This window comes from Perna viridis, chromosome 4, assembly GCF_037379345.1.
Source record: "Perna viridis isolate PV_CMFRI_1.1 ecotype Kerala chromosome 4, ASM3737934v1, whole genome shotgun sequence".
NCBI classification, from domain to species: domain Eukaryota; kingdom Metazoa; phylum Mollusca; class Bivalvia; order Mytilida; family Mytilidae; genus Perna; species Perna viridis.
Window position 1 is genome coordinate 18,438,321 of NC_142448.1, and position 53,982 is coordinate 18,492,302.

The 53,982-nt window shown below is 33.4% G+C and overlaps 4 protein-coding genes and 1 pseudogene across 4 annotated transcripts in view; 1 reads left to right on the top strand and 4 right to left on the bottom strand.

Annotated features, from left to right (window-relative positions):
• Window positions 1-4,872: 4,872 nt before the first annotated feature.
• Window positions 4,873-6,328, bottom strand: LOC148619160 (acetylcholine receptor subunit beta-type unc-29-like). Its single transcript, XM_088576921.1, has one exon. It carries the CDS (start codon window positions 6,188-6,190, stop codon window positions 4,994-4,996), a length of 1,197 nt encoding a protein of 398 aa, XP_088433047.1. The 5' UTR covers window positions 6,191-6,328; the 3' UTR covers window positions 4,873-4,993.
• A 6,632-nt stretch (window positions 6,329-12,960) lies between these two features.
• Window positions 12,961-14,359, bottom strand: LOC148619161 (acetylcholine receptor subunit beta-type unc-29-like). The gene has a single exon (XM_088578775.1). The coding sequence runs from the start codon at window positions 14,245-14,247 to the stop codon at window positions 13,069-13,071; it is 1,179 nt and encodes a 392-aa protein (XP_088434901.1). The 5' UTR covers window positions 14,248-14,359; the 3' UTR covers window positions 12,961-13,068.
• A 359-nt stretch (window positions 14,360-14,718) lies between these two features.
• Window positions 14,719-16,314, top strand: LOC148619162 (uncharacterized; annotated as a pseudogene).
• Window positions 16,315-20,491: 4,177 nt separating this feature from the next.
• LOC148619163 (uncharacterized) lies at window positions 20,492-33,826 on the bottom strand. The gene is made up of 2 exons (XM_088578776.1): window positions 33,704-33,826; window positions 20,492-22,115 (listed from the first exon to the last, which is right to left on the bottom strand). Exon 2 carries the CDS (start codon window positions 22,108-22,110, stop codon window positions 21,061-21,063), a length of 1,050 nt encoding a protein of 349 aa, XP_088434902.1. The 5' UTR covers window positions 22,111-22,115; window positions 33,704-33,826; the 3' UTR covers window positions 20,492-21,060.
• Window positions 33,827-52,962: 19,136 nt separating this feature from the next.
• The window catches only part of LOC148619164 (uncharacterized), a 9,107-nt gene continuing 8,087 nt past the window's right edge, over window positions 52,963-53,982 (bottom strand). Inside the window, exon 3 of the mRNA XM_088577020.1 lies at window positions 52,963-53,982. This exon is cut by the window's right edge and continues 165 nt beyond it. Coding sequence (XP_088433146.1) covers window positions 53,512-53,982 — 471 coding nt within the window. The 3' untranslated portion in view covers window positions 52,963-53,511.

Sequence of the window (53,982 nt, forward strand, 5' to 3'; positions counted from 1 at the left end):
CTTCCACATAAAATTACAAAATGAAGAAAAAAATCCCTTGTAAATTTGATCCTTGCCCTACATTTCTGTAGCAAATACTAAGCAATTAATTTTAGAACAGCAAAGAAAAAAATCAGGAAGAAACACACTAGAAAAGGAAATATATTCGTATACATACAACGAAAAGTCAATGGGAATTAATTATGATCTCGCACCTATACGCGTTTAACTACTTTGGATATTAAAAGTATAATTGATATCGTGTGGACATCTGCTCGAATCATTTATGTGTATCAAAACTAAAGCCTCTAACTGACATAGATATATAGGCATTTTTTTAATTTGTACTAACGGCAAAATGGGATGAGTATTAAGCAATCGAAACTCCTCAGCATTTCCCGTTACACAAAAGAAAAAACAACGGAGGCACTAGGCGAAAGAATCTGTCCGGAATTTGACCGATCCGATTCTAAAATTATAGTAAAACTGATTTAATTGTTTGCTCATTGCTTCGCGCAAAAAACCTTGAAGGAAAGGGTTATTGTTCATTATTTTTTGTAACTTCTAACTATTTCTTTGGTGCCATCTGGTGGTTAGAGCAACTTTGGTTTGCGTATGACTACTATTCCGGCATTTCTTTTTAAAGAAGACATTCTCCTTTTGGCATCCGAGGTTTTCCTTACGTTGTAGCGGAAATGGCCGAGCAGTTCTGATTGGAGTATTATATAGCTGCCTTTATAAAAATCAGGCAAAAGGTGATTCCTGCATATCAGAAACCCACCAAATCCAGTCTTATTTCTTGTTTAGAAACAGTTAATGACCACATAACTAGTCATAGTTTTTCATTTGGTTTTTGCGCTGTGGAAATATATATAATAAAATTTGTACATGAAATTGGCACTTTGCAAGAGTTATCGTTCTTGATTTGATATCATTTGGTCAAATTAAGTGGAAGATGATTTTCTAAAAAGTGCAGATCATTATTCAGAAAAGATTATATATCGTTATGTGAATGTATAGCATAATATGTTGACTGAAAAAGCATCGTTTGTTCGGCGGGTTTTTCTACACCATGAATTACTTAACCATAGGCTGTGTCTGAATTCTGTCTGAATTGGTTAAATAACACTATAACAATAAAGTTGAAAATGATAGCACTTTCCGTATATCCATTACACCCCTCATTTCGTGCATTATAAAGCTAGGACATCGTTGCTTCTAGCAGATAATTGAGTTGACAATTCCACAGTCTTTGTGAATATAAACCTCTAAAATCCAAAACAATCTTTCGTAACAAGTGTTAGCCAATCCTTTGCACGATATGAGGGACGCTGACCATATACTCGGTTTAATTTTTGTTTTCGTGCTAACATATATACTCAATACTGTTAGACCCGGTTTGCACTCCTATGTGGTATTTGTAATTCATGCCGGACTGAGGGGTTTCTTAACGCCCTTGGTTATCATTTGGGGTCTCTTACGGACGGTGTAAAGCATCGAAGCGTTTACACAGTCCCCGAACATAGTCATGCCCGTGAATGTGGGTCATGGTGTATTCGGGGAAATTATAGTAGTATGTGACCACATTCATTCATTCAATTCATTAAAGATTTGATGTCGATCCCTGACCTAGTGATCCAGTTTGTGATCTGCACGCCTACAGCATTTGCTGAATCTTTGACCCAGCTAAATACTTTTCGGGATAAAATCAACAGTTTGGAGTGCAATTTACTGGTGCATGCCAGTCAAATGATGAGAAATCTCTAAGGCCGAAAAAAAACATAAAGTTATATTTCCGATCGCCATCTGAAATTTTGTAGGGTCGGTAGGTAGGGATTTATTTTTATTTGAACCTTTTGAAATGAAATAAGTCATTATAGCGACACCAAACTCAGAATACAATGAAAACCAAATATGCAAAGACTAAACAACTAAATTGTAATAATTTTAAACTTAGTCCACGGCCAAATCTCTTTTGGGATTCGGCGCTTGAGATATTTTTTGTTTTGGTGGCGGTAGTGTGAGCTCATTTTATTATGATATTGTACACAGATGCGCATGCTGTTCTTTAAAAATGTTTTATAGCAATAGTGATGTCAGATGATGTTTTTCTTAGAATATTTAATAGATATTGATTTTGAGTTGCAGTTAGATTTACTGTATATGATTATAGATGTAGAGTAACACCATACACTCAATCAACAAATGCAGACATTGATATACAACAACATGCATGTAAAAATAAAAACATTTTTGATTATTTTTGTAAAGTATTGAAAATAAATTTCTACTCTTTTTCTTTTCTTATATTTGCAAATAGACACATATTGATGAATCGCTTTTCTGTTAAAAGGGTGAAGGCTTTGTTTAGTATCAAAACATTAATACTATACACGTAAAAATAACCAAGTTTTATTAAATTGTGAAGATTTACAGGATTTAATGAAATAGAGATTCTAAAGAAAAATCAATGACAGTGTTTTGAAATGCCGAATGTACATACATGTTACGTTGGTTCTGAAACCAAACGATACTGGCACTGCCTCTGGATACATTTTATACAGCTGCAAAACAAGTACTATATTATACAGTTCTTGTCCAAGGAAACATTTTTCAGGCTACAAATGTATATAACTATTTAAAATTGTTTGATACAAGATTTAATTGGAATATTAATTTGAAAGTGTTAATTGTGAGATTAATGGATTTAGTTTAAACATATTTATTAAATAATTTGCATATTTTAACATCAATCCAAAACAATCAAATGAAACGAACAATAGCAAATTAATTAGGATTCAGAAATAAGACTGAAAGTCTTGTATCAATCCGTCTCAATCGATGGATTTAGTCTTAAAGTCCTTCATATACCGGTATTGTAATTTTGTTTCATAAGAATTTCGAATGTTATCTGTCTGTAAGTGGGAATTTTTTCCGTTATGCAGTTTTATTCTCTTTTGTTAGAAAGCTGTTTAACTAGGATTAATTTAAAAACAAAGACCTTATAGACGTAAATTCTTAGCAAATCACACACTACCAAGTTGGTCCTAAGGAACAGTAATTGACAGGCTTTTTAGGAAATTGAAAATGGAGCATTCCCAAACCCCGAATTAGCCTATATATATGTAGATATTTCATATAATAATGTCACCGCAAAACATTGTATATTGGTATGGTGCTGACAGCAGCGTCACCGTCGGCGGCGTCCGTGTCGTCGTCCGTATTCACTTGGTTTTCGTGCGAGGACTTTATAGTTATGGTTGATCAATTGTTATGAAATTTTGATATGATTTTACTAACTACTAAAGAAATGTTCTTATTTGATTTTGAGTTTATGGCCCCTACCATTTTGAAAAAAAGGCCATCCATGTAACTGACAGATACCACACTTAGGTCTCTGTTAATCTAAAAAAAATTGAGAGTCCAGAATTTTATCAAGCTAAGCTGTATAAAGTGATATGGCTAATCCTTAACATGACAAAGCAAGTTCAACACATCCATGCAAGTACAACTTCAAGGAAAAAGCAGTGTAACATGTATATGACTTGACTTATTGCAATCCATAGTGAAATTTGTTCCCCGTGTATAGTAATTATAACAAATGGATATTTGTCAATATATGTTTTCTAGACAATGCAAACACGTTCCAGACAAAGTGTATGTATGTTCAGATTTGCTCTTCAGGCAATACCAGTCTGCATCCATACTTGCCCATCGGGCAATACCAGTCTGCATCCATACTTGCCTCTCGGGCAATGCCGGTCTGTGTCCACACTTGTACTTAATAATATTAATTTTTGTATCAATTTATCCATGCTCAATATATATTATAAATTTAATATATATCCCCCTTTCAATATATGCACCATTCAGTTTTTAATAGTTATTTGACATTAAATCATAATAAGCATAACACCATCTTAGCACTAGCTGAGGAAGACCGACCTGAGATAGATTCGGTTTACACGGTACGACGTGTCCCAGACCTGTCCTAAGATCATCTTAATTTAATCCTAACACATGACTAAAGACGTATCTTTGAATACTTTTATTGACATGACCACAGGTGCTATGACTCACTACGATATTTTTTCCCTATTATAGTTTTTAATTACACTGTCGTACGTTTCGGCGTTGAAATTAGACAGAAATTCGTAAATTCTTGACGTATTTTACTAAAATTTCTATGTGATCATATCAAATTCAAGACAAACTGTCCAATGATATTTGATCATCCCCGTTTCAGATAATTTTACAATACTTCCTTTTTTTAATACTTTATTCACACCACGGATGCTTACTCGACCGGTGCACCAGGTCCATGCTCCCAGTTTTTAGTGCAGTCCGAGTTGCTCATTTGCTTTTGTTATTTTGTATGTATGATTTTAGTAACTTTATGTTTTTGGTTGTGTATGTCTGTTTTCCATGTCTGGTCTTTGTCTCTGGATTACATCCTTTACATTACCACTATAATCTTGGTTCCCTTGATTACTCTGATACTTTGCACTTAAAAAATACCATCCAAATTGTAAATCGTTTCGTTGTATTAGACGGGACCCCTTTGTGCGACCCTTTGTGACTCTGTATTTACTGCGTGTCGGAAAACTGTATTTATTGTAGTTAGACTTTTGAATTGAGACAGGAATCCGAAATTCTTTGTCCAAGTGAAATTCGCTTAAAAATCCAAGATACAGGAGCTTAATCGTAATGAAGATACATTTGTATTATATCTCCGTAACATTCTTATTAAAACACGTTCGAGTCTTACCGGATTGCGAAACTAAATTTTTGACCAAATATAATTATGTGGTTTACCTCCATAAAAAAAGATAAAAAATATCAATGGAAAGAAACACCCGATTCTTCAAATATTTTTTTTATAAAAAGTACCACTCAATAGAAATGTCATTGAATATAATGCCTTGTTTTAGACTATCAACACTTTCATTTACATACAATACAGATAAAAACATAATGTTTGCAGTTTATGTCCAAGCATAAAGTACATTTGTTATCATGATGCCATGGTAACTGAAAATAGGATTATAATTATAAGAATGATGACAATATATCCAAACACTAAACACCAATAATCTAATCCCTGACTTACGTCCTTCCATGATATGTTTTCGACCATATGACATTTTTTTATTTCTGTTTTATCTTTGTATCCATCATCGACTTGATTAACAGGCATTATTTCCCTCTCTCGGTGCCATCGTCCAAAACATTTCCAAACATTTTTCATTTCCTGGTTTTCGTCTCTGTAGTAAACCGATGCGATGAATATTACTTCTACAACAATTACTCCACTTACCACAATTGTAGTGATCATCATTATTAACAAAAAACTCATTGGATTAGAAGACGCTGGTATTGAGGCTGAAACAATTGTCAAGAAAACGGCATATGATAAGAGAATCGTCATAGCAAGACCGATACGTTCGCCTGATTCTACCGGAAGTAGAAATACGAGTGGGTTCAGCAATCCAAAAGCAACAGTAGGACAAATTACAATGACGCTATAGTATAATGGCTCCCGTTTTATAGTTATAAAAATGTCGTATGTTGAAAAACCGTTCCACGATCGTACACTACTGGAAATTGAAACAAGTTCCCAATTTGAATTGGGAGTATAAAAGCTTTCATCCACAGGAGTATTTGCTAATTTAAATTTAACGTCGGTCTCTTGAAACCCCCATACATTAAACTGCAAAGTACATTTTTGTGAATCGTAAGGGAATTTGAAAATATCTGCTGAACACCTTGCTCTCAACACATCTGCAATAGGTACAGTAATGTTACCATCATTCGTTACAATGGCATTGAGTTCTGTGTCAGCGGCAAGAGGCTCCAGATCGTTAATTGAATTCGTAAGGATAACTGGCGGATTCCAGACAAAAGAATTAGATATTGTCATATAAACAATGCCACCATAAGATGATGGGTTCCAAGTTAGATCAGGATCTTTCCACGTTAATCCAATACCTCCTAAAATGTCAATCGTCTCGGCAAGTTCTTCAAAACCTCCAAGAGTCATTATATAAAATATAGTCTCAAGTTCTAAAGGTGTGGAGGCATTAACCCGGGGTACCACGTGTTTTTGGTGATTAGATATCACATCGGTAAACAGTTGTTTATAATCTGATAGTTGCTGTCCGCTTGAAGAACACATCAACCCAATGAATATTATCCCAGTCCCAGTCCACATCTTAGCATAGTAGTATCTAATGTAGAGCTATTTAGATACTGTTATATATATATGGTGTACAACACCGTTGTGTTTGCTCAACGGATTTGGACATTTTGCTCCTTTGTATAAAAGCTGCATGTTGTTTTAACTATTAGTAATTAATGTAGTCGTTTCAATGAGTGTACCTATTACGTCCGCAGTGGTTTAAATCATGGTCGATATTTTTGTTGCTGGCCGTTGGTTGGATAAATATTATTTTAAATAAAATTGTCACGTACCTAGGATTATTAAATACTGATCGTCAGTATTGTGGTTATCAAAATCAGCTTCTTACCAAATTGAAAAAAAGAAGAAAACATATTTTAATTCATAGACTAAACAAACATGATCGAATTAAGGCGAAGTACCAAGACATTTTGCGATCTCAATGTCGGTCATGTGATTAATCTAAAATACTGTAGTCATGCTTGTTTTGGTCTGTTGATTTTTTGCTGAGTTGTAGACATTTGACATAGAAATTTCTTGTAAGAACTGAATTTTCCGGACTTTTTTCATCATGTGCTAGTAGATATATAATTGATATTTAGTACATTACTCATATAGTATACCATGGCAAATTACAATTCAAGTTCAAATTATGTTCCGGTCCGTTGACTTAATGCTGAGTTATTGCTCTTAAACTAAAATATTATGCAATGAATTAGTTTTCTGTGCCCTTTTCGCCATCCTTGCAGATATTGTACTGATATTTGTACATTGCTTTACATGAGAAGTTTCAGATCAAATTCGAATTTTGTTGAGTTGGGAATTCCTCTGAGTAACGGACGGAAGGACCCCTATCACTAAATATCCCCACACCGAAACACTTGCAATATGAGTTCTTGCTGACCTATTTCTTCACTCTTATGAGGCTGACTTTATAGCTGATTTGATCAGAAAGAAAGAATATCGTTTGGCTAGATCCTTCAATCTCAGTTTCCGCTATATAGATGACGTATTATCTTTAAAAAATCCTAATTTCGGGGATTTGATACATCGCATCTACCCAAAAGAACTTGAGATAAAGGATATAACAGGGTTATGTTGCTACAAGATTGAAGTCATCACTACAGAAGTTTTATGATTGTCATCATGAACTCGTGGATCGTTATGATGTATCCATCAGCATCTTCAAAACTGATTTATTCAACGGGTCATAGTTTACCTTTCCTCGTTTGTCTACCCCGAACTTGACTTTTTATGAGCAACTCGGCGGGTGTTTCTAGAAAAGCAGAGGACGCTTACCCTACCGGTGCACCTGGTCCATGCTCCCAGTTTTTAGTGGAGTCGGAGTTGCTCATTTACTTTTGTTACTTTGTATATATTATTTTTGTTACTTTATGTTCTTTGTTGTGTGTGTCTGTTTTCCATGTCTGGACTTTGTCCCTGGATAATATTCTTTTGATTACCGCTATAACCTTATAACCTTGGTTCCTTTGATTACTCTTTAACAATAATGGCGATCTGGAAGGGTAAGTGTGTCCTGTTTAGCCAGGGACATTGGTTTCCCACTTTTAACTGCAGGCAAAAATAAAAATTGTTGATTCTGTTGTTTTCACAATGAAAGTTTGTTTCGAAAATGTAATTTGTTTTACCTGTATTTAACCTGCAAATTATTGTAAAGATGTCTATAATTTACTAATGTATTAAAGGAAATAGACACATTTCAACAATAAACCTTTCATATTAAACCCCATGCAGATTATCAAAAATCTAAACTGGCAAAGAAATTATACATTTAAAAAACAATATATATGTTATTAAGAAATTTGCCGAAATATATACGATTTCGTTGAAAGATGCAAGAAACTTGTAAACAAGTTATAAAATTTTGACAAATATGAAATTAATTATAGAAATTATAAAATTCACATTATCTTGCTTATTTAGATACATCAAGTGATTTCCAAATTAAAAGAATTAACATTTTAAGTTCGCATTGTTATCCTCGGGATTACCATGGCTATTGAATGCTATTTCTTTAACTTTACTCTGTGTATTTTTGAAAAGACATAAAAATGTAGAAATTGTACTACAAATAGCAGGTCCACCACTTGTAGCACAATATCTAATTCAATACATTTGATGTTATTGGAGAAGCTGGCAATGTACCCGACACGACATCGCCGTTCACTGGCAATATGACAGAGCTTTGCTTTTTTTTTAAACTTCAAGACAGAGAGATAGACACTGGGGTTGAAAGACAGATACCAGCAAGGACTCGCTAATAATATAATTTACGCTGACCCATGTTCCCATTAGTTTGCCTGGACAATATTTCTGATTGACAATGTAAATACGATGATGTATTATATGTTCTTATTTTTAAACGTATTTTTACAATAAAACGTTCAAACTTTCTCAAATAATGTGATGTAGTGTATACAAAAAATAAAGTGCTTTATATAAGTGATAATGTTGTGTTTGTCTGATATAATGATAAAGTTTAAATATTACTTTCAATACTCTTCAAATTTTCGAGAAATGTAATTTACCTAACTGAAGTAAAATAGTAATCAAGGGAACCACGGTTAAAGCGGTAATCAAAAGAATGTAATCCAAGGACAAAGACCAGACATGGAAAACAGACATACACAACAAAGAACATAAAGTAACTAAAATCATACATACAAAGTAACAAAAGTAAATGAGCAACTCGGACTCCACTAAAAAATGGGACCAGGTGCACCGGTAGGGTAAGCGTCCTCTGCTTTTCTAGAAACACCCGCCGAGTTGCTCATAAAAAGTCAAGTCCGGGCTAGAAATTAACTATATTAAGATATGCAACTTCATTATTTATACACCATAATATTAAAATTCACTGTAAAAATTATTATTAATTTGCAGAAACATACATGTATAAGACCTTTAAATTTGGAACAGACTACACAACTTTATGGTCGGTGAACGCTTTTTTTTTTGCGTTCGTATAATGTTATGGTGCAGTCGCCGTCGTCGTCGTTTGTACACTAAATTTAGCTTTGATTGACCAATTGTTATGAAATTTTTATATGATTCTAAGTACTAAAGGAAGGTAAACAAATGTTTGAAGCAAATTTGATGTGTCATGAACTTTTTTTTGTGATAAAGGATCAAAGGGCCTTATCTAAAAAAAATTACTTCTTTAATTTTGGGTTTGATTTCGAAATTTGTGTTTTGGATCCCTGTCTACATTTTTAATTAGATTTCATATATCTCTTATGCTATTTGTAATTACAAGGAGTCAGAGGGGCCACAACCCCAAAAATTGTTATTGGTTCGATTTCAAAATTCATTTTTATTGGATTCCCTATGGAAACCCTGCCTGCGTTTTTCAATCAGATTTTAAATATCTCATGCCTTTCAAGTTAAAAGGGGTCAACAGGGCCAACCCCCCAAAAAATCTACTTTTTAAATTTTGGTTCGAGTTCGAACTTTTTATTTATTGGATTCCTTTTGAAAATCCCTGCTTGCGATTTTCGATCAGATTTCAGATATCTCATAAGGTTTTTAAGTTTAAAATCTACTTTTTAAAATTTTTGATCTGATTTTTCTGCACCATGAAAACTGATTTGTTCAACGTGTCATAGTTTTCCATCCCTCTTTCATGTACCCCGGACTTGACTTTTTATGAGTAACTCGGCGGATGTTACTAGAAAATCGGAGGACGCTTACCCTACCGGTGCACCTGGTCCATGCTCCCAGTTTTTAGTGGAGTCCGAGTTGCTCATTCACTTCTGTTAGTTTGTATGTATTATTTTTGTTACTATATGTTCTTTGTTGTGTTTTTCTGTTTTCCATGTCTGGACTTTGTCCCTGGATTACATTCTTTTAATTTCCGCTAGAATCATAGTTCCCTTGATTACACTTTGAAATAATTTAATTTAACTTTATATTTTGTGGAATATAATAGCCAAACCATAATGAATGGTAAGTCCCTATGCTTAAATGTGTCTATGTATAGGTTTATGTATAAGGTGTACCGGTTGTGTCTTAAATTTCAAGTTTCTTCGGGTATATCAAATGTTAAGGATTGTGCAAAGACAATGCACCTTTTACATAACGGAAACTGTTATTGAAGAACTGGGCTAAAATTAAGGTAATCCGTAGGTTAATTGTTGTTTTCTAAATGGATGATTGAAAAGGGACTAGGTTTACACTTACTGGAGACCTTTTGGTGATAGTATTTACTATTTTGTATTCAGGTTATTCGCTGGTGCATTTGTTACGTTCCTTTTCTATTTTCTTTTCTATTATATTTCAATCAAGACAAATATTCAAAAGATAACATTTTGCAATAAATAGCTGAATCCAGGAAGAAAATTTAAAAAGTTAAAATAAAATTCTCTGCTTTTGTTTTGATTTCAATCTTACTCGATGAAGAGAAAATATTAATGTTTTTAACAATACAAATAGATATATGCTAACAACAGATTAAAAATTTAAATAACTTAAAGGTATAACCCCCCCCCCCCCAAGAAAAAAAAAATTATAATAATAATAATAATTATAATTATAGAATGAGTGACAGTACATATTGAGATAACAGCAATAATGCACTTATGTTTAAAAAGTACTTCATGACAGATGTTGGCCCTAATATATTTTCAATTAAATTTCGACGTATCACAAAAAAAATTATGTCATCAAACTATATACAAATTTCTTTACAAATATATAAAACAGGTATTCTAATTAAACATATTTGTTCGTCCTCAATACTACCGGTATATGTATTTTTACAATAAAACAGGAATTGCCCTGAAAATATGTGTGTGTGTTTCAAAATGAACAGGTTCAACAACTGATATAAATATTGCATTAGCACTTCTAAATTTACCACGCATTGTATTGCTGCACAACTAACTAAATTGTAAGTGCACAGGTTACTTGTTAATGAGTTGTTCCTTCAAGTTTCGATTTCCATTCTTCTTATCATAATTAAAAAATTTAATCTCAACCTGTTTATTTACATACTAAATATACAATCTATGTTATAATAGTGGTTTAAATCAATACATCTCATCTTCATATTTACTTTATAATTTCCATTCTTTTTCAACCGAACTCAGCTGAAGTATGTCTATCGCCCTTACATAATTAATAGTTGTCTAAATATCAACCACATATAATTGATAATCGGTTCGGCATTCAACAAATACCATTAAATCTAGGGACCATCTGAGTAATAAAATGGCAATAGAACTTTACTATCAGTTATGCTAGATCAATATGCTTCTTGAAATGATTATGCAAAATGGTATCAACTCTAACATGCAATTTAAAAACCACTGGAATTCAAAAATGGGCAATGATAATGGACGTAGGTTACTTAAAGAGAATCGTTGAATTTGATTTGTGACATGCCTCCTGGTTGATAATTTCTTTTTTTAGTATGTTAAGATACTTAAAAAAACATATACACCTGCTGTTTTTGGGTCGTTGTTTTACATGTATTATAATAATAAGTACGAGTTATAGTCCAGTTGTTAAATCTTCAAACCAGGAAAGAAATGGAGAATTCTTTTTTTAAGTATAAATATTGTATCAGAATTCACCCTTTTCTTTTTCAAAATCAGTTATATAAGGAAGCGTAGGGGTAGGTTTATCTTAACTTTAAAATTCAAGATTCTAATTCAAAATAAAAAAAGACGTTCCTTTTTACTTTACACTTAGATATTTGTTCTTTTTTTAAACATTTTAAAGCAGTTTATTGCAAAATTCACTTGTATTAATAATTCCCTTATACGGAACAAGTATATGGGTCCATGTTTACAGTAAAAAAACTTTCTTCCCAGGGTAGTAGAAAGGTATCAATATGCAGTTACACAATAAGCACTAAAAACAAAATGTTGCACGCTGCGTCGTGCTAGGAATACCTCCATTCAATCATTTCTGTCAAACCTGGGAAGAGGAAGCACGATACTAGTCATCAAGAAGAAGCAATATGCCAAAATATCTAAGCATTCCCTATAATATATGCATCACCTAAAACAATTAAGTCGATTGGCACACAGGAATCAGATGACCGACACATCTGAAAAGAGGTGACATATACAAATCATCATACAAAAACAATCTACCAACTATCTAAGCTGAGATATATGCTACAGAAAAGCGTAAGTGACGGACGGACAAGATGAACGAAAAATTTTATACATATGTTTGTGAAACCTATTACATACAATATAAAATTTTACATGACTTTAAACACATAATGAAACACACGAATCATAAATGTAAAGAATATAAAAGCCGTGCATGGTTTTAATACAAAATTATATGCACAATCCCTGTATAATTTGTATTTACCCAATGAAATCCTCATAATATTGTTGAAAATTTCCTTCTCTAATGTTTTCAGTTTGGAATTTTGAGACAAAATGTGAAATTCATTTTATTGCCTAATATTTAAATACTTAAATAGTTAAAACAATATCAATTCTAAAGTTTATAATATTTTTGCTTTTAAAAATTTCGGTAATGACGATATTGATTTTTAAAATTTTTAAGAATATTCAGAAATGCTACTACGTTGATCTAAAAGTTTCTTATTTATTGAATGAATCACAAGCGTTGCTGTTCTTATTATCCGAAGCCATACTATCTTTTTTTTTTGCAACCCGCTTTTAGAAAATGTATGATGAAAAATATATTTCTTGTTTAACAAGAGATTAAAGGACGTAATGTGATATAATACAATTTTAGCTGTAGAATATTAAGTTAAACAAGGTAGTCAAACATCTTTGAAGTGCTATATAACAAATATGTAAGCTAATGTTATATTAAATTTTATTGTTATTCAGGTCGAAATATATCGTTACATCTAAATCTGTCAAAATTACAAGCAAAACTGATGTCTAGTGTTCTATTCATCATTAGGATGACATTGTCACTGAAAACAGAATTATAATTATAAGGGTGACCACAATATACCCAAACACTACACACCAATAATCTAATCCTTGGCTAATATCTTTCCATGAAATATTATTGTAATGTTGTGATGTTTTGTCTTTTCCTCCGTCAATAGCCTGAATTAGAGGCACGATTTTTCTTTTTTGATGCCATCGTCCAAAACATTTCCAAACATTTTTTATTTCCTGGTTTTCGTCTCTATAGTAAACCGATGTGATGAATATTACTTCTACAACAATAAGTCCACTAACCACAATTGTAGTTATCATCATTATTAACAAAAAACTCATTGGATTAGAAGACGCTGGTATTGAGGCTGAAACAATTGTCAAGAAAACGGCATATGATAAGAGAATCGTCATAGCAAGACCTACGCGTTCGCCTGATTCTACCGGAAGTAGAAATACGAGTGGGTTCAGCAATGCAAAACCAATAGTAGGACAAATAACAATGACGCTATAGTACAAAGGCTCCCGTTTTATAGTTATAAAGATGTCATATGTTGAATAACCGTTCCACGACCTTACGCTACTAGAGACAGAAACAAGGTCCCAATTCGAATTAGGAGTATAAAAGCTTTCATCCACAGGACTATTTGCTAATTTGAACTTAACGTCGGTCTCTAGAAATCCCCATATATTAAACTGCAAAACGCACCTCTGTGAATCATAAGGGAACTTGAAAATATCTGCTGAACATCTCGCTTTCATCACATCTGCAATAGGTAAAGTTACATTGCCATCATAAGTCAAAATAGCGCTAAATTCGGTAGCGGCAGCAAGAGGCTCCAGATCATCAATTGAATTAGTAAGGATAAATGGCGGCTTCCAAACAAAAGTACTAGATATTGATGTGTAAACTACCCCACCATAAGATGCTGGGTTCCAAGTTAGATCAGGGTGTTTCCATGTTAATCCAATACCTCCTAAAACGACGATAGTCTCGGCAAGTTCTTCAAAACCTCCAAGAGTCATTAAATAAAATATGGTCTCAACTTCTACAGGTGTGGTAGCATTAACCCGGGGTACCACGTGTTTTTGATGATTAGATATTACATCGGTAAACAATCGTTTATAATCTGATAGCTGTTGTCCATTCAAAACACATATCAATGCTATAATTATCACCACAACTCTCATTTTATGTTCTCATTCCATTTCTTTCTATATAAGAAGTCATACGCGCAATGGAATATTAAATGTTTATCTGTATTAGGTATTAAATTGTTAAATTTCTTCCCATTATTAATAGAACGAATTACATGAGCATATTATTCCATTGTGTTAATGTTATAAATCTTGACCGTAAAAATTGTTCATTTGATTTTATTGTTATAATGCAATTAATCACAAGGTTAAAATAGTACTAGTAATCCCAGATAGCACGAGCCGTTTTTAAAACATTTTAATAGTATACCGTATAGCGGGTTATTTTCGCGGGGATTCAATTTTCGCTTATTTTCGCGGATGGGCAACAACCGCGAAAATAAAACCCGCGAAATTTTATGCCGACGTAACGGTCATTTCTTAATACGATACTTCGGTACTTTACAAGGAAAGAAACTTTCCTTTTAATTTCTTGTATTAACGGTAGATAGATTGTTGAGATTAATGAGTAAATTTAAGAAGTGAGAAGAAATAGTTCTCATTTGTTCATTCGACCTCATCCATTATACTTTCGTAAATTTTAATTACCAATTTGTTTTCAAACGATCGTTATGTGGAAAGGATATCAGTAATCGAAAATAAGTATTCTGAATGTTTTCAAATCCAAAAAAACATTGTACCTGCAGAACATTCTGAATTGGCTGATATAGTAGGACCCAGTGCTTTAAAGGACGCAAATGAACTAGTCTGTGAAATAATTGGAAGTCCGTCAAATAATGCAAGTAAAAGTTCGGCTAAAACTCCAGCCTCAACAAAACGTAGGACTTATCTGGCTTACACACCTCAAGATCGTGCCGAATTTGAAAAATATTGTTCACAGAATGGTCCGGCTGCTACCATTAGGAAGTTCTTAGGAAAGTTTCCCAAATTGGCAGAAAGTACCGCACGTAGTATGAAAAAATCTTATGAAGCTTCTAACAAAACCGCTGTGAATAACTGTCACGACACCAATTAACACCATAGATCAAATGATTTATTTTATTTAACGGGTATTGTGTATGGCTTGTTCAATTACCGGTACAACATTGTGTGACCCCAAGCATTAAAATTTTAATCCGCCTGAACACATTGACTGTCTATATAAGCAAAATAAAAGTTCTTTGATCCAATATATTTATCAATAATCAAATACAATTTCCATAATAATATAACAATTTACAGTATTATACATGAAAAATGTATATTTAAAAAAAAGTATGAAATTATCTTTATTTCAAATCAATACGTTTCCCTTTAAGGTGATTTCCTGCCACCACAAGTAATCTACGGTGGAAAAACTGACAATTGCCACCCAGTTTTCAAGTTTCCATCAGATGGGGACCTCACTCATTCCGAAAACCATTGGGCCAACGCATCCACCCAAATGGACAACGCTAAAAACATAATTTTTACGTACATTCGTAAAGTGAAACGTCGGGAGGGTTTACCGTCGAACCAGAAAACCCTTTGTGTTTTTGACGTTTTTAGAGCTCAAATGGGAGACGAATTCTTGGAGTTCATCTACGAAAAAAACATCAAAGTTGTTTATGGTCCCGCCTGTTGTACTGATCGATTACCACCCAAGGACCTAAGCATACAAAAGGCAGTCAAAAATCATCTTCGTGGTTCGTTTGAGAAATGGTACTCAGAGGAAATTGTGAAACTATTAGACAGTAAGAAAAATGCAGCGCAGTGTGAGATTGTCAATGCGGTGGATTTATCTTTATCTAGACATAAACCATTCTCCGCAAAATGGCTTGTTCAGATGTTTCAGTACATCTCAAACAGTCCGGAAATTATCCGAAGTGGGTTTAGGGAAACTGGTATTAGTGTCGCCTTATACGATTACCTTGAGGACGAACTTCCGCTTTGCCGAATGCCACGATCGAAATGAACAAATTTGAAATTTTAACTGGATTAAATGATATATTGTATGTGTTTTATTTGCATGTATGTTTTATCTTCTAATTAATAAAATATTGTACTTCTTACAACTTTAGTTTCAACATTACAATCCATTCAGGGTGTCCTATAAAAAGTTTTATTGTAAGGGAAAAATAGTCATGTTTTGACTTTAATATTTTTGAAACAATGGTAAAAATTACGCATACATAGGACTTCATCCGCCAAAATTTTTTGTCACACCTCTTCAGACTGCGAAAAAAACCACGAAAATATCTAGCAGACGTTTGGCCTTCAAAATCGCGAAAATTTAGCCCCGCGAAAATAACCCTCTTTACGGTATTAGTGGTGCTAAAAACTATTTCTACTGATACATTGCTATAATATCTTAAAAATATTTTTCTAAATGAAAAAAAAACAAACAAAAAACAAACAAACAAACAAACAAAATTACAAAACATTTTGATTGTACGTAAAGAGAATGAATGTTTTAGAACGGTTTTTCAAACATTCCACAAAAACATATCCAAAATCTTTTCTGGAACATTAAAAACAATTTTCTAACGCTTTTGAAATAAACAATTAAAGAAAATCAGGAAAAAAAAAACATTTTAATTACATTTATCTCGAAACGTTTTTAAATATATTTATAATGAAACATGCAGACATTTTGGAAAAAAAAAACATTTCAGAAATGTTTACTTTATTAAGAAAATGTTGAAAGAGATACGTTTCCTTCATGTCATAAACACGTTTCAATGTGATGTTCTGATGATATCTTTGAAAACTTATATAAAAATGTCATAAAACGTTTGATAAATACCTTAATGTTATGTTTAATTAAATGTTATCGTCTAAGCGAATTAAAAGAAAAGAAAATTAGCGAACAAATTTTTAAATCAGTACATACAAAACTTTTAACCTGACAAAGTGTATCTGAACATAGTAAACAAATATATTTAAAACTAAAAAACTAAGTTCTTTGTCAAAAATGATTTGAAATGAGTTTGTATCCGTGGGCGTAAAATATGATTACTATGAAACAAAAGATAAATGTCATTTTGAATTGAAACCTGAAATACTTATCCTATTAATTCCGCATAGTTTTATTTTATGTTTCATGAATAGATATACAAATGACTTAACTGATATTACAAATCTGCACAGGGTCTTGCTAGGAACCATAGACTAGTATATCTAATTATAAAGATATAGCAAGACAGTTATTCTCTCCATTAAGCTGATAAGAGGATAAGAGGCCTCATTTTCAGCTTCTCCATAAAAAACTGATGAAGAAAGAAGAGTGTCAGATGTTCCCATGTTGTTAGCATGTTTGTAGCATCTTTTCCAAACATCCATCCTGTTATCTGACCCATTATAAACTGGATTTAAGATGCAAATTGTTTGATCATTTAAAAAAAACAACATGAGAAACTATTGTACACTAAGAATCTGGATTGAAGAAATTCGTCCAGAAAAAATGTAAGTTAAACTTTATTATTTTTAACGAACTGTTATATAAAAGTGTTTACAATGTTTTTCTACAATATCTGTGTTTAGAAAACTTGAATAGATGGAAATACTTTCAGCTTGTTTGATCTTTCTGAAGTTTTAAGGAAGAAATCAAGTTCGGCAAATTCAAGATAGCGACTTTCATGCATGTAATATAACTGTTGAAAACATTCACCCTGAAAGCATGTTTAAATAAGAAGGGCAACAGTACATTTTACATTCTACTGTGAAAGTACTTTTATTCGTGGATACCAATTTTCATGGATTGGGGAAGAAACACATGTTCGTGGATTCTTGATTTGGTGGTTTTCAGATTTTCAGTATACACATAAATAGAAATCTTCTTTTCGTTGGTAACCAAACTTCGTTGTTTGGCCTACCTACGAAAACCACGAAAATTGTTACCCCACGAACAGTAGTACTTTCACAGTATTTGTTCTTGAATTTTTGTATTAGTGATATGATTCTTTCAATTTTTTTAAATGTTTATTTGCACAATAGAACCTTTGTTTATGACTTTTATGGCATTGAAATCTCTACAAATTTGGGACCAAAGTAAATGTAACCCAGTTTGTCCCTTTTTAAATTTACTCATTTATTTTACAGAAGGTGAAAAAGTATTCAAGGGAACCAAGGTTATAGCGGTAATCAAAAGAATGTAATCCAGGGACAAAGACCAGACATGGAAGACAGACATACACAACAAAGAACATAAAGTAACTAAAATCATACATACAAAGTAACAAAAGCAAATGAGCAACTCGGACTCCACTAAAAACTGGGAGCATGAAAGCAGGGGAAAGTATGCCAGATAGTATTCCGAATGAGAGATAAGTTCCATTTATAAACAAAGGAATTATAGACCAACTTATAGTATGAAGAACCAAATCCTTTATGCCTTGGATTATAGCCATGCTCACTTCTTTCTGTTACAGAAGAAAACATTATGCAACATATAAGAATATTAAAGATATCACAATATTGGCTGCAATCTCAACTTAGTAAGGAAGTTGAATCATCTAAATAGATACATCTGAAAACAAATTGGTAGAACATTACTTCAGAAGAAACATTACATATGAAAAACAATTAAAACACTACCAAAAAAAACCTTATATCACATGTAAGATAAAACTAAAGACATGAGAATAAAACGCTTCAAGAATGCTTTATGGAAACATTTTTATTACACATATTTATGAAAAAAAAATTTCAAGGAACATTTTAAAAACATTCCTGAGACCATACGAAATCACGTAAAAATAAATTTTGAAAAAGTTAAATCCATTATAAAAACATTTTAAGCATATTTCAAAAACAGCCATGTTCTACCTGGGATGAAGTTGGTGAAAGAAATAATTAATATTTTTTTTTTCAAAAAAAAAAACAAAAAAAAAAAAAAAAAAAAAAAAAAAAAAAAACAGAATTCAGAATTCAGAAAAAAAAACAGAGCTAATCTTCACGCGAAATAATTCAGCCAAAAATCGAGTATGGCTGGAACAAATACAGTGCTGAAAGATAGAAATTACCGACAATTCCTATTTAAAGCTGTCTGATGTACAAGTTCTGTATTTATTATCACCACTGACATATTTTCAAATCTTCTAATATGATTTATTTAAAGACATGAAACTTCTTATTTCAAATTTTTATAAGAAATTGAAAGTTGACGTTTAGGATGTGGTCAATCTTACATATACTAAGTAAAGAGTATTTTGTATATTGGAATATTAAATCGCTTACCAATTTATAAACGTTCGAAACACTGACGAGTTTTTGTCATTTGATATTATATAGTACTCTCGAATATACATTAATAAAAAATGTTTTGTTTTTTTTAAATCCAATTGGTTTTAACAATACATATATATAACAAAGCACACCATTCATTTGGAAATATTCAACAAAAGTAAGAGTAATCAAGGGAATCAAGTTTATAGCGGTAATCAAAAGAATGTAATCCAGAGACAAAGACCAGACATGTAAAACAGACATACACAACAAAGAACATAAAGTAACTAAAATCATACATACGAAGTAACAAAAGCAAATGAGCAACTCGGACTCCACTAAAAACGGGGAGCATGGACCAGGTGCACCGGAAGTGTTTTCTACAAACATCCGACCAGTTGCTAATAAAAAGACGAGGCAGACGAAAGAGGAAAGGAAAACTATGACACGTTCAACAAATCCTTTTTTATGTCGCAGATGGATACACCGTAACGATCCACGAGTTCATGATGACGACCATAAAATTTCTGCAGTGATAACTTCAATCTTGTAGCTACATAATCCTGTTCCAGAAGCCTATTTGTTAGAATTCTAGCGAAGTGTCGGCAAGCTCTGGCATAACGTATGAGTTGTGATACTCGATAGTTTTCCTTTACCATCAATTTCTAAGTGTAGGTCAAGATATGAGTAGTATCCTTTATTTCAAGTTCTTTTGGGTAGATGCGATGTATCAAATCCCCGAAATTAGGATTGTTTAAAGATAATGTGTCATCTATACAGCGGAAACTGAGATTAAAGGATCTAGCTAAACGATACTCTTTCTTTCGGATCAGATCAGTTATAAAGTGAGCAGAGTATAATAGTTTGTAGTCTTAGGTAAATGAAAACAAAAGTTCATGCAAAGACTGACTGGTTTTTAGCTATCAGAAATTAGGAATAGATATTTTTACATAGACATCATTTAACTGTTCAGTTACTTTGATAAAATATGAAATTTTCCGCACATGCGTAATTGTAAACCTTGTAAAAAGCTTATGAAAATACCTTAATTGTTAATGAAAGATGAATGTAAATGAAGCAGTAACATGGGAAATTAAAGTAATGTTATCGATTTGAAAAAAAAAACTTTCTAACTAAAAAAGTTGGTTTAGTCATTTAAGTAACTGTTTACTTTATTCCACCAAAGCCTGTTGATACAGTGAATGTTAGAAACAGTGTCCCATGATAAAACAAAACGATTAATTTGAAATTAGTAAAATCATACAAGTAGCCTTTTAATTTCGATTAATCGTACATAATTATTAATAACACCTGAATATCTGCTACTGGATAAACTATTTCCAGGTTATCCTTTTAAGCAATGAAGCTAACAAGTTGTCCCAGTTATTATTATTAACTATTTCTGGGTTACCATATATTTCAACCGTTTCAATAATCAATAAAGGAATTTAGATGACATCCCATTATTTGATTGGATTTCCATGCATTTGTTTCCTAGAGAAACAGTTATCTAGACCGGAAGTACTTTTATTTATTAATGCAGTAAAAAGAAAAATGAAACAAGACAATAAAGTTCACGTCTCGCGGATATACACTGCAAGCAGTAAACATTTTGAGTACCCAATGATAAATGAGTAATTCTATAATTCATAAACTTTTCTGTTAATCACCACCTTCAATTGTCCTTGTAAATACAAAAACACGTTGGGGACCATGACCTTGATAATGTTGTTCCCAGTTTGCGGTTAAAAATGGATACCGAATCTTTCCGTAGATTCTATGTGCATTAAATTGTATGGCATCTTTCTCGTGATTGTACGCAACACCAATGGTTAAAGAACCACCCTTTCTCGTAACACACCAGGCTCTTGCAATTGAGATTATATCACCCCATGGATTAAGTCCATCTCCAAATCTTCCAAGACCAGAATGCTCGACAGAACTGTATGTGACAACAGCATCAAACATTCTTAACTTTCCTTCTAGAAAAAGCTTCCGAAAATCTGCTGGTAGCAAAGTTTTGACTTTAGGATGTTTAGATATAATTGGTCCATATTCTAATGTTACTACTTCACGAGCACCAGCCTCCAATATGCAGGCTTCAACCCATGGATTTTGAGAGCCAATCACTAACACCCGACCGTTTTTTAAATTTGGAGCGTGGGTTAGTCCATCGATCAAAGCTTTGACATCAGATACAGTATATGTCCCTTCTAGGATTCCCTGCCTCGCTTGTTTTCTTTGATTTTCGATCAATTCTTTTGTCCAAATTTGAGGCTTCCCGGAAGTTCCTAGATACACCTCATTGAAATACCAAGGAGTGTTATTAATTCGTCCATTCATGGTAAATTCATTGAATAAATGTTTTGGTATTTCTTTTGGAGCAACTCTAAGTCCGTGACCTTGGTCAATGTTGTCATTTTGAAATAAAGCTCTACAATTTACCGGTACTTTAATGTGATCAAAGTAAGGTCCTGGTACTCCTTCAATAGAGAGGTCGCATAACATGCCACAATCTCTACGTATCGACTCTAAAGGGTCTTGATTTTTCAGGAACTGCTCTGTTGTCTTTGAGGCATTTTGAATTTCATTATATCTATTGATGCCTTTGTTGAGATTCAAAGGACGAAGTAACTGTAAAAGTACAATGCTCACAGTAAGGGCGGGAACGAAGATCGTAAGAAAATAAAGTAGCCTCTCTTTACGTCTCATCTTGTCTGTAAAGAAAGTAAGAAATTGTGTGTATCCAAATGTTTACTACTCGTATTAGTGCTAATAATAAATTTATGCTTATGATAAAAAAAAATTAATTGGAAAGAGTTTTTCGTCATGCTTCTACTATTATAAATTATAAGTAATCCACGTTTAATAACGCATCGCATTCCTAAACGCTGTAAAAATTCCTTTTTATTTTTTTTTCTAATACGAAGAATGCTGCCATGAACAAAAATATTTTGCTCCCTCAAGATATATATGTATTCTGTTGGAACTACATACTTTCTAGAGGGAACAACCTAATATTTTCTTTTATGGCCGCATTCTGCCAATATAGCGGTATTTTGAAAGATTTTTTCAGTTATTACACAAAAGTTATTAAAAAAGTTGATTTTGTTTTATAATAATCATAGAAACAACAGTAGTAAGTTTTAGAAAAATGCTTCCAAAGAAAACCCATTTACGATTTTATATAAGATTGGCAAAAGTATAAAATTTGGTGAGTAACTTTTTACATGTGTACATGTAATTCCTGTAAGTTGTCATAGAGATCATTTTGATCTGAAAATTTACTCCATCACTTTTTTGCGCTTCATGTCTCCAATGTAACGCAATTTAGTTTTAAACTAGTCGATAAAAATAAGTTAAAATTTAAAATTAGACTTTTTAAAAAGTCCATAAATCTGGAGGACACACATATAAGGCAACTTCGGGATTGAAGTTATAGAAATATACAACATATTTTTAAAATAAAAAATTGCAAAGTCTACAAATATATGTTATTTTAAAAATATTTGACGTATCTCCTTTTTTATCAATTAAGTTCGAATATCGGCATTGATTTAGTAGTCGACAGCGTCTACAGATACGTAATCCCTGCTAGCAACTACAACTAAATTTAACAATGCAGCAAGAAAATAATTCCATTGGTTAAATATGAAGTTAGGACCCATTTACAGGTAATTGTGAAATATCAAGGTTAATATCATGTTATTAACTTTTATTCCGAGCTAAAAATGATTATTCTGATTAATTTAGGCCGAATTAACAACGATTCAATTAAACTAGTTGACCTCTAACCACTTATCAATACCTGACATTAACTCAAATACACCAACCTTTCAGTGTTAACAATCAAGTTGTATACGATGATGACATTTAATGTTTAAGGGAAATCAAGGGAACCAGGATTCGAAAGTAACGAAAAGAATATAATCCAAAATTAACGACTAGACAATGAAAATAGACACAATAACCAAAATAAAACGTACAAAGAAATAAAAAATAAATCAGTTACCCGTACTCCACTAAAATTGCCAGGTTAGTTTTGGTCTGATCTTAATCTGAACAATTATTTTTGAACGGTTTAATATTGAAAAATCGAAATAATGTTTGTTTGACTGTTGAATAATAGTTTCGACTATGCAATAGTGTCAGTTTGTCGTCATTATAACTATTTGTAAGAGTAATCAGGGGAAACTAGGTTATAGCTGTAATCAAAATAATGTAATCCAGGGACAAAGACCAGACATGGGAAACAGATATACACAACAAAGAACATAAAGTAACTAAAATCATACATACAAAGTAACAAAAGCAAATGAGCAACTCGGACTCCACTAAAAACTGGGAGTATGGACCAGGTGCACCGGTAGGGTAAGCGTCCTCTGCTTCCCTAGAAACAAAGTTGCAAATTCTAGAATTGGTGATGATTAGAGCAAGGGTAAAAAACTTGTTGATTATTTAATATTATCGTCGAAATTATTCCCCCTGAATTTACATTTTAGTATAGACGATTTCATGCCTTTATACTTGGACTGTTACGGTTTACTAAAATTCTCATCCCAAGCCCTGTTTGGCGATTCGCGTACTTACCAAAAGAATAACAAAACCGGTCAACAGTTTATACAGTGGAACAAACGACATAAAGATCAATATGTAAACAGTGTTTATCTTGATTGATTGTTTGTGTTTGAGGCCCAAGCAGCAATATTTCAGCTATATCCGGGCGATGAATATGAAATGGATGATAAAATGAACATGAAATAATGATGGAATGAAAAATGGGATTGGACACAAGGATAATAGGGTCGCCAAATTTTGATTACAATTGGAAATAGGAAGGGAATATATGGTCGAGCAATTGCGCCTCCTGCGGCGGAGCGCAAAGGTTCCTGCTATTATCGAATACCACAACAGGGTTCTTAACGTGCAAGAAAAATGTCATTTTTTTCCAATACGTTGCACCACTATGGTTTGCGGTCAGGTTTTCCGTATTATGCCTGACGACCCAGCATGTAGCATTTAAGGGTAATTTATTTCCCCGCCTTGGGCACACAACCCATTTGCTCAGTGGGCAGAGCGCTCTAGCCCCCGACCAGTTCTGATCACTATTTAGTCGCCTTTTACCGCAAGCTTAGCGCTGCTCTGGACCTATTCTTTTGACGCCCGGACCTGCACGGGGTAGCTCATACATAATACGATTGGATAGAATACCCTGTATTTAGGGGTACCCGAAAAATACAATGATGCATTACAACCCGTCGTAAATCTAGCAAATAATACGGGCAATACAATCACCAAAAGTCGTTTACGGATCAAAACGATTTTATACATATTTTTCTTTTAAGATGATGATCTTCCATTGGTTAAGGATATTATACACGCCTTAGTGTTTTCCACGCATCAACACTTAATGTAACCCAATTAACTACATTTTGAAGACAGAAGTTGATTCGAAAAAATTAAGCAGTTGTGTTCATATTAAAAAATAAATTTCGTTAATTAATGGCACTTACATTCCAAAACAATAATTTTTAGTTGTTGCAAACGTTGTTTCACAGTTGTAATACTTGAAAACAAATATATTTGCAAATTTATAGTATATTTAATTCCATTCCCATTTTTTTCTAACTCTATAATTAGTGTACATGGGTAAATTACTGCCTTTCCTGTAGCGAAACGGAGTATTGCCGATCGATCTCTCCATAGTTTCTAATAATGATAACTTCGCTGAGATTTCAAATACTAGTTGGCCGATATGATCACTATAGATGCTGAAAGCATTCAAAGTGACTGAGTATTCAATTACTTTGAAAAGAATTTACGAAATCTTGTTAACATATTGGCAAACAGACAAAATAGACTTTTGAGCAAACAACCATTGGATGGATTGTACTTTTACTTCCAAAGTAGCACGAAAGAAAAAGAATTGAGGCTGTCGCAAACGACCACTTTAAGGTTCGTCTAATGTTAGAACCTTGATTGCCTTGTTCTTACTCATGCCCTCGCCCGTTTTTTTTTTTTTTTTTTTTGTATTTGTTTTTGTTTTTTTTTGTTTTGTTTTTTTTTATGTGGTCATTTGCTCTGGCATAAATAATGATCCATGAATTGATATATTTGCAGATATATGAACTTTAACCAAAGTCATTTATGTGGAAAATGAAGGTCATTGTGACCTTATTATAGTAATGCTGTTACTTCCGTCTGACTTTGTTTGATTGTATGGAGACTTTGTGAGTCTTGTTTGATTGTATGGTGACTTTGTGAGTTTTTGCTCTTGTCAGTGATATGAATAATAAAGCTGTTGAACTGTCCTGTAACTCCAAATTAAGTACGCATCATCAAACAATAAATTATTGAATCAGATAACCACAGCACACGAATTTAAAGACTTGCAATGCAACAAATAATGATGAATATTATTATTATTAACCATGATATCAGTTTACACAGATATGTTCGATACTTGAATTGTCATCAGTTTAAAAATCTAGTATTAATGAAAAATCTAGATGGCAAACCCTATATTTGTCCATACAGTGGTTGTGAAAAAATATTTGAGAGAAAGGAACTTTTTATGGATAATATAAACCTACACACAGGTGCTAATTCGTTCAAATGTACCATATGCATTTACTAATCACTTTTCTACTCCTAAACATTTCTGCTGGAGCCGGCTCGTGTCCCCAACAGACATTTATTAATCACTTTTCTAATTCTAAACATTTCTGTTGGAGCTGGCTTGTGTCCTCAGTAGTCATTTATTTATCACTTTTCTACTTCTAAACACTTCTGTTGGATCTGGTTCGTGTCCCCAACAGTCAGCATCGCCCATTCTTTAACCATCACCTCTTGCAATTTTTTTTATATCAACTCCGATTTTTTACAGTGTTTGACGGTACATATTTCGCATTTATGTTCTATTGTCTCTGTTATTAAACCTGGGTACATGGAATCAGTGTGTTGCGTGTTTGTGTCTTTTTGGATGGAACTGCAACGTCCATTGTCGTTTGCTGTGGATTGATTACAATTTCCCTTTACAGTAGACCCGTCTATAAAAAAAATAAAAAAAATTGCGTGGACCGGCATTGAAACAAATGAATTTACCTTTGAACAATCAATTCTGACTTCCCAGTGATTTCTTTTTACGAATCAACAGCATTTCATTTTCTCTGTTACTTAAAATATTGTTTTGACGCCACCTAATTAATATGTTTTGACTTCCAATTAGGCCTTTTGTGAAACCAAACGTGAGCTAAATTGGCTTTGGGTATATATTGGGTATCTTCAACATTACTGCATTCTTTCGTTTAAAGATTTTGTTTTTTTGTGTGTTGGGGTTAAACGCCCGAGCAGCAATATTTCAGCTATATTCAGGCGATGAACTTGAAGTGGATGATAAAATGAACATGAAATGATGATGAAATGAAAAATGGGACGGGACACAAGGACAATGGGGTCGAGAAATTTTGATTGTCACTGGGAATAGGGAGTGGTGGGTAGGATCGGGCAATTTAGCCTCCTGTGGCGGAGCCTTATGGTTCATACTCCGGGAGAATACCACAGTAGTGTTCTTTAACGTGCGAGGAACGTGGCATCTTTCCAAACACGATGCACCACTATGGTTTGCAGTAAGGTTTTCCGTATTATACCTGACAACCCCAGCGTGTAACACGCCAGGGGTACCCCCATTCCACCACCTTGGGCACACAACTCAGTTGCTATGTAGGGAGAGCGCCCTAGCCCCCGGCTAGGGTTCTGAGCACTATTTAGTCGCCTTTTACGACAAGCTTAGCGCTACAGCAGGCCTATTATTCTTTTGACACCCGAACCTGCACGGATCTTCGTTTAAAAACGTTTCGAGTGGAACCATGACCTACAGCAGCTTCGATCCATATCAGGATGTCGACATGTGAACAGTTGATGATACAGAGTTCAGATGACATGACCTGACACTAGAGCCAGATCGTCAACTCGGCTTCTTTCGAATTTCAGCTCCCATCATTGCTCAACAAAACACTCAAAGATTTGTCTCCCATTTCTTCCTAATTAAGAAAATAACTAAACTCACTAGTATTTCATTATATACAATGTACATATGTAAAAGTAAGTGTCATATTATACAAAATAAAGTATATGTACTCTCTTTTGAGTTGTAGCTCTATTTTATCATATGGCACACTTAAAATTATTTTTTTAATAGCCAGGCATATGAAAAGAGAAGTGTGCTTGCAATTTCTTATACATTACTTTGGCAAAATTTCCTTCTAACTTTTCATTTATTATGTTACGTTACATGTAAATTTCCGAGTCTGTAGGGATCAGACACTGTGCGAGCATGTGAAACATGTCAGGAAATAACCCACCATTTAGACAGTGTTATTTGATTACTTGTACCAACAGAATCAAGAAAGACAGTCAAGAACTTTATTTCATTTTGTTAAAATGAACATTTCAACGGCGTGAAATACTTCCAGAGACCTCAATTTTCTAACGTTCTATTGAAAAATGTATCAAATAAATTCAGTGATGCAGAGATCAAAAGAAATTTTCTTTTAATGAAATAGCAGGGTTTTGATTGTCATGTTTCAAACCTTTCCGATTTTGTCTGTCTTTCACAATACTTGTTCTTCATTATATACATAATTTAAATTATTATCGTGAGGTATTAATTTGCATGTGTACGTATTGTGCCTTTTTCATATGATAATGTTATGTTATGTAAGTGTGGCCGGTTGTTTGTTTGTTTAATGTATATGGAATGCACATAGTCTAAATGTTGTCTTCATACTTCCGCGTCAGCGTTTGATGTTAAACAACAGACACGGGAAACAGACAGCTAAGCGTTATCATAGCTGTTTATTTTTTTGACTTACGATACGTTAAAAACTATTGTTTCTCTCAGAAAAGTAATAAATTTAAGTGTCTTATTTGATGGTTAAATATACTATAAAATTATTAAATGTATGCGTTTTTTTTCTTGAATGTCAGTCCAGGATCTAAGACTCTTTTCAGCTATAATGACGCTGGTCAGTTGAAAAATGTCGTGGGTGCGTACAATAGACGCCCAATCAACCAAAAAACCCAAACTTAATCTACAGCTGCAGCGCACATACATAATTGAATTAATGTACAATTAACTATGAAGTCGCAAGTCATCACTACGAAGCAATCGGAGAGTACAGTCAAGCGACAATCAGTGAAAAAAAGAAGTCAACATTAATAAAAATGCCTGACCTTTTTCGTTGTTTTTTTTGGACTGGTTGTAATTAGTGGCGTACTAATAAATAAAACATTTGTCGAAACTCTTCAATGAAAGTTTTTTTCTATTGTTTGTCCACCGTAGATTCGTAAAAAAGATTTCACTGTTTTAACTATAGGTTGACATCACGACAATGGTATATCTCTTCAAGAAAAGTGTTTTTTTCGTTAAGACAGGTGAACATATATCACGATCAAACAATTATCCGCTGTTATTGTTATTGATTTATCCTATGGTCTACTGTCCATCAGGGTGTAATTTTGTTAGGTAGTTTGTTCTAGATGTCTGAATTTAACACTATTCTCTGATTGTTTCACACATAAATGAAATATCAAATATGCATACACGAAAAAGTGGACATTTAATAACATTTAAAGTAATCGAATTCCATCCCTATCTGAAACAAAAAAAACAAAAAAAAACCAGCCAAGCCGAAAAAAAATATGGCCTCATGCACAAAAAGACTCTAAAATTCACTAATGCATCCCAAAGCTGTTGATTTTATAAGTATCAATTCTGAACGAACGAGTGTAATTGATAGTATTATTCGACGGATTGTAATATATCATTGTATTTTTTTTGGGGGGGTACTCTAAAATACAGGACTTTTTACCCAAAAGTATTAAACAAATCGTATTGTGTATTATAAGTAGATATGTTGTTTTCATAATGCCCTTTTTCTTTTAAGATATACCATCGGAATTCTTATTGACCGTGAAAGATGAAAAAATCGTATTTTTGTTGTTGTTGCAAAAATTACATACCAAACAGCTATGAACAGTATATATGATGATCGATTTCCCCGATATACAGCAGAAACTACATTTAATCATTTAATCTTTGGTTCATTAAAAAAAAGATGAAAATAAAAATAAAACAATGCTTCTTATCTTCCACGTTTCAAAAAGTACGACGGGTGTAAAAACACAATTCAGGTCGTTTATACTGTACTTTTTGTGTCATTTTTTGGTCTTATCAATCATATTAAGTTCATTTGTGAGTGCCTTCAGCTTCCCCTTTTTAAGTTTTTAAGTACTAAATATTATTGTTTTTTTTGTCAACAATATATCATTTTATGATGATTTTTCAAAAATCCTTTCGCAAGCGATTGTAATGTTGTATAAAATCACATATATTGATTGCAGCTTTTACCTTGATATTTTATAATGTTTGTCAACCTGTTGTCATGCGCTTCGCAGCTGTGTAAATACCAAAGTAAATTTCCTCTATCATAAAATACATTTTGTCATTTGTTTACAGTAATGTGTAGATTAAAATTAGCTCATCCAATTGGTGTGCTTGAAATGGGTAATCTGATTAAATGTTAGACATTGATCAGACTGTCATTGTACACCCCTAAAGTCGATTGCGTTGTTTGATTGACCTTCGTTGTGTATTGTTGCGACGTACATTTTAAATTCATCTTCGGATGGTTCAATTCACCGTACGCTACGATGCCAGATTCCACGTCTGTGCAGCTCATTTCACGCAACACTGCAACAGTCATACTGATTTTTGCATGTTGTAAAATAAAGAATATTTTGTATGCTCACAGATCAGATATTTCAAGAATTTTTTTTTTGCATAAAATAAATGCAACATAACTAAATCATGAATTGCAGTAGCCCGTAATTATAATAGAACCCAGTATGTCTTATCATATGGTACATTTACTGCTTTTATAGTTTTTTAACTTAACTAAGAAATAAGAAATTATTAAATCTGGCACACTTCATAATTACTGATATCAGTAATTATAATTGAGGAACGATGACAAGTGTTTCATTATTTACATATTACACATAAAAAGACGCAATACTTACAAAAGAAACAGCTTGAGAAAAGACACCAGGAAAACGTAAAAAATTTGTCGACGCTCTTCAAATTTCAATTAGAAATCTATATGAACGTTGCGTCACCACGTGTACATACGACTGACTGATTGTTGGGTTTAACGCCCGAGCAGCAATATTGCATCTATATTCAGGCGATGAACATGAAATGGATGATGAAATGAACATGAAATGATGATGATGATGATGATGATGATGATGATGATGATGGAAAACTAGATGGGACACAAGGATAATAGGGTCGACAAATTTGATTGCCACTAGAAATAGGGAGGGATGGGTAGGGTCGGGCAATTTAGCTTCCTGTGGCGGAGCGCAAAGGTTCCTACTCCTATCGGATACCTCAGCAGGGTTCTTTAACGTGCGAAGAACGTGGCAACACGGTTCACCACTATGATTTGCGGTCAGGTTTTTCCGTATTATAGCCTGACGACCCCAGCATGTAACAAGCCAGGAGTACTCCATTCCAACCCCTGGGTCACACAACCCAGTTGCTTTGTGCTTAGAGCGCCCTAGCCCCCGGGAATCGCAATGGAAGAAAAAACACATTTCAAAAATTTAATCGTCATAAATAACATACGACTATATCATACACCAATTAATTCTTGGAAATTTTCTTGTAACTTTAGAGTTGTCGTCAAATTGACATATGGTGAAGTTTTTCATTATTCTAATTCAACGGTCAACCCCAAAAATGCATCTTTTATTGTCCTTTGTTACATACAATCAAATGATATCGTTTAAAAGTAGTTAACATTATTTTCCCATTAATCTGTTTGTCTCTAATGGATCTTAACTTAATCTTTAGTTATTACATCAGAGATAGGCGGAGGGTTTTTATAATGTTTTTCGAACAAAAAGTTCATTCCTTTTTAACATGGATTTTGATGCGCATTTAAAATCATGTGCCATAACACGAGATATATGTATTATTCAATCAAAATAAAAGTACATATATATTTATTTATTTCTGATTAATAAAGGGAGTGGGTAATACATAAAATTGCATTTTTTTATGTTTTATTTTGACATAAACTTAATTTAAAGAAATAAATTCAGTTTGAATCGATAGTTACAATGCTTCGTACAGAAGTATATAAATTTCAAACTTACTTTTTGTATATAAGACCAATTCTGGTAATCAGATTTGACAAAAATGTAGAGCAAGCATGTTGATATAATAAACACTGTGTAGCAAATATATGATAAATGAAAGAACTCATTTCGATCACTGTGTATAGCTTGTATATTTTGCACATTATTTATTTACATTTTGCTAATTCAGCATCATAAAAACATCGCATTGTGTAATTAATTTGTCAACTAGTAGAAGAAATGCTGTTGTAAATCCATATAAACTTTTCGACAGCAATGCAATTTTTAATGTTTTTACATAAACGTTTTGATATCAATTTGAACTTTTTTGTCTTGCAGTAATGTTTTTTTTCAAATATTTCCTTTCAAGTTAACATTAAGTTATTTTTATACAATACAGTAATTCAATGGCTTTTAAATTCATATTCTATCGGCTGTACATTTGAAAGGCCGTATTCAGAATTAGGTAAGGTGCTATGGCCATACACACTATTTTACGTGTGATTCCTTTAAAGAACACGCAAGACTTCCAATGTAAGCAACCAATGGAATGTTTTTATTTTAGCGAAGGACCAATGATCGTCAGTAAGAAAGGTTTTTTTCAGCAATGCACCAAGGTACATACATACATATGTTTATACATAGTGCACTACTACAGTTTGCGGACAGGTTTTCTGTATTATGGGCTGATGACCCCAGCATGGAGCTTGCCAGGTGCAGATTTATGAACGCCTAGATTGAGTTTTATAGAATGGAGCTTGTTATGTTCAGGACCGTCCCATCGGTCTTGCCACATCTTCAAAACATATTTCCTTATACAAGATTTAAAATCAGTGTATGGTAAACTCGTGTCCTTTATTCTTTCGTTTAATGCCTACTTGGCAACCCTGTCAACATTTAAATTTCCCTAAATATTCCCATAAATGGTTATCCAGAGGTAACAATTTCATTGTCAAATTCCTTTAGTCGATGAATAGGGTGAAATATTAGTAAAATAAAGGTGGTTTTTCTTTAATTTGTGACTCTCAATTGCCCAAAGACAGCTTAAAGAGTCAGATAAAATTATAAACTGTGAGGAATAGAACAAGTAATCAATGTAAGGGCTAACAAGATAGCTCGAGCTTCCGTTATAATTTTGTCACCATAGACAGCAGCACATGCAACGTTATCGCCATCTTTTGGGCCATCAGTATACACTGTTGAAAAACCTGGAAAATTAGCTTTAAGTTCAGGGATTGTTTGTTTTAATAGTAAAGGATTGGTATCATATTTTGTATACTCATGCAATTCAAAAATAAAAACAAGGGTGTGGAAACTTACATGGAGGGAATTTCGAAACCAAAACAGGTGTCAATGTATTGGTTTCATGATTAAATGTTTCCAGGTAAGTTTTTATTTTAAATTCAAAAAGGGGGAGATTTGCTTTCATGTTTTTGATAAATACCGACATTTACAGGGTTAATGACACAGTCATAGGCAATGTTGTCACAGTAGGCCACAAGTTTACTTTCATATTGAAAGGGAAGGTTCATTTGCCTCGGCATAAAGGCTCTCAATAGAAGAGTGTCTGAAGGCACCAAGGCAAAGACGCAAACATTGATGATGAACAGTGTCCAAAATATGTAGAAAGGACTTGTCTGCTGAACCATACAAAATAGATTCATAGTCAAGTTTAGACCTAACTAAAGATTTATACAAGTTAAACAATATTGTGGTATCAGCACCTCAGTCGGTGCTAGACACTATTTGTAAAATATCTAGTGCCTTAAGACACCTAGATTTTAGTAATTTGATATGGAGAAGAAAAGAAAGATAACTATACAAAAGCAAACCTACGAATTTTGTTTCTTCTACTATTTTGATTTTTTTACCATAAAGAGATAGATACTTGTTCTGTACAAAATCTAGAAATTGATGTAAATAATGATAGTGTACATCCGATAACTGAAGGTCAAAGAATTTCAATGTATTCAAACATGTATAAAATCTTTGCTGCGTGCGTCTTAAATAAATATTGATAAAATTCTCTCCGATAAGAGTTTCTATTCACAATCTATTATGCCCAGCGACATTGAAAATATATATTATTTTAACTTACTTTATTACGGAATTAGTACTTCAGATAACGTTCTGTGTTTGAATGATTTCTACTGTATTATGTTCCAGTGCTTGAACATTTTCTAATGTAGAATAAAATACATCTAATACTGTAATCGAAGAGTTTTATAAAAAAACAAGCACTTTTGACAGGTAAAGTGCGGTGCATGGGAAAAGTACAAGGGCGTTTAAATGGAAGTAATCATGTATAAGCAACAGTGCAGGTCGTTCATCATTTCATACATGCTTGGGATAGATATGTAATATTTAATTTAACTAGAAAATAATGAGTATTTCACATAGCAAGCAGTGGAACGTCTCAAAGGTGTAGGGGATAAAGACAAGAAAATATCAACCTAGTTGTAAATCATAATCATTGTTCATAACATAGAAAAAAATATAAATATTAGGAAAATGAATGTTTTGTGTCTTTAATTTCTTTTAATGAAGTCACAATTCTCATAATAGTACATGTATATCATTTTCATATATACATTAAAAATAAATATGTCTACTATCCAGAAACAACTTTATATTTTCAAACATAATAAACGATAGTATAGTGATAATTAGTAATGATAGTGAATGTATTCACTAAATATGATAACAAGAACCTTTAAAGGTTAATAGGGTCTATCATGCGTTTTTTGCAGATGCTGATTCATAGGGGGGCGAACCCAGTGTACGTCCCCTATAATATTGGTAAAAATATGATTTTTTAGCATCAAATCAAGCTTCAAACAAGGATAAAAACTGTGGTTGTAAAAATTACTATGCAATTTAAAGATCATTAAACTAAAAACAACTTTGTAACTCATAGATAAGAGCAATCTGAGATTCCAATTAAGTTGAAAAGTCAATGGTATGTGGTGAATACAGGGAATATGAAGTCACACATGCACTTTGAGTTTAAATCCATCTTTTTCTCTCTCCAAAACAAAAAAGATTACTAGTGAACCCATACCCCATAAGTACCACATTTTTATGATGAATCACTATTTGGTGATTGTTTTATACCTGTCTGCCTTCAATAATGTATGTGAATTTCTTTCACTTTTTTCTGTATGATTGTTTCACAAATATGTATAAGATTACAATTCAAGTAACTCTTATATTTTGCAAATATATGAGTGCTAATGTTTTTATAGTTTTTTGAGATGTTGACATATACATTTACAGCTGCTTCATGCTACACATACATGTACCAGCACTTGAGAATAATGAACTTTGTTTCATGCTTAAATAGTGTCCTAGCACAGAAATGGTCTGTTTTACTTTTGCTTTCTTCTCACTTCATCAAGTGAAACTTCTAAGTGATAACCACTGAAAAGAAATCAAGAAAACAAAAGTTTGAGATCTGTCATGTTGGTCAATGCGATGCTTCGGGACCAATACAGCTGTCGAGGCCAATATGATTGACCTAAACATATAACAGGACCAATATGAAATTACATTTTTATTGACAATTTTATTAACCAACTCAACTAGATGATTTGTAGAACAGTTGTTTTCATGTTTTATCAAGAACATGTAGGTTTATTTGCATTTATAAGTCTAAAATATCATTTTTGTATAAAATGGAAGATTTTTTTGTGTTTCTATAGCTTTTAGTCCTGGTGATCAAAGTTCATGAAATATAATTCTAACTCAAAATGGCGGTGTCAAACGATCGGAAGTTATGATACCGTATTGGTCGTGGTTTCATCCATATTGGCCCTCTTTTTTCATATTGGCCCCATATAGATGCCGGGATTGAATTCATATCAATTGGTCAGTTTTTGACATATTTTAGCGTATTTTGGGTAGTTGGTTGATAAAGGGTACTTGAAATTGGTTTAGGAGTATGATATAGGGTATGCTATATAGGTCTATGGGTGTGATTTAGAGAATGCGATATAGGTCCTATACAGTATGCGATATAGGTATAGGCGTGTGATATAAGGTATGCAATATATGTCTGTGGGTGTGATATAAAGGGTACTTGAAACGGGTTTAGGGGTTTGATATACGGTATGCGATATAAGTCTAGGGGTGTGCGATATAAGTCTCGGAGTATGATATACAGAGGGCAATAAAGGTCTAGGGTGTGATATAGAATGCAATATAGGTCAAGAGGAGTGATATAGAATGCAATATAGGTCTAGGGGTGTGATATACAGTATGAGATATGTCTAGGAGTGTGATATACGGTATGTGATACAGGTCTAGGGGTGTGATATAGGGTATGCGATAAAGATCTATGGTTGGTGTGGAAGTTCAGATTTTAGGAACATGTACATGTACAAGTGTATGCGTAATGTCATGGCTCATGTGTCCACTCGCGTCCCAAGGACATTACTTTATTTCACTGGATACCCCTCCTTTTTGATAGTTCAAGATTACCTACTGAATGTGATGAATATGCTACATGACATCCTTACCATTGAAACATAGACATTGTTTATGTCTCTGCTTTGAAATGATAATAATTTAACAATTCTGTTTATTTTGTATTTTAAATACTTCTTTGTTTGCTACATGCATAAACATGTGTTTACTAGTTTATATTATTTATGTACATGTACATGTAGTAATCAACATATATGTACACAATGCTTGCATGTTATGTTCAGAAGTTAAATTCCTTGACAATTAATTCTATATTTACACGAAATCTAGTTTGTATTGCTTGCAGAATGACATGATTAATTTGCCAAAAAAAGAGGTAGCTATGAGGTAGTTTTGTACTATTCTCGATTACACTTCCTAAATCAACTGCTATTAATTTCATACTTCGAAAGGAAGATTAAACATAAGACTTAGACAATCATAGATTCCTATATTAGTATCATATATATATATATATATATATATATGTTTTTTTTCCATTTTGTCGTCTGAATATAGCTGAAATATTGCTGCTCGGACGTTAAACGAAACAGGTTCCGAAAGATAGATTTGCCGAACATGCACTTCGATCTAGTTTTTATAAACACTTGGGCAGCATTATATTCAAGAAAGGTACTCGCGCTGTAATATATAATTCATCCCGGTTAAATATGTAGCCGAATTGGAAACCACGGGCATAAGGTATTATAAAACAAACTGTTCTTTAAAAAATTAGACAAACCTGTCAATGAAACTAAGAAATAACAATAAAAGTTTTATTAAAACTTATTTATTAAAAAATATATATTAAACAAAACAAAAATATTCTTGAGTCAGGCTCGATCTTAAGACATTTCATATGAATTTTGTCGAAATAAACCACATAATGTTTTCTGTTCATATGTTTCATTGCTTTCAACAACATAATTACATCAGGGGCGTAGCTGCCTATACGCAAATACGCAGTTGTGTACTTTCGGAAAAAGTAACAAAAATAAAAACACACATTTTAAAGATGAAATAAAGGTTATTTATCACATATGCATACCCTGAACGTAGTATAGGCTCTGAAAAACTGGCTCCAAAATCGTTAAAATTCAGGAGATTCCCTCAGGGCTTTGCCTTGCCGGACTTACTGGGGGTCTTGAGCGACCCATCCCCACCCCCAAGACCCCTCGCCGTAATTTTGCGTACAACTAAAACAGGCCTAGCTATGCCCCTGTACATTGACTACCCCTGGAAACGCATCATCAACCATCTCTTGCTTTTACAAGATGTGTTTCATTTCATTCACAGAAAGTGGAAACCTAAACACTTAAACGGTTGAAAAGATGCTATTTTGCTATTTTATTAATCCCATACTTGTATTTTTACTTTGCATTAGAAATTCAACAAACGTTTATCACGGACAATGAATGTATACAGTGACGGATTTAACGGGAGCTTATGGGGAGGTAGCTCCCTCCCCAACCTGCGTCTCTTAAAAATAAAAAAAATCATCACCTGAAAATTTAAAGAAAGTTACAAGTATAATATAACTAAGTCTTAGGGTGCACTATACAGTTACATTAAGGCGCACTGTTTCGCACGCCAAGTTACCCCGGTCAAATTTTGTAAAACTTAAAATTAAAAGTTGAAATTTGGTGGATATATTGTTTAAATCTAGATAAGCATTTATACATAGACAGATGTAATATATATTATGGTAAACAGGTGTAATTGAAATGAAAAATGGTATACGGAACGTTTCAGTCACCTGCCATATTAGGTTCTCTCCTCAGCATCAGGTGGCTGATTTTCAAAATACCATATTTCGCACGAACTTTTGGGACTAAAATTGTGAGAGAATGAATCGAAAAGGGTGTTATTTTTACCTTTTTTCCATCTACTCCATGCATGCTTTCATCCTGTGGTAGTGTCTAAGTGCCTGGTATTTTATAAAACATAGTACTTAGCTGTTAGTTTTGGAAAGGCACCCCTGATTTGTACTAATATTTTTTTCAGTATGTTACCTTTGCTACCGGATTTTATAAGAATAATCACTAAATTACTTATAAATGACTTGAACCTCCATACACCAAGGATTTAAAAAAATGCACTTTTTTATGACAAAACATTAGAAATTTCTGTGTGGACTGCCTCAAAACTGCTTTATTTCAACAAAATGAGACCAAATTTTCAGAAATGACCTAACTGTATTGTACTACCTTATGGCAATTTTTCAGGAACCCTACATCTGAAAAAAAATAGGATTTTCGCATTAGAAACCACAATTTCACAATATTCGATGAATTTTCAAAGTAAGAATGGACCCACACCTCGAAATTTCGGTTTGAAGATGCACGAATCCTGCAGACTGGAGGAAGTTGAACAAAGGCCCAATCTCAAGGGAGAAATGAGCAAAAAACTTTTCCTCGCTTGTGCTAAAATTTGTCCTTGTCATTGTTGTCTAGATTAGGCTATGGTATGTACAATAAATGATTACCGTTCTCTACGAATTTTTCAATTCAAACAAGGATAAAAACTGGTTGTAAAAATTGCTATGCAGTTTAAAGATCATTGAACTAAAAACAACTTTGTAGCTCATAGATTTGAGCAATTTAAGATTCAAAGTAAGTTGAAAAGTCAATGGTATGTGGTGGATGCAGGGAATATGATGTCTTAATCACACATGCACTTTGAGTTTAAATTCATCTTTTTTTCTCTCCAAAACAAAAAAGTTACTAGTGAACCCATACCCCATGAGTACCACATTTTTATTATGAATCACTAATTGGTGATTGTTTCATACCTGTCTGCCTTCAATAATGTATGTGCATTTCTTTCACTTTTTTCTGTATGATTGTTTCACAAATATGTATAAGATTACAATTCAAGTAACTCTTATGTTTTGCAAATATATGAGTGCTAATGTTTTTATAGTTTTTTGAGATGTTGACATATACATTTACAGCTGCTTCATGCTACACATACATGTACCAGCACTTGAGAATAATGAACTTTGTTTCATGCTTAAATAGTGTCCTAGCACAGAAATGGTCTGTTTTACTTTTGCTTTCTTCTCACTTCATCAAGTGAAACTTCTAAGTGATAACCACTGAAAAGAAATCAAGAAAACAAAAGTTTGAGATCTGTCATGTTGGTCAATGCGATGCTTCGGGACCAATACAGCTGTCGAGGCCAATATGATTGACCTAAACATATAACAGGACCAATATGAAATTACATTTTTATTGACAATTTTATTAACCAACTCAACTAGATGATTTGTAGAACAGTTGTTTTCATGTTTTATCAAGAACATGTAGGTTTATTTGCATTTATAAGTCTAAAATATCATTTTTGTATAAAATGGAAGATTTTTTTTTGTGTTTCTATAGCTTTTAGTCCTGGTGATCAAAGTTCATGAAATATAATTCTAACTCAAAATGGCGGTGTCAAACGATCGGAAGTTATGATACCGTATTGGTCGTGGTTTCATCCATATTGGCCCCATATAGATGCCGGGATTGAATTCATATCAATTGGTCAGTTTTTGACATATTTTAGCGTATTTTGGGTAGTTGGTTGATAAAGGGTACTTGAAATTGGTTTAGGAGTATGATATAGGGTATGCTATATAGGTCTATGGGTGTGATTTAGAGAATGCGATATAGGTCCTATACAGTATGCGATATAGGTATAGGCGTGTGATATAAGGTATGCAATATATGTCTGTGGGTGTGATATAAAGGGTACTTGAAACGGGTTTAGGGGTTTGATATACGGTATGCGATATAAGTCTAGGGGTGTGCGATATAAGTCTCGGAGTATGATATACAGAGGGCAATAAAGGTCTAGGGTGTGATATAGAATGCAATATAGGTCAAGAGGAGTGATATAGAATGCAATATAGGTCTAGGGGTGTGATATACAGTATGAGATATGTCTAGGAGTGTGATATACGGTATGTGATACAGGTCTAGGGGTGTGATATAGGGTATGCGATAAAGATCTATGGTTGGTGTGGAAGTTCAGATTTTAGGAACATGTACATGTACAAGTGTATGCGTAATGTCATGGCTCATGTGTCCACTCGCGTCCCAAGGACATTACTTTATTTCACTGGATACCCCTCCTTTTTGATAGTTCAAGATTACCTACTGAATGTGATGAATATGCTACATGACATCCTTACCATTGAAACATAGACATTGTTTATGTCTCTGCTTTGAAATGATAATAATTTAACAATTCTGTTTATTTTGTATTTTAAATACTTCTTTGTTTGCTACATGCATAAACATGTGTTTACTAGTTTATATTATTTATGTACATGTACATGTAGTAATCAACATATATGTACACAATGCTTGCATGTTATGTTCAGAAGTTAAATTCCTTGACAATTAATTCTATATTTACACGAAATCTAGTTTGTATTGCTTGCAGAATGACATGATTAATTTGCCAAAAAAAGAGGTAGCTATGAGGTAGTTTTGTACTATTCTCGATTACACTTCCTAAATCAACTGCTATTAATTTCATACTTCGAAAGGAAGATTAAACATAAGACTTAGACAATCATAGATTCCTATATTAGTATCATATATATATATATATATATATGTTTTTTTTCCATTTTGTCGTCTGAATATAGCTGAAATATTGCTGCTCGGACGTTAAACGAAACAGGTTCCGAAAGATAGATTTGCCGAACATGCACTTCGATCTAGTTTTTATAAACACTTGGGCAGCATTATATTCAAGAAAGGTACTCGCGCTGTAATATATAATTCATCCCGGTTAAATATGTAGCCGAATTGGAAACCACGGGCATAAGGTATTATAAAACAAACTGTTCTTTAAAAAATTAGACAAACCTGTCAATGAAACTAAGAAATAACAATAAAAGTTTTATTAAAACTTATTTATTAAAAAATACATATTAAACAAAACAAAAATATTCTTGAGTCAGGCTCGATCTTAAGACATTTCATATGAATTTTGTCGAAATAAACCACATAATGTTTTCTGTTCATATGTTTCATTGCTTTCAACAACATAATTACATCAGGGGCGTAGCTGCCTATACGCAAATACGCAGTTGTGTACTTTCGGAAAAAGTAACAAAAATAAAAACACACATTTTAAAGATGAAATAAAGGTTATTTATCACATATGCATACCCTGAACGTAGTATAGGCTCTGAAAAACTGGCTCCAAAATCGTTAAAATTCAGGAGTTTCCCTCAGGGCTTTGCCTTGCCGGACTCACTGGGGGTCTTGAGCGACCCATCCCCACCCCCAAGACCCCTCGCCGTAATTTTGCGTACAACTAAAACAGGCCTAGCTATGCCCCTGTACATTGACTACCCCTGGAAACGCATCATCAACCATCTCTTGCTTTTACAAGATGTGTTTCATTTCATTCACAGAAAGTGGAAACCTAAACACTTAAACGGTTGAAAAGATGCTATTTTGCTATTTTATTAATCCCATACTTGTATTTTTACTTTGCATTAGAAATTCAACAAACGTTTATCACGGACAATGAATGTATACAGTGACGGATTTAACGGGAGCTTATGGGGAGGTAGCTCCCTCCCCAACCTGCGTCTCTTAAAAATAAAAAAAATCATCACCTGAAAATTTAAAGAAAGTTACAAGTATAATATAACTAAGTCTTAGGGTGCACTATACAGTTACATTAAGGCGCACTGTTTCGCACGCCAAGTTACCCCGGTCAAATTTTGTAAAACTTAAAATTAAAAGTTGAAATTTGGTGGATATATTGTTTAAATCTAGATAAGCATTTATACATAGACAGATGTAATATATATTATGGTAAACAGGTGTAATTGAAATGAAAAATGGTATACGGAACGTTTCAGTCACCTGCCATATTAGGTTCTCTCCTCAGCATCAGGTGGCTGATTTTCAAAATACCATATTTCGCACGAACTTTTGGGACTAAAATTGTGAGAGAATGAATCGAAAAGGGTGTTATTTTTACCTTTTTTCCATCTACTCCATGCATGCTTTCATCCTGTGGTAGTGTCTAAGTGCCTGGTATTTTATAAAACATAGTACTTAGCTGTTAGTTTTGGAAAGGCACCCCTGATTTGTACTAATATTTTTTTCAGTATGTTACCTTTGCTACCGGATTTTATAAGAATAATCACTAAATTACTTATAAATGACTTGAACCTCCATACACCAAGGATTTAAAAAAATGCACTTTTTTATGACAAAACATTAGAAATTTCTGTGTGGACTGCCTCAAAACTGCTTTATTTCAACAAAATGAGACCAAATTTTCAGAAATGACCTAACTGTATTGTACTACCTTATGGCAATTTTTCAGGAACCCTACATCTGAAAAAAAATAGGATTTTCGCATTAGAAACCACAATTTCACAATATTCGATGAATTTTCAAAGTAAGAATGGACCCACACCTCGAAATTTCGGTTTGAAGATGCACGAATCCTGCAGACTGGAGGAAGTTGAACAAAGGCCCAATCTCAAGGGAGAAATGAGCAAAAAACTTTTCCTCGCTTGTGCTAAAATTTGTCCTTGTCATTGTTGTCTAGATTAGGCTATGGTATGTACAATAAATGATTACCGTTCTCTACGAATTTTTCAATTCAAACAAGGATAAAAACTGGTTGTAAAAATTGCTATGCAGTTTAAAGATCATTGAACTAAAAACAACTTTGTAGCTCATAGATTTGAGCAATTTAAGATTCAAAGTAAGTTGAAAAGTCAATGGTATGTGGTGGATGCAGGGAATATGATGTCTTAATCACACATGCACTTTGAGTTTAAATTCATCTTTTTTTCTCTCCAAAACAAAAAAGTTACTAGTGAACCCATACCCCATGAGTACCACATTTTTATTATGAATCACTAATTGGTGATTGTTTCATACCTGTCTGCCTTCAATAATGTATGTGCATTTCTTTCACTTTTTTCTGTATGATTGTTTCACAAATATGTATAAGATTACAATTCAAGTAACTCTTATGTTTTGCAAATATATGAGTGCTAATGTTTTTATAGTTTTTTGAGATGTTGACATATACATTTACAGCTGCTTCATGCTACACATACATGTACCAGCACTTGAGAATAATGAACTTTGTTTCATGCTTAAATAGTGTCCTAGCACAGAAATGGTCTGTTTTACTTTTGCTTTCTTCTCACTTCATCAAGTGAAACTTCTAAGTGATAACCACTGAAAAGAAATCAAGAAAACAAAAGTTTGAGATCTGTCATGTTGGTCAATGCGATGCTTCGGGACCAATACAGCTGTCGAGGCCAATATGATTGACCTAAACATATAACAGGACCAATATGAAATTACATTTTTATTGACAATTTTATTAACCAACTCAACTAGATGATTTGTAGAACAGTTGTTTTCATGTTTTATCAAGAACATGTAGGTTTATTTGCATTTATAAGTCTAAAATATCATTTTTGTATAAAATGGAAGATTTTTTTTTGTGTTTCTATAGCTTTTAGTCCTGGTGATCAAAGTTCATGAAATATAATTCTAACTCAAAATGGCGGTGTCAAACGATCGGAAGTTATGATACCGTATTGGTCGTGGTTTCATCCATATTGGCCCCATATAGATGCCGGGATTGAATTCATATCAATTGGTCAGTTTTTGACATATTTTAGCGTATTTTGGGTAGTTGGTTGATAAAGGGTACTTGAAATTGGTTTAGGAGTATGATATAGGGTATGCTATATAGGTCTATGGGTGTGATTTAGAGAATGCGATATAGGTCCTATACAGTATGCGATATAGGTATAGGCGTGTGATATAAGGTATGCAATATATGTCTGTGGGTGTGATATAAAGGGTACTTGAAACGGGTTTAGGGGTTTGATATACGGTATGCGATATAAGTCTAGGGGTGTGCGATATAAGTCTCGGAGTATGATATACAGAGGGCAATAAAGGTCTAGGGTGTGATATAGAATGCAATATAGGTCAAGAGGAGTGATATAGAATGCAATATAGGTCTAGGGGTGTGATATACAGTATGAGATATGTCTAGGAGTGTGATATACGGTATGTGATACAGGTCTAGGGGTGTGATATAGGGTATGCGATAAAGATCTATGGTTGGTGTGGAAGTTCAGATTTTAGGAACATGTACATGTACAAGTGTATGCGTAATGTCATGGCTCATGTGTCCACTCGCGTCCCAAGGACATTACTTTATTTCACTGGATACCCCTCCTTTTTGATAGTTCAAGATTACCTACTGAATGTGATGAATATGCTACATGACATCCTTACCATTGAAACATAGACATTGTTTATGTCTCTGCTTTGAAATGATAATAATTTAACAATTCTGTTTATTTTGTATTTTAAATACTTCTTTGTTTGCTACATGCATAAACATGTGTTTACTAGTTTATATTATTTATGTACATGTACATGTAGTAATCAACATATATGTACACAATGCTTGCATGTTATGTTCAGAAGTTAAATTCCTTGACAATTAATTCTATATTTACACGAAATCTAGTTTGTATTGCTTGCAGAATGACATGATTAATTTGCCAAAAAAAGAGGTAGCTATGAGGTAGTTTTGTACTATTCTCGATTACACTTCCTAAATCAACTGCTATTAATTTCATACTTCGAAAGGAAGATTAAACATAAGACTTAGACAATCATAGATTCCTATATTAGTATCATATATATATATATATATATATGTTTTTTTTCCATTTTGTCGTCTGAATATAGCTGAAATATTGCTGCTCGGACGTTAAACGAAACAGGTTCCGAAAGATAGATTTGCCGAACATGCACTTCGATCTAGTTTTTATAAACACTTGGGCAGCATTATATTCAAGAAAGGTACTCGCGCTGTAATATATAATTCATCCCGGTTAAATATGTAGCCGAATTGGAAACCACGGGCATAAGGTATTATAAAACAAACTGTTCTTTAAAAAATTAGACAAACCTGTCAATGAAACTAAGAAATAACAATAAAAGTTTTATTAAAACTTATTTATTAAAAAATATATATTAAACAAAACAAAAATATTCTGGAGTCAGGCTCGATCTTAAGATATTTCATATGAATTTTGTCGAAATAAACTACATAATGTTTTCTGTTCATATGTTTCATTGCTTTCAAAAGCATAATTACATCAGGGGCGAAGCTGCCTATACGCAAATACGCAGTTGTGTACTTTCGGAAAAAGTAACAAAAATAAAAACACACATTTTAAAGATGAAATAAAGGTTATTTATCACATATGCATACCCTGAACGTAGTATAGGTTCTGAAAACTGGCTCCAAAATCGTTAAAATTTAGGAGTTTCCCTCAGGGCTTTGCCTTGCCGGACTCACTGGGGGCCTTGAGCGACCCCCCCCCACCCCCAAGACCCCTCGCCGTAATTTTGCGTACAACTAAAACAGGCCTAGCTACGCCCCTGACTACCCCTGGAGACGCATCATCAACCATCTCTTGCTTTTATAAGATGTGTTTCATTTCATTCACAGAAAGTGGAAACCTAAACATTTAAACGGTTGAAAAGATTAGAAATTCAACAAACGTTTATCACGGACAATGAATGTATACAGTGACGGATTTAACGGGAGCTTATGGGGATGTAGCTCCCTCCCCAACCTGCGTCTCTTAAAAATAAAAAAAATAATCACCTAAAAATTAAAAGAAAGTTACAAGTATAATATAACTAAGTCTTAGGGTGCACTATACAGTTACATTAAGGCGCACTGTTTCGCACGCCAAGTTACCCCGGTCAAATTTTGTAAAACTTAAAATTAAAAGTTGAAATTTGGTGGATATATTGTTTAAATCTAGATAAGCATTTATACATAGACAGATGTAATATATATTATGGTAAACAGGTGTAATTGAAATGAAAAATGGTATACGGAACGTTTCAGTCACCTGCCATATTAGGTTCTCTCCTCAGCATCAGGTGGCTGATTTTCAAAATACCATATTTCGCACGAACTTTTGGGACTAAAATTGTGAGAGAATGCAGGTTACCTTGGCTACTGGATTTTATAAGAATAATCACTAAATTACTTATAAATGACTTGAACCTCCACACACCAAGGATTTAAAAAATATGTACTTTTTTTATGACAAAACACTAGAAATGTCTGTGTGGACTGCCTCAAAACAGCTTTATTTCAACAAAATGAGACCAAATTTTCAGAAATGACCTAAATGTATTGTACTACCTTACCTCGTACAACTATGGATGAAACCAGTTTCGATACAGATACAAGTACATGTACCATATAAAGAGATAAATGCCCCATGTTTTGGTAAGGATTATTGATACAAGTTAAATTTAATAAATGGCTGCAAACTAACGGAACTATAAAGCGACTCATAAGTAATGTAACATTATCTTTAATGCTACAATGTATAAAAAATGACAATTACCTAGAACACAATGTGAATTGGGAAATAAAACCTTTTAATTTTAGTAACTTGCCGGAGGTTTCATCTTGCGAGACCCAAGAATGTGGTTTTACTAGACATTTTGAGTTTTGAAAAGAGTCAGGTCGGGCACATGATTTGTATGTTTAAATTCACAACATTCATTCAATCCCCTTTACTGTCCCTTGAATTAAGCAGTAGTAGATTCAGAAGTGGCGGAGGGGACGTTTCCGCTCCGCTCCCGTTTTATTGGAAAAAATGTATATTCTAGCAAGAAATCTTGATTTTCACAACCCCCAAATTTGTCTTGCTCCACACTCGGGAAACAAAAATGTTTTGTTGTATTTTACTTATGATTATAAAATATAATTAATAGACAATCATGCGTAAACCAACAATACAATTGCAAATGTCTTTTCGTACACTTTTCTCTAAAAATTCCCTTACTCTTGAGATGATAAATTGTATTTTTGGGTCCTTCTAAAAAGCGTCTTTGAAAAAAATATCTTGGAAAAGGGAGATGTTTTGTTGAAAAAAGCTCACTAACTTTGCCGGCGAAAATTAGAGAAAGTTTTTGCGGTTATGTACACTATAACAGTGGCGGATCAAGACTTTGGTCAGGTTGGGAAGCTGACCAAATATCAGATTTTTTTATTAACTTAATTATTTTTTAACAAGTTTAACAAGGGCGGAGCGAATAATTCAGTTTTTGAAGATATAACTGAGATGGGATTGCAAACCACTGCAGAATATATTGTCCAAGGACGCTCTAGTGAATGAAGTTGATACTGTGCTGCAAATTTCGCTTTACATATTTATACTAAGTGATAAATATATGTACATTGGTATGCCAGGTATCTGTAGCACCTGAAAATGAACATTGAATTATTACAATGAAATGATTCAGTCGAGTTTTCAATTGACATATACATGTATAAGACAATTTCCCATAATAGATAAAAACAAGCTTGATAGGTTTGCTAGAAAACGAAAAAAGAACATTCTCATACATGCACACTTGAAAACATAGCGATTTAAACAGTTAGTTACAAAAACCTCCTGTTCTGTAATGCATTGTAGGTCTACAGTTAGTTCTGCATGTACGGCGGAAATATCTCCGCAGCAGACACACTCATCACCCGAGTCCATAATGGAGCAAACCCCGCACTCACACCTGAAAAAAAAGAGTTTTCTTTATGAGAATAAAAAATAACTATGTTTTGGCAGTAATTCGTGTACTCTCAGTAATTAGAGAAGTCTGTTTGTTTGCAAGTATCTATAATGTATCCGCAATTGAATTAAAACAAGACTGTCAAACGTTGGTTGAAGCAGGAAAAAAGTTAAAATGATTTTGTTATCATATCAAAATTGTACAAAGCCGTCAAACATATATAGTCATATTGCTGCTAGTAGATACACATATATGTAAACCCAAAGCAATACCGTCAGTACAACTTGCTTAAATTATATTTGTTATATAAAGACTTAATTATAATTTACATATCGAAAACAAAAACAAAAAAAATAAAATAAAAATTTTACACGTTATATCGCCAAAACCGTTTGGTGAAGCCAAATTCTTTCAATTGCTGCATTGATCCTTATTGCAAGGCCTAAAAAAGTCTCCTGAGATCAAAGATGTCAGACAACTGCTTGTAACAGTTATTGCCCTTGAAAGATGAAAAATTACTTCTTTTTTTTTAAACAGTTTTCAGCCAATATCTTGAAAATTATAATAGACAGAAACAAACTTTCAATTGCTGAAATGATCCATATAATAAGTCCTACCAAAGTCTTCTTGAGTCAAAATTGTTAGACAAAGTCTTGTTAAATTTATTGCCATTTAAAGACAAATTTTGACCAGGTGAGCCTCTTGTTTATTTTGTTCTAAATTCAATTCTGGTAAACGAATGTATCAAGAAGATTTGATGCATTATGGACTGTTTTCGAGTCTAAAGGGCTCAAGAGGCCACACCCCCAAAAAATCAACTTTTTTATTTTTCGTTTGATTTCAAATTTATTTTTTATTAAATAATTAAACAACACTATAACAATAAAGTTGAAAATGATAGCACTTTCCGTTTATCCGTTACACCCTTCATTTCGTGCATTATAAAGCTAAGACATCGTTGCTTTGAGCAGATAATTCGGCTGTCTTTGTGGAAATAAACCATTGAAATCCCCAAAAATCTTTCGTAACACAGTGTTAGCCAATCATTTGCACGATATAAGTGACGCCGACCATCAGCTGACTGTTCTTATACATTGTTTAATTTTTGTTTTCGTGCACGTGCTAACATATATACTCAATACGGTTAGACCCGGTTTGCACTCATCATTCATATGTGGAACAGGGTTATGTTGCTACAAGATTGAGATCATCACTACAGAAGTTTTATGGTCGTCATCATGAAGTCGTGGATCGTTATGGTGTATCCATCAACACCATGAAAACTGATTTATTCAACGGGTCATATTTTTTCTTTCCTCGTTTGTCTACCCCGGACTTGACTTTTTATGAGCAACTCGGCGGGTGTTTCTAGAAAAGCAGAGGACGCTTACCTTACCGGTGCACCTGGTCCATGCTCCCAGTTTTTAGTGGAGTCCGAGTTGCTCGTTTACTTTTGTTACTTTGTATGTATGATTTTAGTTACTTTATGTTCTTTTTTGTGTATGTCTTTTTTCCATGTCTGGTCTTTGTCCCTGGATTACATTCTTTTGATTACCGCTATAACCTTGGTTCCCTTGATTACTCTTTCTAATACATGACGGACAGAGGAGATTCTTAACGCCCTTGGCTATCATTCGGGGTCTCTCGCGGACGGTGTAAAGCATTGAGGCGTTTACACAGGCCCCGGGCATAGTCATACCCATTAATGTTGGTCATGGTGTATTCGGAGAATTCAGTTGTCATGTGACCACTTTAATCCATAAATTCATTAAATGCATTATCATGTGATTTAATGTTGATCCGTGACCTCGTGAAATATTTAATTCAAGCGCCGAATCCCAAACGGTATTATCCACAACCAAGAGCACACTCACGGCATGTGTGTTTACAATCGCGAATCTGAATGTAAACAATCAATTTTCTATCTAGGAAAGAAAGAAAAAAAACATCTATGGCTTTATTTTTTACTTTTTTTTCCTGAAAGACAACCGGCAGACTTTATAATTTTGTTTCAAAATAACAAATAAAAACTTTTGGGTAGTGGGTCTGAAGGAGGGCGGTAGGGTGACCGGTAAAATAACATATTTTTAGGCCTAATAGGATGGTCTATTTATTACTCCAGCAGTGATAGAGATTGTCTGGCAAGACATTTTGTTGCAAAACACATGGCATTGAGGAATCTTTTGAGTTGGGTAGTCCAATTAGCTGCCCATTACTGTAACATGAAGTTTCGACGACTCTACATTATACATAAAGACATTATGTACACGTAAAAGTACAGTGTACATGTAAGTACATTCCCGAGGAGCTCCAACGATTTTTAGTTTTGCTGTACATGTACATGTCAGACTGCATGTACTGACAACTCTTAATATGATTTTTAATTAAACCATTTTCTGTTTATGACTTCATGCCAATAAAGTAAAGTTTGTACATGTACATAAAAATATAATTTTAATCACATTCATACTTAAACATTTGTTAAAAAAGATGGTGATTTTATTAAGTATCAAGACATTAATACTACACACGTAAAAATAACTAACTTTTGTTAAATTGTGAAGATTTACATGATTTTACGAAAAAGACATTCTAAAGTTAATGACAGTGTTGTGAAGTACTGAATGTACATACATGTTATGTTGGTTCTGAAACCAAATAATATTGGCAGTGCCTCTGGATATATTTTATACAGCTGCAAACCAAGTACTATAGTATAGGAAGCATTTCTCAGGCTATTTAGAAGTTGATAAAATTGTTTGATGTAAGATTTAATTGAAATATTGATTTTGAAGTGTTAACTGTTAGCCAGTATCGATGGATTTAGCCTTTAAGTCCTTCATATACCGGTATTGTAATTTTGAGTCATAAGAATTTTGAATGGTTTCTGTTGAGTACATGACTGTAAGTGGGAAAACTTTACAGTTTTGCAGTTTTGTTCTCTTTTGATATATAGAGAACTGTTTAACTAGGATTAATGTAAAAACAAAGACATTGTATATGTAATTTCTTAGCAAGTCACACACACTGACTACTAATTTGATCATAAGGAGTAGTAAATGACAGGCTTTTTAAGGAATTGAAATGGAGCACACCAAACCCCCAATCCGCTTATTTATATAATAGTGTCACCGCAAAAAAAATGCGGTCATATATTGGCATGGTGCTGACAGCGGCGTCATCGTCGGCGGCGTCCGTGTCGTCTTCGTCCATATTCACTTGGTTTTCGTGCGATAACTTTAGTTAGTTATGGTTGATCAATTGTTATGAAATTTTGATATAATTTTACTAATAACTACTAAAGGAATGCTCCCATTTAATTTATTTGGAATTTATAGCCCCTACAGTTTAAAAATTAGGCCATCCATGTAACTGACAGATACCACGTTGTTGGTTTTTGCTAATCTAAAAAAATGAGAGTCCAGAATTTTATCAAGCTAACGTACATAAAGTGAAATGGTCAATTCTTAACATGACATATCAAGTTCAACACATTGTAGGTTACAGACCACCAATTCAACCAATGAGCATTCGGAACGTAGGCAAAAATAGTCCTACGCAGAAATTACCCCTGTTCCTCATAGTGCTGTGAAAAAAGTTCTCATCTTATTTTAAAAATTTAAACAGTTTCTGAAAGGAAAAACATTTCTGTACATTTTATAGGTGCATTTTGCTTCTTGTGATGTGAAGCCTAATCTCCATAATGATTTTTAAATATACCCCTATCTTTTGAAAACACTGGGATTTCCCATGCTATTTATAGACCCTTCACTTCCGGTGACCAGTACTGCACTGCAAGTCTGCTAACCCCATATGCCATAAAAGATGTTCCGTAGTCTGATCCACGTCAGCAGAAGAACGAAAAAGGAAGCAGATTGAGGTTTAAAGGCGAGAGAGTTTATAAGCGGCGAACCAGAATTAGTACACTTTGGGTAAGATTTAACACTGAAGCTGAAGTAGCCTGCGGGGGACAATCGAACTTGACCAAGGTTACGATAACATCCATGCAAGTACACCTTTAAGGAAGAAGCATTGTTATATGTATATGACTTGTCTTATGATTATGGCAAGCCATTGTGTAATTTGTTCCTCATTTATAGATGTCAGTAAATATTAAGTAACATATGTAATGGATATTTATCAACATATGCATAATTCAATTATTGATATCAATAAATGGAGTTTTCTAGACAATGCAAACACATTCAAGACAAAATGCATGCATGTTCAAATTTGCTCTTCGGACAATACCAGTCTGCGTCCATACTTGCCCCTCGGGCAAAACCAGTCTGTGTCCACACTTGTAAATTTCTAAAAAATCTCTGCCTGCACCTTTTAATCTGATTTTTCATAATGCTAACGGCTTTTGAGTTGTAAGGGGTCATGGGGGACTAACCCCAAAAAATCTACATTTGTTTAAAACGTACAGGTGTAAAAGCACTATTAAAAGTCCCATTACTTTCTATGTTGAATTAAGCAATTTTCAAGGTCACAATCTTGTTTAAAGTTTGTTAAAATGAACTTTAACAGATTTTATCATAGAGGGGACCCTTTAACGACTCTCTCATAAAATTTGCAGCATACCTTTAATGGCTTCTAAGAAAAACGGTGAAGTGAAAGTAGACAGGTACTAAAAATACTACTTTCTTTTTGGAAATTTGACAAATTAATGGGCTTAAGATCTAGACTCTAACAAATTATTCTCTACATCAGAGTTCAAAACTTGTATTCAGCGTGTACCTGACATGATAAGCTTTCAGATGATACCCATTTTGCATATACTGGCTAAATCACAAAAAAATATACAATGCATCCTAGGAACTACTTTGTTTTTTACGGACTACTTTCTGGTATTTGCAGGCGACTGGTTCCCCTTAATGGTGGTATTATACCTATATTGTATATTTTTATTATGGTGTCTGTTCATCTTAACGCACCATTACCTTTATAGTTATTTTCTGTTAGGGCTTACAGATTTTACCTTTAATGAATTATTCAACAATTACACGTGGCAATGAATTGTACAGCTTTGAAACTTTCCCAAGATTACTTGTGAATCTAATGTTTATATACCATCTATGTAATGTACATATATAAATTTAATTAAACAAATTGCATTGTATTTGTGTTCATTATGAAAAAATATCTTTGAAAAAAATATATTGACTTTTGACATTTTTTTAAGAATATACGGCATGCATTCCTTGCAAGTATTCAGTGTTACAATTTTCTTACATTTTTATGGACGGTAAAAGAATAAACACAGAATAACAACACAAATGGTAGAGAAATTTATATGTACTTTGTTATTTACAATTCAGTCTAAATCATTTTTGTAAATCAGTGAAATACATGTATGAGTGCACTGCTGTATCCATTCAATTTGAAGATGTTTTTCATCCGTTATACGGATGGTATATGCCTGTAAACATCTTTTTTATGGATGAACAGTACGGACGTAAACGTCAGTGGTCCTAAATGTCCGTGAACCATCTGTTTTGTATGGATGGTTGACGGAAGTTTTACATCCGTTATACGTCCGTCGCTATTTTGCCTGTGTATTATTGTTAACTTTTTCAGGGTTACATATCTTTCAACCATTTCAATAATCAATAGAGGAACTTAGATGACATCTCACTATTTTATTGGATTTCTTGGAGAAACAGCAACCTAGATCGGAAGTACTAACAATTTTATTTATTCATTGCAGTGAAAAGAAAAAAAAAGAAGAAAATAAACTTCACATCTTACGGATAATCACTGCAAGCAGTAAACATTTTTGAGTACCCAATGATAAATAATTAATTCTATAATTCAAACTTTTCTGTTAATCAACACCTTCAATTGTCCTTGTAAATACAAAAACACGTTGGGGACCATGACCTTGATAATGTTGTTCCCAGTTTGCGGTTAAAAATGGATACCGAATCTTTCCGTAGATTCTATGTGCATTAAATTGTATGGCATCTTTCTCATGATTGTACGCAACACCAATGGTTAAAGAACCACCCTTTCTCGTAACACACCAGGCTCTTGCAATGGAGATTATATCACCCCACGGATTAAGTCCATCTCCGAATCTTCCAAGACCAGAATGCTCGACAGAACTGTATGTGACAACAGCATCAAACATTCTTAACTTTCCTTCTAGAAAAAGCTTCCGAAAATCTGCTGGTAGCAAAGTTTTGACTTGAGGATGTTTAGATATAATAGGTCCATATTCTAATGTTACTACTTCACGAGCACCAGCCTCCAATATGCAGGCTTCAACCCATGGATTTTGAGAGCCAATCACTAA

Excerpts from the sequence above, each read along its gene's own strand:
- LOC148619160 (XM_088576921.1), bottom strand. The coding sequence starts at position 6,190 with ATGTGGACTGGGACTGGGATAATATTCATTGGGTTGATGTGTTCTTCA.
- LOC148619161 (XM_088578775.1), bottom strand. The coding sequence starts at position 14,247 with ATGAGAGTTGTGGTGATAATTATAGCATTGATATGTGTTTTGAATGGA.
- LOC148619163 (XM_088578776.1), bottom strand. The coding sequence starts at position 22,110 with ATGAGACGTAAAGAGAGGCTACTTTATTTTCTTACGATCTTCGTTCCC.